The 72,089-nt window shown below is 42.6% G+C and overlaps 2 long non-coding RNA genes across 3 annotated transcripts; one reads left to right on the plus strand and one right to left on the minus strand.

Annotated features, from left to right (window-relative positions):
• Nucleotides 1–31,674: 31,674 nt before the first annotated feature.
• On the minus strand, nt 31,675–45,156 carry LOC123377854. 2 transcript variants are annotated; one of them, XR_006582362.1, is made up of 5 exons: nt 45,059–45,156; nt 44,337–44,404; nt 44,152–44,208; nt 32,081–32,130; nt 31,675–31,788 (listed from the first exon to the last, which is right to left on the minus strand). It is a non-coding gene; the product is annotated as an uncharacterized LOC123377854 (long non-coding RNA). The 2 variants fall into 2 exon arrangements; XR_006582363.1 differs by lacking the exons at nt 31,675–31,788; nt 32,081–32,130 and adding an exon at nt 42,791–43,416.
• LOC123377855 lies at nt 38,609–44,432 on the plus strand. Its single transcript, XR_006582364.1, has 3 exons — nt 38,609–38,716; nt 41,285–41,390; nt 42,484–44,432. It is a non-coding gene; the product is annotated as an uncharacterized LOC123377855 (long non-coding RNA).
• Nucleotides 45,157–72,089: the final 26,933 nt, after the last annotated feature.

The raw sequence follows: 72,089 nt of genomic DNA on the forward strand, positions 1-72,089 counted from the left end.
TCCAGAAATTCAGGGGCTTGGATCCAGTTTCTCAATATTTTGAAATCATTTAGCAAATCTGTGGAAGCCACTGCCTCACATCTCATGGGGAAACTTGGGCCCTGATCCCGCAGAGACTTTTATACATGGGTTTAATTTTCCACACTGTATCTTTGAAGTCAATAGGGCTACCCCCAGGTACGTGTGCAAGTCTGTGCAGTAAAAATGGCTCATTCCATTTTTGGCCTTGCCTTTTATTTCAGTGTCATCCCTTCCATTAAGCCAACTGTTGGGAGAAAGCTGAAATTAGAGTTCATTTTTGTCAGGTAGTGTTTAGATTTTTTAAAATAAAAATTTATGGAAAAGTTCTGTAGGTTTTGATACCCATGATGCCCTTTTTTAGAACTTGTAAATAAAAAAAACAATAGAATTCTCCAGCTGGAATATAATTGCCTATTTAAATTCTGTGGGATTTAGAGTAATTTTTAAAGCTGTGTTTGATTTTTAAATAAACCCTGTTTAGTTCCATCCCTATTTAATTTCATGGGGCTTTCCCATAAGGGTGAAAGAGGACCCAGCACTAATGAGAAATATTATTGATGTAGGGAAAAGCCAATTCCCCAGGTGTTCCAAGCAGTAGTTACTGCAGTTGAATCAATACTAGGGAAAAAAAAAAATCTGTGAATATTGTTTTCAAATTTTAAAATGTCTGCACTTCAGCCATCTTTGCCCCTGTGTTCGTTTTTGCTTTATGCAAACATTTGGGTAACTGAGTTGTTTTGGCAAAAGTGTTTGCAAAAGGTGCATCTGACTTTGAAATTCTTAGAAACTGAATTTGAAATGTGCATGCACAAGTATGTGTGCTAGAAGTGTTTGCATGCTTATCCACTCAGGAATCATCAAAGATATCCCGTGACCTCTTGGTCCACTCATAACCAAACAACGTAGCTCAAATTTCAAGTATTCATGATCAGCCCAGAAAGTGGTGGTAGTGGTGTGGAGAATTCAAAGATATTTGCTGAACACATGTGACTAATGAATAAATTTGAGGAAACCACAGTCAGCTCATGAATATTCTGCGTGGCAAAAAAAGGGGCTAAATTAGGTGAATAAATTATTCATTTCTAATTATTGACTCAGCTTTGCTAATTACTATGAGCCAATTCTTATTCAGGCAAAGATCCCATTGAAAGTCATCATTAAAATCAATAGGAGTTTTGCTTGACTAAGGACTCTGGGTCAATAGAAATTAGTGTGTGTAGGATAGACTGTCGGGGTCGGGGGGAGGAATAGAGGCTACTGACCATAATATTTCCAGAATTAGTTGAGCATATAGAGCTGACCCTGTCCATGCCCTTCCACACAGGCATAGAGGGCACTGAGTGAAGTGGAACCAATGTAGCTTTGTTGGGGGACAGTACACAGGGCATTCTTAGGCATCCATCATGGAACGCAGCTCTGTTGGGGCTCAGTGCCCCAAAACCATGAAGGGGGAAAGTTTAGGAGTGGTGATAGGTCCGGGTAGGATCAAGTGTGTGCCTACTGGATCTGTGACTACATGGGGCACTTCACCCTCCCGCTGGGAGCTGTGGGAGACCTGGATCTGTAAAGCATCTCTGCCTTTGCTCCACAGCTTGGGAGGAATCATCCAGACATGTGTGGACAGCCTAGTTACTTAAGCTGTGCATTGGGCACAGGATTTTACTGTTAGAGAAGAAAGCTTTTCAGGTTACAAACATAAGACTGATCAATGGATGGGCTTAATAAGGTCTCAAAGCTTTCTCTCCTCCTGTTACTATGCCAGTAATGAGGACTAGGGATGGTCCTTGAAATGGTTTGTGGTTGATTATTGACTTGCAGATGCTTTTGGGGACATGAATGTTGGCACATAAACATGATTGAATTGAGGTATGTGTGCTGGTCAGCAGGACCTGAAGCAATGTGGATATTCATTTTGTAGTTCTTCCTCAGCAAAAGGAGCGGGATTGGTTAATGGTGGAAGCCTCAGCATAGAAACACTCGGACTCACTCTCACAGGTTCATATCCCAGCAGGGTCAACTCTGCCCTTCAGTGAAAGGTAAAACTGGAGATGGGCCTGAACTAAAATCCTGCATCCATATGCCTTCTGAAATTTAGATCTGGATCCAAGCTTTGTGGGTGGATATTATCAGTGTGATGGAGCAGAAAGGACAATCTATGATTTAGGCACTAGGCTGGGAGGCAGGAGTTCAATTCCTACCATTCCAACAAACTTCCTGGGTGACCTGCGGAATCTCTCTGTGCCTCAATTCCCCATCTTTAAAATGGGGATAATAGCTCTTTTCTTTGACCTTTTAACCATTTTGCCTATTTAGATTGTAAGCTCCTCAGGACAGGGACTGTTTCTTGTTATGGCGGAGCAGGGTCCTCTATCTGTTACTGTAACACAAATAATAATAAGAACTGAATGCCTTGTGAAGTCTGGTAGTAGGTCTAATCTCTTTGGCTCAGGCCCATCTCTAGATCAAACTTTGTTCCATGTAATTAACAGCGTGAGGGTCTTTGGGAAGGAACTCTTAAATAAAGAGCCCTATCTGCCCTGGGGATGATACTGAAAATCTCATAGTGCATTTGTTTGATAGGGGGTTTGTTAGTCATGTTTGGCACAACGTCTTTGGCCAAAATATCTGTTTCTTCCTCTAGAGAGTTATGCCCTAGCTAGATGCCATCTTCCAAGATATGGCTACATTTTAGAGACATTTTATGTTCTTGGTAGTGACACCTCCTCATCAGTTATCAGGAGTGGACCATGTCCACCCTGATTGAATTGGCCTGGTCAGCACTGGTTCTCCACTTGTAAGGTGACTCCCTTCTCTTCATGTGCCAGTGTATTTAAGCTTGTATCTGTAATTTTCACTCCATGCATCTGAAGAAGTGGCTTTTTTACCCACGAAAGCCTATGCCCAAATAAATCTGTTAGTCTATGGTGCCATCAGACTCCTCGTCGTTTTTATATGTTCTATGCCTATGCAGCGCTTGAATTCAAAACCTCCACCCCGAGGCAAAAGGAGGGTATAAAATGCGTTAATTCCATCCTTCCCTGCTTGTTCCCAGGACATTTTTTTCCATAATTACTAGAGTGTTTCTTTCTTTAAAATACTGCAGTATATCCTCAGGGCACCTGTAGAGGTAATGCAAAGAGGCATTTAGTCGGAAATGCTGAGACAAGAAGTCTCTCCCATCCACTGGAGGCAGGAGGGTGTGTAACAATATGCCGTAGCATTCCCTAATTAAAGTCTGCCTTTGCTGTGCTTATAATAGCAAATACCTAGATATGCCCTTTTCATGTATCCAGAGGCGTACAGGGTTTATAAAGCTGTGATCTAGTTACCTTTCCTCCTGTTAAAATAATTTCAAATGTAATAAAATTTCATTTGGAGAAGAAATTGTTGTAGCTAAAAGATGCCCACTGTGCACGCCACCGGCCAAATTGTTCTCTAAAACACTCCAAGCACAGCTCCCGTTTACATCCATTTTTGATTGGCTTGTCTCCCCCGCCCAATAAATCTATGAAGTCTCTGGAGTTGAACTCACCCACAGTAGTGCTGAATTTCTTCCATAGTGGTGGTGGTGGTAATTTCTTTCTACTTTTTATAGCACCTATGCTAGGGGCTGGTCAATCTACAGCATCGCAGTTTGTCTACTTATTAGCAGTATTGCAGAAGTGTCTAGAGGCCCCAGCGCGACTGGTTCCCTTGCCTCCTTCTGTACTAGACACAGTGTAGGCACCCCGTAAGGGATGATCCCTGCCCTGAAGAGCTTACAATGGAAATAGACAAGTCAGACAAAGGAACTATTGTTATCCCCATTTTGCAGATGAGGAACAGAGGCTCAAATCTGCCAAGGTTTTTTGAGCACCTAACTCCCATTGAGATCGCATTGGCCTGCTAAACCCAGGGTTGTGAGTTCAATCCTTGAGGGGGCCATTTGGAGAACTGGGGTAAAAAATCTGGGGATTGGTCCTGCTTTGAGCAGGGGGTTGGACTAGATGACCTCCTGAGGTCCCTTCCAACCCTATGATTCTATGTGTGTTAGAGGGGTCAGCTGATTTACCTCAATCTATGGCAGAGACATGAAAAGAACCCCTGTAGCTTGTGACCCTGTGGAGTGCCTTCACCACAAACCATCCTTCAGGCAAATATAATAAGCCGTGTTTTGCCCTTGTGGTAAACTCCTGTAGGGCAAACTCCAGCTTGGGTAGATTTCAGAGTAGACAAGATTTTGGTGTACCAAAGCCCAAACCTTCCAAGGAATACAGGACCAATCAGTTCAGCTCCATGAGTAGAGTCCAAGTTTCTCCCCTTCCTAGTTCCATGTAATTTTGTCCAAGATCCCTATCAACAAGAATGCAGAGGGTCAAATTCTGCCATGACTTAAATCCCACCCACTGAAACTTTGATTTTTTTGTTTAAAATAAATAAATCAATAAATCGAATGGGGTTAAAATCAAGGCAGAATTTGACCCTAGGACTTTTAAACCATTTTTATAAAATTTTGGGCCAAATTCTTTGCTGGTGAAATTCCACTGAAAGTAGTGGAGTGACCCCGGGGGAAAAATTGCTCCTGGTGAGTAAGTATTATTCCCATTTTACAGAAGGCAAAACTGAGAGATGTAAAATGACTTGCTCAAAGCAACAGGAGGAGTCAGTGTCAGTGCTGCTATTAAAACTCAAATCTGGTCTTCAAACCACTAGACTGCACCTCTTTTTATAGATAGAGCTCCATCAACATGTGTTTTTCATCATTTTGCCCAACTTGCTGTGTTGCCTGGTGCTAATCCTGGGACCTACCCTAATTCTCTGAGTTCTTTTCCTATTCTGCATTGTAGGATAACAAGTATCTTGACTGTAATCTATTAATTGAATAATTGAATAAACTTGTTTCCCTAGCAGTGAGAGCATATTGTTTGCACACAGTGTCATCCCAGGCCCTCCAGCTATCGAAAGATTGCCAGATATGTTTATTAAACCCCCTGAGCTTGGAAAGAACACAGAGAACTGTCATCTAGAGCAATACGAAAGTGCCTATCTCAGCTGGAGATCTAGCTGTTATGAATAAAGGAAGAGTTTGTGGTAGAGTTGTGAGATGTAAAGAGAAAAAGCTTCCCTATGGTGCAAATGTGTTGTAACCCTCAGGCGAGAAAAAAATATTGAATTGTTGATGGCAGTACAATGTAATTATTGCGTTAGCTACAGCTAGGTCTGTGAGCTTTGACAGGTAAAATCCTGGTGATTTGGGCTTTTTTAAAACAATTTTGTAACAATTTTTAAGTTTTAAAAATTTTTTAAGTTTTCATTGATTATGAATTGCACAAAAATTATCAACAGAATTTCAAATAATTTTGTATAATTTTGAGTTTATAAAAACCCAGCTATACAACCAGTGTGTTATATCTGCTTCTGCTTAGCCTTTTCCTCTATTTTATTCTCAGTAGAGGGATTTTGTGTCCGCCTGTTTCCCCAATTCTAATGGAATGCAGACCAGGCAATGTTTAAATTAAAGATAGGCCAAAATGGTAAAGTCTGGCTCCAGATCCAAACATTTCCATCTTCTGAAGTCAACGAAGGTGTTACCATTGACTTCAAGGGAGCCAGGATTTCACCCACACAGTACAGAGCCGTAATGTTGGGATCTGTGTTGAACATTCTTAGGGCAGTTGGGGTGTGTGTGTTCTCTGATCTGTGGTTTTGGATCAAGACGTCTCTGTTTAAAACAGGGCTTGATACTAAGGAATAAATGAGGATTCAGTGCACCTGTTTCCCCAATCCTTGCCTTTGAGTGTTTCAAGGTTCAATAGACATATGTGAAATCTCTGACTAGCTGTCTTGAAAAAGAGATTTCTGTTGCAGGGGAAGAAACAAAACAAAACAAATATCTATATTAATCTAATCTGCTAGTAGTTATGTGGCAAAATAAAACCATTTTGCTACTGGCCATTACCTTTGTTAATTTTTCTAATATAAAAGCGGCCTAAGGAGCTTGCTTTTTGCCGGCTCGTACTCTGTCACAATAGAATGTGCTCTTAATATTTAATGATGAGAAGACATGGAAAATATGTCATGCCGTAAATCACCCTTGGCCTAATCTGTAGCAGTGCAGTACAGACTGAAAGTGGGATGGAAGCTATCCTTGCACACTGTGAATGGTTCAAAGACAGAAAGAGACTTTCCATGGACTTCAATGAGCTTCGGATCGTGCCCGATGTGTATAAATCCAAAATATCTTGTTTATTATTTGTTACACTTGCCTCTGGAGGCCCCAATCAAGATCAGGACCCAGTTGGACTAGGTGCTGTTTAAACATAGAAGCTGTCCCTGTTCCAAAGACCTTGCCATCTAAATAGAATAGCTGGTTCATAAAATAACCCTCTTCTATTGACAGTAACTTGATTCACATGGGGATGCCCAGGAGCTGCCCGACAAATGTCTTGGCTATCCCTCTCATATGTGGTTCTGTGCTAGGAGTATGGTGAAATTGTATGCAGTGATTTCTGATACCTCAGTGTAGAAAGAGGGTCACACACTTCTTTGCTTCCTGCCACAAACCATATACCCTCCCTTCATTTTCCAAAGGGGAATTTCTCTTCTTTTCATGCTGATCTCTTGAGGTCATGATCAAGTATCTTTGACATTACTTGAGTTTTCCTTTAAGATGCATTAGGACGGTTCTGTGGCTAATGTGTATTCATCAGAGAGTATACGGGGGGAGGGATAGCTCAGTTTGAGCATTGGCCTGTTAAACCCAGGGTTGTGAGTTCAATCCCTGAGGAGGCCACTTAGGGATCTTGGGCAAAATCTGTACTTGGTCCTGCTAGTGAAGGCAGGGGGCTGTACTCAATGACTTTTCAAGGTCCCTTCCAGTTCTGTGAGAGAGGTATATCTCCATTTATTCATTTGATGCAGCATATGGGAACTCATTTCTTCAGATCATGGATTCTCCACCAGGGTTGGGTTGGGGTGGAGTCATGAGCCCCAATGTTTCAGGGGGTCATGATCATCTTACCTGGGAACCAAGAGTAGGAGTGGGCTGATAAAGTTTGCGGACGACACCAAGTTGGGAGGTATTGCCAATTCGGAAAAGGATCGGGATATCCTCCAGGGAGATTTGGATGACCTTGTAAGCTGGAGTATTAGTAACAGGATGAAATTCAATAGTGAGAAGTGTAAGGTTATGCATTTAGGGATGACTAACAAGAATTTTAGTTATAAGCTAGGGACGCACCAGTTGCAAGTAACGGAGGAGGAGAAGGACCTAGGAGTCCTGGTTGATCGTAGGATGACCATGAGCAGGCAATGTGATGTGGCCGTTAAGAAAGCAAATGCGGTATTGGGATGCATTAGGCGAGGTATTTCTAGTAGGGATAAGGAAGTGCTAGTCCCGTTATATAAGGCGTTGGTGAGACCTCATTTGGAGTATTGTGTGCAGTTTTGGTCTCCCATGTTTAAGAAGGATGAATTCAAACTGGAACAGGTACAAAGAAGGGCCACTAGAATGGTCCGAGGAATGGAAGGCCTGTCGTATGAAAGGAGACTTGAGGAGCTCGGTTTGTTTTCCTTAACCAAAAGAAGGATAAGAGGAGATATGATTACACTCTTTAAATATATCAGAGGGATAAATACCAGGGAAGGAGAGGAATTATTTCAGCTCAGTGCTAATGTGGACACGAGGACAAACGGATATAAATTGTCAGTTAGGAAATTTAGGCTAGAAATTAGACGAAGGTTTCTAACTATCAGGGGAGTGCAATACTGGAACAGCCTACCGAGGGAAACAGTGGGGGCGAAGGACCTCCATGACTTTAAGACTAAGCTAGATAAGTTTATGGAGGAGATGGTATGATAGGATACCGGGCTTAGTCAATAGGTTAATTAAGTGCCACACTGGTAAATAGTACAATGGGTCAATGATATGTTATTCTTAACCTTTTTCCAGAGGGTCTGGCTGGAGAGTCTTGCCCGCATGCTCGGGGTTCAGCTGACCGCCATATTTGGGGTCGGGAAGGAATTTTCCTCCAGGGTAGATTGGCTGTGGCCCTGGAGGTTTTTCGCCTTCCTCCGAAGCATGGGGCAGGGGTCGCTTGCTAATGGAGTGGGGAGATCGGCTAATGTGGCCTGCATCTTGCAGGAGGTCAGACTAGATGATCATATTGGTCCCTTCTGATCTATGATTCTATGATTCTATGATTCTATGATCTTACTGGCTAGATGAAAGGAGAGTCCTGACATTTTTCTCTGTTGAATCATGGGGTCACAATATGAAAAAGGTTGAGAACTACTGCTTCAGGCATTGAGGATGAAATTCCGGCCCCATTGAAGTCAATGGGAGTTTTTTTCCTTTGACTTCAGTGGGGGCAGGATTTCAAGGCCTTGTATACATAGAGGGTTGCAGTCATCAGCCACCATCCACTGATGCAAATACCTAGTATAGACAGGCAAAATCAGGGTAAACTGTGCTGATGCCCTGAACTTAGAGCTTTTCCTGTCTACACTAGAGAGTTTGTATTGGAGGAGCTACACTGTCTGCTGGCCACTGATGGCTGTAAAATGGGGCAAATCCTCAGTGCAGACAAATCCTTTGGTAGATTTTTAAATAGTTAAGAATCAACTTCAATAGTTAAGGCTCATCTGTTAAAGAGGGACTGTGGGAACAGCGCCATTCCAAGGAGGTGAAGTTCATTGGCACAAGTAGATGCCAGTCTCTTACTTTCACCACTGATTTATTTTTGTGCAGTACTTCTCATGAACTTTTTGCAGACTCTGGAGGCTTATAGATAGAATTAGGGTGGTTTTTTAAAAATATATTGATTGGTGCTTGTGAGTACTAGTTGTTTGATCTTTAAGCCAACCCCAGAACCGAAGCCCATTCTCCCACCCATCAGCGTTTGCCCGTGCTTCACTTGAAGGCCAGTACTTCTGTCAGTTGTGATATGTCATCGACTAAAAAGTGTTGGATCCCTGTGGTGCAAAGGATACTGCAGAATTTTGTGGGCTTTCTATAGAACTGCACAGGCATTCTGCTGAACATGTCTGCAGTGTGAATTCCTGCAATTTGCTATACTTTTCCATTGATAGCGCTGTATAAGTGCTATATTTAATCTAAATTGGTTAGTTCGAAGCTTTTAAGTATTCACACTATAGTCAGGGTTTCAGATTTTGATCATACCGGCAATCTGGTCTTCTGCTGATGAGTTATTACATCTAAGTATTTTTCATTGAAGCTCCTTTCAACCACATATCCTCAAAGTCTATCATAGAGGCAGTGTAGGTAGGGCACTGGGCTAGGAGACCTGAGTTCTAGGCTTGGCTGTGCTGCTGACTGCATGTATGATTTCAGGCAAGTCACTTCATGTCCCCATGCCTCAGTTTCTACATCTGTAAAATGGGGATAATGATACTGACCTCCTTTGTGAAGTGCTTTTGAGATCTATTTTTGGAAAGTGTTATATAAAAGCTAAGTATTAGTATTATCTTTGAGATTTCATTATTTAGTAAACACTGAGGTAGAATTTTGGTGGTTGAAATTAAACAGACATAATTACCTGAATTGTTATACTTGAGATTCCTGAAAAGAGCACAACCTGATACAGTGCCGACCAAGACACATCCTCCTCGCTCATGGCCATTTGTGAATACAAGGCTTGGTTGTCCAAGATGCTGAACACAAGTAACTGTGTCTTTGACTTCAGGGGGTCACTCTTGGTTTACAACAATGTTTGTGAGATCAGAATCAGGCTCGTGATCACTGCCAACGGGCTAGATTTGAAATGACAACCTAGAGGTGAAAGACGCCATTTTGGATGAAATACTGATCTGAGTTACAGCAATGTAAATTAAGAATATTTTCCATTGACTTTGGTGTAATTGAGGACTTACTATTTCCCAGTGAATCAGATTATAAGGAGTTACTTTTTTCCTCTCCCAGGGGCATTAAGGAAGAATTGAGTCGCATTTTCTGTAGGCTAAGGTTTCTGTTTATAAACCCATGAACACTTCACCACATAAAATAAATCTCCCTTTTTGACATCCACTTTCGTGACTATTTGAAATCACTAATCGTGAAATCCTGGCCCAGTTGAAGTCATGGCAAAATATGACTTCAGTGGAATGGGAACCAAGGTTTCACCCCAAATGTTTTGCTTCAGAAAGACCTTTAAGTTTAGCTTTTATACCTTGGGAAAATCCAAAACACATTTGGAGACTTGTCTGCTGTATTCTTATGGACCTTAGATGTGACACCATGTAAGCGTTTGGTGCTTTGCTTTTATTTTGTGTGTGTGTGTGTGTGTGTGTGTGTGTGTGTGTGTGTGGAAAAATTCCAAGGTGGTGGATGAAAAGGTGCACACCCATCTTGAGCCATTTTTAGAATGATTTCTGAAACTAACCTCTCAATTGCAGGCAACAAGGACAGTAGGAAATAAATTTGATGTAATGATTTTAAACCAAAACAATGTGTAAAAGAAACCTTAGCTTTTATCAGAAGCTATTTAATTTATCTATTTATTTCCCATGAAATTTACAGATTTATAAGATGCAATTCTTGCACAGATCTCTCCAATGTGTTTAGTTTCCCTTCCTAGAAGGCTTGTATTATATCGAGGGTGGTATGTATTATTACTGCTTATTTACTTTCATCACAAAGCTTAGGAGTTTATTGTCAGTACAAAAGTAAGTACAACAACAACAACAAATAAATTGTCTTGGACAATTGTTATAGTAAAGCCATTTTATCACAGGTCTTTTACCCAGAATGACAGTCTGTGTTGCCTATCACCCTTTACACAATATTCGGTTGTTATGATAGTGTATATAAGCATTAACAAATAAAGGAATGCATCCACAACAATTACGTTCCTCTTCTGCTTGATTTAGTTGTCAGTGTGCATTCACGTCTCTGTTAAGTATTTCCTTCACAGCCTTGTCAGGCGTACCTTTTTCTCCCTGCAATGTCAACTTCGTACAGCAGGCAAGCCAGGTGAGCCTGGCTCACTTTCAGGTTTTGTCTGTCTCGTTATCTGAATTTTTTTAAGGGGGGGACTTCAGAGAGGTAATTGCCATAAATTACACACTGTCTGTGGTAAATAGTGACGGGAACATAATTGAAAACTGAGCTGAGCAGCACTCGCTTGAGCCAAGCGGGGAGAACTAGAGACGAGCCGTCACAATTTGGAGGGGGCCTGACAAACAGGTTTCAGACTCCTCTCTCCCAAGGTGTAATTGGTTCCTGTTCACCACGATTTGCACCACTCTGTCAAGGCCTGGCCTGAGGTGCAGCGTGACGATTCTTTGGGGGACACTCATTTTACAAGAGGGGAATAGCCTTCTTGCAGGAGCAGAGGAGCCCAGCGGCTTGTGCTAGGGTCCATGCACAGATGCCATTATTTAAAAAGTTTTATAAAGGGCAGTTGTCCAGGGTCCAGAGTCACTGTAGGGTTTCGTGTGCATGCTGGTGAATTGAAGCGTACATCTACCCCTTTGCAAACATTACTACTTCCTATGAGAAGTAGTATCCGGGGGTAGCCGTGTTAGTCTGTATCCACAAACCAACAAGGAGGATAAGGTGCCACCGGACTCCTCGTTGTTTTTATGGGAAGTAGGCAACTATTAGGGCTGGGCAAAGAACAGGAAGACAATTTTTAAAATAATTTTCACATTCCCTTCCCCCCATTTTTAATCAAAAATTTGAAATTTTGATTAAAAGTTTTATCAAGAAACGTTGTCAAACTCTGGTAAATATGATCATTTACATGCGGAAACAAAAGCAGAAAGGCTAAGTGACTTGACTAAGACCATAAAATGGAGTTAGTACCTGGGCAAGGAATAAAAGGCAAAATTCTCTCACTGCCAACCCCCATTTATAGTCCACTAACCCACGCCACCTCTCACACCATTTAACAGCCCGGAGAGAGGAGCCGGCTGTGCCACAGGCAGCACTTACAGGGAGTTAGTGCCATCAGCAGCAGCCCGGGGCGGCGTCATTTCTCCTAGCTATGAAATAATGTAGGGGCTTGTCTACATTTCAAGGTACCGCATAGCAAACCAGGGTGTAAATCTACAGTGCACCAACTTGCTGATGTGCCCTGGACGGCTACAGCACAGTGAAAGTCCCTGAGTGTGGAATAGCATGCCAAGCCGTGCGCCAGCATTTTCAGTGTGCGGTAGTAGCGTCCACATGGAACATTACCGCATAGCAAGCAGGTGTGGTTCAGATTCACAGCCCGGCTTGCTGCACGGTAACTTGCCATGTAGATAAGCCCCAGAACCCTATCAAAAATCAAGAGAGCTCTGGGCATGGTTTTCTAAGAGCTCAAAAACCAGCCCTTGTGTAAGGGATGAGCCAGAAGTACAAGACCAAATCTGTGACAGACTTTCAACCCAACGTAGGATCGCATTTTCAAGGCCTTCCTCACAATGAATAAAGGGCGAGACACGTACCAAGTGGTGAGTGCTGGCCATTCTTCTCCCCAACTCCAAATGTGCAGCCCGCACAGACCAGCTCTGGGAATAACTAGGTTAATGCCTCCGTTACCAAAGGGAAAATGGTCTTTAGAACACTGAATACAATTTGTTTTGAGTATCCACAGGAGAGGTTGGCTTGCCTTTCTTTCTGTCTTTCCCTCCCCCTTATGAAATTAAACTGACTGCTCTGTTTTCCTCTGGTGGTCCAAATCATTGTGCTGATAGATCTGCTACCAAATTTCCAAAGGAAGACCCAGCAACTGGCCTTGGGACCACCAGAGTACACCATTCCCTGCTCCCAGGGGCACGAGGTGGACTGGAGCCCCTCTATGGAATTTGCCAAGGGGAGTGGCCTTATAAGAAGACCCGAACATCCGAGAAGGCAAGACTCCAGCAGCAGCTGTCATTTCTAGCAGCACCAGGGGATATGGGGAGCGGGTTACATGATCCCCCCGAGAACCAGCACTTTGAGGGTACATGGTCCCAGCAACTCCCCTGCCTCTCGGAAGCAACAGGAAGTGACACTGTAACACAGAGCTGCACGGTTCTGTGGCATTTATGCAAATCACTTTTAATGGTCTAATTTGCACATTTATAAGTGGAAAATTTGCATACAACACAATTCATTTTATGGTCAAAATTCAGCTTATGAGCAACACAGCAAGTCCCAAGCAATGTCCAGGTTAGGACATGGAGCTGTACAAAGTTTGGCAACTGTGGCTGGGATAAGCTGGAAGCTGTCTGGGATGGGGGGTAACTTTGGCAGTGCTGGGGTAGCTATCAGTGGTGAGTGTCTGGGGATGGGTGTTTTTTGTTTGCTGTGGGTGCCTGGGGTTGTTTTCTGGGTGCTGGAGGGTCATAAGAGTTGGTTGGGTATGGCCCTTGGACTGTTGCTGGGGGCTGAGCGGCAGCTGAGGTATGCTGGTGGAGAGAGAGGAGGTGACTGCATGCAAGGGTAGCTGCTGGTAGGTTTAGAGGGTGTTTGCTTGGAGTAGCCTAGTGCAGGCAAGGGGGACTGGTGTCAATAGTGGGTCTCTCCCCTTGTGCTTCTGCTGACATTCCTTCCTCTGGCTGCGCCTGCCTCACATGACTCCTCCCTAACAGGGATCCAGCAGGAGGGAGCAACCACTGAGAAGGCCTCACAGCACCTTCTCAAGGCCAGAAGTCTCAACTGTAACTTCGGCCCCCAGCTTTGCAGGAAGATGCATAGGGCTCAGGCTGAGATGCAGATGGGCGTGACAGGGCTGCCACATGCACAAGCATCACACGAGATACAGGACACTTCGCAGCTCTGCTGTCACAACCGCTGGAACAGCGGTTTCAGATTCTGTGACTTGCTCTGTGGGGCTAAAAGATCATCTGTTGGACGTGGGAGGTGTGTGAAAGGGGGCTAAGTAATCATAGGACTGCAAGAGACCTCGAGAGGTCATCTAGTCCAGCCACTGCACTCATGGCGGGACTAAGTATTATCTAGACCAGTGATTCTCAAACTAGGGCTGAGGGACCTACTGGCCGCCGCTTCCCGCAGCCTCCATTGGCCTGGAGCAGCAAACTGTGGCCCCTGGGAGCTGTGATCGGACAAACCTGCAGATGCAGCAGGTAAACAAACTGGCTCGGTCCACCAGGGGCTTTCCCTGAACAAGCAGCGGCCCTAGTTTGAGAACCACTGATCTAGACCATCCCTGACTGACCTGCTCTTAAACCTCCAGTGATGGAGATTCCACAACCTCCCTAGGCAATTTATTCCAGTCCTTAACCACTCTGACAGTTTTTCCTAATGTCCAACCTAAACCGCCCTTGCTGCTGCAATTGAAGCCCATTGGTTCTTGTCCTATCCTCAGAGGTTAAGAAGAACAATTCTTCTCCCTCCTCCTTGTTAACAACCTTTTATGTACTTGAAAATGTTATCTTGTCCCCTCTCAGTCTTCTATTTTCCAGACTGAACAAAGCCAATTTTTTCAATCTTCCCTCATAAGTTATGTTTTCTAGACCTTTAATCATTTTTGTTGCTCGTCTCTGGACTTTCTCCAATTTGTCCAAATCTTTCCTGAAATGTGGCACCCAGAACTGGACACAATACTTCAGTTGAGGCCTAATCAATGCAGAGTAGAGCAGAAAAAATATTTTTTATGTCTTGCCTTCAACACTCCTGCTATCATCCTAGAATGATGATTGCTTTTTATGCAGCAGTGTTACACTGTTGACTCATATTTAGCTTATGGTCCACTATGACCCTCCAATCCCTTTCCGCAGTACTCCTTCCTAGGCAGTCATTTCTCATTTTCTCTGTATGCAACTGATTGTTCCTTCCTAAATGGAGAACTTTGCATTTGTCCTTATTGAGTTTCATCCTATTTACTTCAGACCATTTCTCCAGTTTGTCCAGATCATTTTAAATTTTAATCCTATCCTCCAAAGCATGTGCAACTCCTCCCAGCTTGGTGTCGTCCGCAAACTTTATAAGTGTACTCTCTATGCCGTTATCGAAATCATTGATGAAGATATTGAACAGATCTGGACCCAGAACTGATCCCTGCTGGACCCTACTCGTTATGCCCTTCCAGCATGACTGTGAACCACTGATAACTACCTTATAGTAGCTCTATCTAGGTTGCATTTCTCTAGTTTGTTTATGAGAAGGTCACGTGAGGCAGTATCAAAAGCTTTACTAAAGTCAAGATATACCACATCTACCGCTTCCCCCCATCCACAAGACTTGTTACCCTGTCAAGAAAGCTCTCAGGTTGGTTTGGCACTATTTGTTCTTGACAAATCCATGCTGACTGTTATTTATCACCTTATTACCTTCTAGATGTTTGCCATTATCTTTCCGGGTACAGAAATTAAGTTGACTGGTCTGTAATTCCCCGGGTTGTCCTTATTTCCCTTTTTTATAGTTGGGCACTATATTTGCCCTTTTCTAGTCATCTGGAATCTCTCCCGTCTTCTATGACTTTTCAAAGATAATCTCTAATGGCTCAGATAGCTCCTCAGTCATTTCCTTGAGTAATCTAGGATGCATTTCATCAGGCCCTGGAGATTTGAAGACATCTAACTTGTCTAAGTAATTTTTAACTTGGTTTTTTCCCTATTTTAGCCTCTGATCCTACCTCATTTTCACTGACATTCACTGTTAGATGTCCAGTCACCACCAACCTTCTTGATGAAAACCAAAACAAGGAAGCCATTAAGCACCTCTGCCATTTCCACATTTTCTGTTATTTCCCTCCCTAACCCCTCATTGAGTAGTGGGCCTACCCTGTCCTTGGTCTTCCTCTTGCTTCTAATGTATTTGTAGAATGTTTTTTGTTACTGTTTGTCTCTAGCTAGTTTGATCTCGTTTTGTGCCTTGGCCTCTTTAATTTTGTCCCTACATACTTGTGTTATTTGTTTATATTCATCCTTTGTCATTTGACCTAGTTTCCACTTTTTGTAGGACTCTTTTTTGATTTTTAGATAATTGAAGATCTCCTGGTTAAGCCAGGGTGGTCTCTTGCCATACTTCCTATCATTCCTATGCAGGGGGATAGTTTGCTCTTGTGCCCTTAATAATGTTTCTTTCAAAAACTGCCCACTGTCTTACGTATCGTCAGCCTATGTAACTTGCCAGTTTAATTATTCATCCTCCCCATTTTCCTGCCTGAGTGTTGCACTCGCTTGTTGTCTTGAATAAAACTGCAAGCTCTTCAGGGCACAGGTCTGTGTTAGTCCAGAAGGGTAGGTGTCTTTGCACACTACTGCAGTACCAATCAATATGAGGTGTTGGGACTGCCAGTTGCATCCAGGTGCAGTTTGTTCATTTTGATTGTAAGTTCATTGAGACAAGGACATCATCTTCCTTTGTAAAAGGGCAAGCACGATTTCAGTTTTAACTATTTTTTGTATAGTGGTAGCGCCTGGGAGCCCTCGTCATGGACGAGGACCCCATTGTGCAAGGCACTGTACAGACATAAAGATGTTCCCTGCCCCCCCCAAAGAGCTCACAATCTATACAACAAGAGACAACAGATGGATAATAATAGCAAAGTTACCAGTTGATGCCCAAGAACAACAGTGGTACTGACAGGTTTCAGAGTAGCAGCCGTGTTAGTCTGTATCCGCAAAAAAAACCAGGAGTACTTGTGGCACCTTAAAGACTAACAAATTTATTGTAGCATGAGCTTTCGTGAGCTAAAGCTGAGTGTATACAACTATGTAGAGGAGTGTGCGGTGGTGATGCTCCAAAACCCAACACAGAACCTTAGCAAAGGGGATTCTAGACTCGAGTACAGTCACCTAAACCTGAAATACCAATTCTAGTGTGACTGAGAACCTGTGACACCGATGACTTTGTCTACATTTTATACTATAGCATGTCTGACTAGTTGTTTCATTTAATTTGATTGGGCTCACATAGTTTCCCTGACAGAGGAGGAGTTAAACTGCCGTACTGGAAAATGTGGAAATTACAGTCTTTTGTTTCATTAAACCAATTGGTTTTCTGAACAGACAATCCCAGCCATCATGTCTTGAAAGCAATACAAAGCAGGCTGTGACTGTGAAGCAACCTTCATGTCACCTCACCTATGAAGAAAAAATATCTTCCAAGGGCAGCCAGAAAATACACGAAAGGAATTAAAAAATCTCTAGTGTACATTTGAATTTCTTCTTTTTCTGTTTTTTTTTAAAAGTGAGAGAGCCAATGAAAGAGAGAAGTTATTAAAATGAGTTTTCTCTTGGGTGTCAGTTCACAGATCTGAGTACTATTCAGACAATAATCTTCAATGAAGAAGTTGTAACCAGAGGCACAGAGGCTGATACTATATTTGCAAATCGGGAAAGGAACTTGACCTGCTTGGGTATTTATACCTAAGGGTGAGGGTCTGTCACGGAGGTCACAGAAGTCACGGATTCCATGACTTTCCATGACTTCTGCAGCGGCTCAGGCAGCCCCTGCACCAGTCGCATCAGCTGCTGCTGGGGTAGGCTCGGGCCACCGCACCACACACCCCCAGCGGCAGCAGAGTTTGGGTGTGGGAGGGGGCAGGGAGTTTGGGGCACATGATGGGGAGGTGGGATCTGGGCGGTGCTTACCTGGGCGGGGTCCCCAGAAGTGGCGACATCCTCCTCGCTCAGCTGCTAGGTGAAGGCATGGCCAGGCAGCTCTGCTCACTGCCTCCGCCCAGAGCACTGGCTTCACAGCTAATTGGCTAATGGGAGCTGGAAGGGACTTTGAGAAGGCATCAGGTACAACCCCTTGCATTGAGGCAGAATCAAGTAAACCTAGACTGTCCCTGAAAGGTGGTTGTCCAACCTATCTTAAAAACCTCCATTGAATGGGGATTCCACAACCTCCCTTGGAAGCCTATTCCACAGCTTAGAGTCATAATGTTTTTCCTAATATCTGACCTAAATCTCCCTTACTGGAGATTAAGTCCATTGCTTTTTGTCCTACCTTCAATGGACATGGAAAAAAATTGATCACAGTCCTCTTTATAACAGCCCCTAACATATTTGAAGACTTACCAGGTTCTCCCTTCTTTTGTCAAGATTAAATATGCCCAGTTTTTTTAACCTTTCCTGAGAGGCCAGGTTTTCTAAATCTTTTATTATTCTTATTGCTCTTCTCTGGTTTCCCTCCAGTTTGTCCATATCTTTCCTAAAGTGTGGTGCCCAGAATTGGACATGCTGAGGCCTCACCAGTGCTGAGTAGAGCGGGACAGTTACCTCCCATGTCTTACATACAACACTCCTGTTAAATACACTCATGAATGTTAGTAGTTAGCCCTTTTTGCAAATGCATCATATTGTTGACTCATTTTCAAGTTGTGATCCATTGTAACCTCCAGATCCTTTTCAGCAGAACTACTACCTGGCCAGTCTTTCCCCATTTTGTAGTTGTACATTTGATTTCCTTCCTAAGTGAAGTACTTTGCACTTATCTTTATTGAATTTCCAATTTGTCAAGGTTGTTTTGAAAGTGCTTGCAACTCCTCCCAGTCTGATGTCATCTGCAAGTTTTATGAGCATTACTCTCTATTCCATTATCCAAGTCATTAATGAAAATAATGAATAGTCCTGGACCCAGGACTTACCCCTGCGGAACCCCACTAGATACACCCTCCCAGTTTGATAGCAAACCATTGATAACTAATTTTTGAGTATGATCTTTCAACCAGTTATGCATCCGCCGTATAGTAATTTCATCTAGACATTTCCCTAGTTTGCTTATGAGAATGTCATGTGGGACTGTATCAAAAGCCTTACTAAAAATAAAGATATATTACATCTACTGCTTCCCACCTAGTCACTAGGGTGGTAACTCTGTCAAAAAAAGAAATTAGGTTGGTTTGGTATGATTTGCTCTTGACAAATCCATGCTGGCTATTCCTTATCACCCTATTATCCTCTAGGTGCTTACAAATTGATTGTTGAATATTATGTTCGAGTATATTTCCAGGTATCCAAGTGAGGCTGTGTCAGTTGGTCTATATTTTCACAGATTCTCTTTGTTCCCCCTTTTTGAAAATAGATACTATGTTTGTACTTCTCCAGTTCTCTGGGACCTCACCTGTCCTTCATGAGTTCTTGAAGATAATTGCTAACATTTCCGAGATTGCTTCAGCTAGTTCAATAAGTACCCTATGATGCATTTCACCAGGCCCTGCCAAGTTGAATACAACTAACTTACCTAGATATTCTTTAACCTGTTCTTTCCATATTTTGTCTTGCCTTCCTTCCCACTTGTTACTAATATTAGTTGTGTTGAGTATCTGGTCACCATTAATCTCTTTAGTGAAGACTGAAGCAAAACAGGCATTAACCACCTCACCCTTCTTGATGTAATCAGTTGTTAGATCTCCTTCTATGCTGTATAAAGGACCTACACTTTCCTTCATATTTTTCTTATTCCTATTTTATTTAAAGAACCTCTTCTTATTGCCGTATATGTCCTTTTCTAGGTGTAACTCATTTTTGCCTTAGCCTTTCTCATTTTGTCCCTACATGCTTGTGCTAGTCTTTTGGTATATTTTCTTAGCAATTCATCCATGTTTCCACTTTTTGTAGGATTCCTTTTTGATTTTCAGGTCATTAAAGAGCTCATGAGGGAGCCATATTGGCATTTTACTAGTCTGTCTTTCCTTTGCCTCAAGTAGTTAAAGTCCCCCATTATTACCAGGTTTTGTGTTTTGGATATTTCTGTTGTTTGTTCTGGAAATGCCTAATCCTCCACCTCTTCCTGATTTGGTGATTGTATGGTAGACCTCTACCATGATGTCAACTCTATTTTTATCCCATTTATCTTTACCCAGAGATTTTCAAGTGCTCTGCCTCTCACCTCTTTCTGGACCTCAGAACAAGTGTATATATTCTTAATATATAATGCAAAACCTCCTCCCTGTTCTTCCTGAACAAGCTATACCCCTCTATACCAATATTTCAGTCATGAGACTTATCTCATCACATCTCTGTAATGCCAATTAAGTAATAATTGAGATTATGTACTAATTCTTCCAGTGCTTCCTGTTAATCCCTATACTCCTTGCATTTGTGTATAGCTAGGTAAGATGTTGAGCAGATTTTCCTCTTGTTGCACCTGTGACTCTGGTAATTTTCTTTGTCCCCCCCTAAAGTCACCTTTTCTAATGCTTGCTTGTGGGCTTTTGTCATCTACCGCCTTTGAACTTAGTGTAAAGACCTCACTAGGTTGGTGAGTTGGTGCATAAAGATGCTCTTCCCCTTCCTGGTCAGATGGACCCCCATCTTGCTGGCACAGCATCCCATGGTTGAGAAAGCAAAAGGCCTGCCATTGACGCTATCTGTGCAGCCATGCCTTCATCTCCAGGATGCATGTCCCTGCTTGGGCCCATACCCTCAACCAGGACATTGGACAAGAACCTACCTGCGGCCCTTACTCCTTCACCCTTGTTCCTAGAGCACTGTAGTCACTGCTGATCTACTCAGGGTAACAGATGGCAGTATCATTAATGTCCACATGGATAAGAAGCATGGGATGGATGAGCACTGGCAACTTTCCCATCATGTCTCATAGAGCAGATCAGGAATTTGTTGATGGAAGGTTTTTCCATTGAAAGTAGTGATTTGTTGAAACCAAAACTTTTTGTGAGAAAGAGTCAGTTCAATGAATTACCTGTTTCAGAAAAAAACTGAAGAAAAAAGTTTTACAATTGTCAAAATATTCCATTTCAACATTTTCAAAACAAAAAGTTCTGCTTTTGATTGAAATGACTTTTGATTTTGAAATTTAAATTAACTTATAATAAACAATTAAAGAGAATTAAATAGAGGCCAAGATCAAAATGAAACATTTTGAAATTATTGACCAACCCAAAAACATTTTAGTTTTCCGGTTTGTGAAAAGTTTTGAAATTTTGACTTTTCATTTTGATTCAGATTTTTCTGTGGGATGGGAAAAGCATTTCCCACCCAGCTCTATGTATGAGTCGCTTCACAGGGAGAAAATACTGAAAGAACTCTTTCATCTAGTGGAGATAGGTATAACAAGAACCCATGGCTGGAGATTGAAGCTAGACAAATTCAAATTAGGAAAAAGGCACAATTTTTTAACAGTGAGGGTGATTAACCGATGGAACACACTACCAAAGGAAGTGATGGTATTTTCAAATCAATACCGGATGCCGTTCTGGAACACTTTACTCAAGCATAAATAAAGTTCTCCATATAGGAGTAAGTGGATTAAATTCTATGACCTTTGTTATACAGAAGGTCAGACTATTCCCCTCTGGCCTTAAAATCTATGAGTCTATGGTTATGGTTGAAACTAGGCCCAAAAGCTAAGAGCCCATATCTGCCTTCATTGACGCTCTATATTGTCATAAATTATTGTTGCACACAAAAAGAAAATCCCTGCTCATGATTGTCTGAGAACAGTTGTATAATGACTCAGGATGTTTCTGTTCTGTTTCTTACAGACTAATACTACTGAAGGCTAAAGCAATGTTAATCATTCAGATCATGTAGGTAAATAGATTCATCCTGATTAGGTGAAAGCTGTATTCATAACTATTATCCAATTCTGAACCAATCAAACAACATATATATGTCTGTGCTTCCACAGTGGTTCTTCAGAAAAATAATCATTATAGGATTATAGGACTGGAAGGGACCTTGAGAGGTCATCTAGTCCAGTGCCCTACACTCATGGCAGGACTAAGTATTATCTAGACCATCCCTGACATCCCCTTCGTAGATCCCCCTATCCCAAAAGTAAAGGTCTTTTTGATCTAAGGGAGAATCTCTTTTGGCTATTGGCAGCATAGGGTTTATGCACTCAGTTAAGTATTTCTGATTCTATCCAGGAGAGGGCACTGCTTACACATATTTTATTTTATTAGCCTCTGTCCTCCTTCCTCTCCAATCACTACATTATATTACGTTTTGATATGTTACCAATTGTAAACATCTTTTTATGGATGGTCATGCCTATGCTATCCCTTGCTGTTTCTCTAATTTACTGCACAGAAATCGTCTTCACCGTGTAAAAGTAAAATCTTTTAATGATACAGAAAAACTGTTTAGAACTGGAAACTGGTTACAAATAGAAACAAGCACACAATTAAGACAGTCAATCTTATGGTACTTGCTGGTACTTGCTATTATTTAATCAGTTGCAATTAACACTAGATGAATGTTTACTCTTAATTCTTTACTGAAACACATTCAGGATTCTGACCACAATATTAAGATTACGTTTATTTATGGGTTGTTGTTTTTTTGTCAGAAGTGCATGAAGAACTGTAAGCTATTTGTATACTGTGCAGACATTTCAAATAAGAAAACACAGACCAAAATTAATGAGTTCACTGTGGAAAGAAAATAGGCATTTTAAAAGTTACACCTTTGGTATATAAATACATTAAGTGTTCACTATCAAAAGGCAATGGAGGGTGCAAATCATGAAAACTACAGATTACATGAAGAAGAATAAGTAGTTAATTGCATAAAACTAAAAATGCAGTCACATTACTACAAATCTTCCATTGCAGGCAAGACCGTTTTAAAGCTTAATGGACACTTTTATACTGCTTAATGGTTGTTGGGTGGTTTTTTTTTTTTTTTTAGCATTTTGTAGCTAGCAAAAAACAAAATTGCAATCTGACTGACATGCACTTGCAGTGGTTTCTTTGCAACATTCCTACTGCGGAGGGAAGCCACAACAAAGTCTCATCGCTGGTAAATAGCAAGAGCAGTAGGGAGTTATTACTAAAATCCTGGCTCTACATGCTCCTGAACCTTTAGGAAGAGGACTCTTGGGGGTCAGACTCTGGATCCATAATTTGCAGCTGGCCTCTACAGACTGATCTGAACCAAAGGGTTCCAGACTTTTTGGGGAGAGGGGAGTTGAAATTTGAGCACTGATGTGGATTTGAATTTCATACCTTGTGCATGTTTCAAGTTATAATTGGGCGGACTCTTCATTGCTTTGCAATTTTTGGGAGTCATGCCTGCCAGGGGTGGCTCCAGGCCCCAGCACGCCAAGCGCGTGCTTGAGGTGGCATGCCGCGGGGGGCGCTCTGCCGGTCGCCGGGAGGGCGGCAGGCGGACCTCCCGCAGGCCTGCGGGAGGTCCACCAAAGCCGCGGGACCTGCGGACCCTCCGCAGGCACGTCTGCGGGAGGTCCACCAGAGCCGCCTGCCACCCTCCCGGCGACCGGCAGAGCGCCCCCCGCGGCATGTGGCTGTGCTTGGGGCGGCGAAATGTCTAGAGCCGCCCCTGATGCCTGCGCATGCCGCACTTACATGTGAAAAGATACTGTTCTGATTTAGTACTGTTTTACATCCCTTTGCACACGGGTGTCTGGCTGGACAAAGTGAAAAGCAATTTTTTCCACAGTGTTGCCAACTCTTGCTATTTTATCACAAGTCTTGCACTATTGTTGTTCTTAAAACTTCAGCTCCTGGAATCTTGTGAGAATCTTAGTTTTCATTAAATTAAGAAAATTAAGTCTCTATCCTTCATGGTTGCAGAAAAAAGATTGAAATGTGACTACAGGTTCAAAACCCAGAAGTAAAAATTGTTGATTTGTAAATTTAGTCTCATAATTTTTGGTGCCTGACTCACGACTTTTGAATATTTGAGGTTGGAAGTGTTGAAATGGAACCTAAAATATTCAGCATCAGACAGCGCAAACAACAGAAAAATATACAGAGAAATGACAAAAATAAATTCACTGACTGTCTAGAAATGATGATATTTTGAGGGGCAGGAATTTCTTTTACTCTCCCCCAAACCCAAGCATAAACTGAAGTACATTCTGCACATTGCTAAAACCATTCAGGTCATTTGCTTTCCTCCGTATTGGTAATGTGCACATGAGGAATACATTCTGAAACAAACTTGTTTATTAGTAGCCTAATTGAATGCTCAATGAAATCAAAAGGAGTCTTTCCATTGACGTCAATGGTTGCTGAACCACACCAGCGCCGCCCAGAGGATTCAGAGGGCCTGGGATCTTCGGCGGCGGGGGGGCCCCCACTGCAGAATTGCCACCAACGACCCGGCACTTCGGCGGCAGGTCCCGGGGCGGAAGGACCTCCCACCGCGGATCTTCGGGGCACTACGGCGGCGAGTCCCGGAGCGGAAGGACCCCCCGCCACCAAATTGCCGCCGAAGACCCGGAGCGGAAGAAGCTCCGGGGGCCCAGGCCCTGCGAAAATTTTCTGGGGCCCCTGGAGTGAGTGAAGGACCCCGCTCCAGGGGCCCCGAAAAACTCTCATGGGGGCCCCTAAGGGGCCCAGGGCCTGGGGCAAATTGCCCCACTTGCCTCCCCCCCCCCCCGGGCGGCCCTGAACCACACCTAGAGAACAAGATATTGTTGAGCTCTGAATTTTCTGTTCCATTCTCTGAATTTCATCTGTCACTTTTAGTAAAGATGGCAACTATCTTTAGGCCCAGATGTGTATAATTTAAGTTACTTGCTTGCCTTGAGGGTGATATGGAATTTAGAGAAGGATTGTGTCTTCTGAGGCAGTTTGTAAGAGAGAGGATTTGGCTTTTTTGCTATTAGAGATACTGTTTCCTAGTATGAAGATGATGAGATTAAAGTGATGGACATAAAATGCAGACCTGAAGTTTCCCTACAGTTCAGAGGTATAGATTCACCTCTGGGGGGTCCTTTTGTGTCCCAGTACAGCATATTCCTTAGCCGTGCTGTGCTTATATATAGATATACAAGGAAGAGAATGAAGGGTAAAAGAAGACGACGTGAAAGTCCATGGTACATAATAGACCTCTCATGAAAGTAATATTTTTACACAGAGAATTGCATGCCAAAGGCATTGGGAAGGAAAAGTGTTTATTTCTACAGTGTAAAAAAGTTAGATATTGAGGTCTTTGTACTATACGGATCATATATTGTTCTCAGATTTCCTAATGTCGTCGTCATCACAGTTGTTGGTAGGTTTACCTGAACCACAAAACAAACACATTTATTTGAAATTGCATAGTTGTTATTGTTACTGTTGTCACAGTTCAGGTCAAATGCACCTGTATTCCCCGTCTGTGGTCCAGCAAGGGCTCCCGCTCTAGGTTGCCAGCTCCTCAGCTGTCACCTCTCTTGGGCAGAGACCTGCATCTCTCTCTCCATCCTGACTGGGGTTTTTCCAGGCTACACATTTCCCTGTTTACACCATGAGTGCTCCAGGAAGCCAGACTGCCTCAAAAGGTCTGTGTCTGCTCTTTGCTTTCTCCTCAGAGGCTAGGAACATTTGTAATTGCCCACCGTTATAACTTGTAAGTACCACACAGCTTTTTCTAAGCAGGCACATTTATTCTCACGGTAAAAGTATTACAGAAAAAAACATATTAAAAACAATAAAATAACCTACATGCATGCTAAAAACCAGAGCCCCCCCAACTCCAACCCCAGGCTTTGGCAGATGTCAGGCCTTCCAACCCTTCCCTAAGGATTGGGCCCCCACTTGGACAGAAGGTCCTGTCTGTTTGCTGAATCAGAAAGAAGGGCCTGAATCAGTGTCAACTCAGGCTATTTATTCAGAAGTCTTATCTTCGTCTATTGGTCTCTGGAGAATCCAGTTTGAACCAGTATCTGTGAGCCTGGTACCTCTCTAGAGTGAGTGAATTTGCCTAATCATCCCCCACTGTTCTTAGTTCCTGGAGGAGTGTGATTGCTCTCCTCCATGGAAATAAATACAATCCCTGGCCCACCGTGATACATAAATTTACAGGAAGACCTTGCAGGAAATGCCCATATCTGTCACAACTGTTGCATATTACTTTTATGGGGAGCTTAGACCTGGGGATTTTACATTAAGGGAAAAATCCCCTATCCTCATGTTATCCTGCTATTAGTATATTCCTAGCCAGGGATCCTGTAAGCACCTCTCAACTCGCTCTAATTGGCCCCATTTTCCATTTTTTTGTTCCACGCACCTTCAGAGACTTGAGTTGTGACTGGCAAGTGTTCCTGCTTAAGACAACTGACTGGGCATGGCTCTATGTGGAGCTTCGTAACGTCCCTGAGTACAGGAGTGCCTAGAGGGGGGCGCATTGTGTTAGACACTGTACAAAGAGAGAGAGACCTGGCCCCCCAAAAGCTTGCAATGTAAGTAGGGAAAACAGGCAAAGGGTGACACAGAGAAATGAAATGAAAGGTCCGTGGCAAAGTTGGAACAGAACCCAGGTTTCCTGGCTTCCAATCTAATGCTCTACCCACTAGACTATACTGAACAATTCCCCTTGAATGTATTTTCATATAAATATACCGCTGATATACTCCATCAGTACTCTTAATATTGACTGTATGGTTAACCACTAGCTGAAGTGTATTGAATCTCCTGTGTGTGTGCATGCAGGCGCTTGTGCCTTTCTCTGCATATACAACAGCAGCATAACTATAATGGCCTCGGCAAAACAAACAGCAGAGAGTCCGGGAGGAAGTAGCAAACAAACACTGTCCCCTAAAGATTGCAGAGTTTAATGCTGCGAGAATGTAAAGTGCTGTAGGAGAGGTTAAAAGGTCAGATGTCAAATCCCTTTTGTCTGCCATGCTCCAAAGGGTGACAAATAGCTAGGAGGGTTAAGGTGGAAGTTGCACATTTTATTATTCTAAGAAGCTGCAAACACAACTCACGCCTTGTGTGTCAAAATTCTGTCTGGTATTTTGAGCAATTCGCCCCGTGATCTATTGAAAAAGACTTTTCATTAAACATGGTCATTTCTGACAAGATTAGTCAAAATGAAGTGTACAGCTTAAGAGTTTGTGGCACCATGTCTTTAATACCCTATACAAGCTGCTGTTGCTTTCATAGTGTCAGATATGTGGGCCGTTCCCGCCCAATGTGGGAAATAGGGTGAGCAGATGTCCCAATTTTATAGGGACAGTCCCAATTTCGGGGTCTTTTTCTTATATAGGCTCCTATTACCCCTCACCCCCGTCCTGATTTTTTCACACTTGCTGTCTGGTCACCCTAGCGGGGAAAGGATTGCTAGCCAGAAGCCCTCCAGCACGCAGTAGTTACCGGGGCTGTGGGCTGGGTATAGGATTTGCCTCTCAGTATATATTTTTCTCTAATTTATTTGTAACCAACATACAGGTACATCCACAACATTCCCTAATTCTTACCCCTGTCTCTGCAACAGGAGAAACAATTCTTCGACAATACAGCGAAAACAGCACAAGCTCTTTCCCACCACACCATAAACCAAATATAGATTATTTTCTTCAGATTAGTTAAATGTTAAGTTTTAATAGGGCCTTTCGTTGCTCATCACGAAAGGAGCTTTTTCCATGCAGCCTGGAGTGTATTCTGCAGCTCTCTATAATTTGGGAAGTATACATTAGTGCGCAATAATAGGAAGTAAGAAAATCATCGCAAAAGGCTGCCATAAGATCTTTTATCTGTATGTGGTGCCTAGTTTCTTGTAAGAAGGGTTTTTTTCCATCCTGTTGTTTTTTTTTAAACACAGTCTTTGTACTGAGAGTAGGAACATATTCTTGTTTTGTTTGGTGGGAGAAAATAAACAGTATAAACTGTTCCTGAAGATGCACTCACACTTGAGGACATAAACACTACGTCCTAAATCCTCAAAGGTATTTAGGACATAAGGTTCTGGGCCTTTGGCACAGACTTTCAGGGAAATTCTCTGGCTGAAATTTAAAACGAACTGGGCATTCAGGTCCCCTACACTGGCTTTGAAATTCTCAGCTGCAGTGTATTATCGTTACTCCTAAAGGCTCAGGCCTGGAGCCTTGTAGACGTGCGCTTCATCGCTCGCAGTACAAATCAGCCGGAGACCTCTTACTTAGCAAAACCCAGTGTCCTTTTAGTTCCCTGTTTGTTCCTACCACCATCTATATACAACTCTGTACAATTCAATAGGAGTTAGGTAGCTACCTGAGGGGACAGCTAGTTCCTGTTGCTAGCTAGGAGGAGGCGCAGCAGTTCCTTACTCCTCCTGTTCCCCATCCTTTCCGCTTCCTTCCTGCCAGCTTTATAGGCCGTCTCCCCAGCAGGCTCACAGGTGATTACTCTTGGGCTCCTTTAATGAGCCACACCCTGCCAGCTCCAATCAGTTCCCCTTGGTTCTGAGTTAACAGGGGCTGGTTCAGTGCCATTTAGACCCACACCCTGTTACAAGCCTGCAAACATTTATGCTCACACTCAACCGTATCCACATGGCTGGTCAATTGAAATCACTGGGCTTCCTGGCGCACCGGATGAACACTGAGGGTTTTTTCAGTCTCTTCTGAGCACACTGTGTATACTTAGCACACTATTGCCCACCTCAGGCATTGAAAAGTCATGAGTTGGGGGCTCCCTTAGATCATGAAATAGCTTAAAAATAACAAGATTCCCCCCCCGCAACATTTTGTGTAGTTTTTCTTTGCCTTCTGGTTTCTGAGCCTGTAGCAGGGGCTGTGGAGCACGGTTTAAAGTGGGGGAGAACATAGTTTTGCCTCCCCTCTTGTGCCTGACCCTCCTCTTCCTCTCTCAGGCACCATCCCCTCCTCACCAATCAGCAGTCTGACCCCTCTGGCCAATAAGCCCCTACACCCACCCCCTCCAAATTTGAGTGAGAGAGGTTGTAACTTGGTACACAAGGTAGCAGTGCCACTCCGATTTGCATGCTGTGACTCCGTGTGCCAGGTGACAACGCCCTCACTTATGTTTGGCCCCGCCCCCTTCCTCATGACAGAGGTCTGGCCCAGTCAAAAAGTGGTCAGGACAAAGCCTGGGTGGCCCTCCTGGCTCTGCGGCCTATGGCTCGTAAGGAGCACTCACTTAGCATTTTCAAACATGAGCGCTGGAAACTTGTTTTTTTTTTAAAAATGGAAGCTGAGATTCTTGTGCAATCTCTTGATTGCACCATGTGACGCTTTAATATCGAGCAATAAAATTGACACAGTTGGCAACACTGTTAATAGGAAATAATGTTCTGTTTTTCTATACACAAAGAGCAACCGTGTGTGTGTGTGTATAGCACCATTAGGAAATAATAACACTAATTGTTTGTTGTTTGTATTACTGACCACCTAGGAGCCCTATAATGGACCAGGACCCCATTGTGCTAGGGGCTGTACAAACACAGAACAAAGACTGCCCCATCTGTTGTTTTTAAAAATGGAAATAACATTGTAATATGTATATATTATGTAGCCTAGAAGTAGTAGATATAAAGTTAGACCCTGATTCTGCAAACACTTACCTGCATGCTTAACTTTACTCAAGGGAGTAGTCCCAGTGACTTCATGCTTGTGTGCAAGACCACTATGCCCATGAGCCCTGGGTGTCTTCAGTGGGATTCCATGTAAGGATCTACATTAGCCTCTGTGGATCAGATGGCAGGATCTAGCCTTAGAGACAAGGTTGAGGACCATTAACAGTTTGGCCATGAGAATGTAAGTAATTCTCAAATAATACATGAAGTCTTTGTTTTGGTAAAGCTTTTTGCATAGGAGCCAACGTGCACATTCGAAGCATGAGAAACTAGGCAGTGGACAGGGGTTTAGACATGCTTGAAAGTTAGATCCTAAGTGGTGGATCCCACAACATTGACCCCTAAAATGACTCTGTAAAATTTTCAAGAACACTTAACTGACTTAGGAGGCTACATCCCATTTTCAATAATAACTTAGGCACTTATGAGCCTAAATCTCATTGAAAGTCAGTGGGAGTAGAGCTTGTCTACATGGCACCACAGTGACCGGTTTATGGGGGTGTGATTTGTAGAGCCCTCTAAAGTGTTGTGTGCTAACTGCCCCTTGTGGAGCCTGCTGGTGTGAACTAAAAGGTATCTATTCATTAGCACAAACATTAGGGAGCTCTACAAATAACACCCCTGTAGTGTGGACTGCGGTACCATGCAGACAAGCCCTTTGGCTCCTAAGTCACTTAGTTACTCTTGAAAATTTTACCCTAAATGTGCAGAACGGGAAGGAATAAAGACCGTGGCATCCAACATTCTTTCTTTGAATAGAGGTAGGACCCTGTTTTGCCATACAGGCAAACTGCATATTTCTGAACTTGGAATCATTTTAAAAAGGAGCAATAGTAAATAGTTCGATGCCTGAATGATTGTTAATATGGAACTGACTGGCACAATGTCAGTCTTAAAAAATCACTTCACTCTTTCTTGCTCTAAGATCATATGCATTGAATTAATAAGGCCTATGTTTTGGAGTAGAATCATAGAATATCAGGGTTGGAAGGGACCTCAGGAGGTCATCTAGTCCAACCCCTTGCTCAAAGCAGGACCAATTCCCAACTAAATCATCCCAGCCAGGGCTTTCTCAAGCCTGATCTTAAAAACCTCTAAGGAAGGAGATTCTACCACCTCCCTAGGTAACCCAGTCCAGTGCTTCACCACCCTCCTAGTGAAAAAGTTTTTCCTAATATCCAACCTAAACCTCCTCCACTGCAACTTGAGACCATTACTCCTTGTTCTGTCATCTGCTACCACTGAGAACAGTCTACATCCACCTTTCCATAAAACAGTGTTCTTATGTCACAGGCCTTCCAGATTGTTTTTAATTAGATACAGTTCTCATTGGGGGAAATGAGGTGCGAAGTTAATTGGAGAAAGAAAACCCAACATGGGAAGAAGCTTCACATGGAGTCCCAAAAAAACATACTGTAAAGATTGTGATAATTTACTTGCAAGTCATTTCACTTTTAGCCATTAAAAGAAATGAGAGCATTGGCATAAAACACTTACCTTTTCAAATAAGCTATCCTGCATCTTAGAGAGAATATACCATGTGCAGACCTTGTTTTTGCATTAGAGTGAGGAAAACTGATTTTAAAAAAAAATCTAGATATGCTCCTTTTCACGGTTACCGGTACTCACCCTGCAATTGCTTAAAGAAGAGGTAGATTATTCTTGTAATGCATTTAGCAACTCGAGCAGTATCAGCTTTGGTACAATATTTGCACATTTCTAAAAATGATTAAAGTGTGTCAGAATTCGTCAAAAATCACCTGTGTAATTTTCAGCGAATCAGGCCTTTTTGTAAAGGATGGGTCTGGGGGCGTTTACACTGTGATGTTTAGTTGTAAAAGCTGTGATTATTCAAATTGCCGTGACTGTAAAGCTATAGAGATCCCCAGTGACCTCTTAACTTTAATAAAATCAATAACTATCTTTCTGTATTTCAAACAATCGGTCTAGATTTAGCTTACCAATGCTCAAAATAAGCCTCTTAGAAACTAATTAGTGAGGAGGTCAGTTTAGAATCAAGATGCAAAGATTTTGGGGCGGGAGGTAGAAATTAACATTGAATGGATATTATTCTTTTTGGCTTCAGTAAAAAATGTATAAACTACAGTAGAAAACATGCAGAATGTTCAGATTTGTAAAGACCGATCTAGCTGAAACTTAAGACATCTCACTCCCACCTAAATCATAACCTAGAACAAAATTGTCTTGAGGCAATCCTTCGTTCTTTCTGTTGTAATTCAACATGTCTTTAAATAAATAAAACCCCTTATTTATTTTTCTTTCTACAGTGCTTGCTAATATGTAGAGGCTTTGTTAATGAAAATGAAATCTATCTGGTGGTATTCTTTAAAAGATTTGTTTTGCCCCAAATATATACACGTTTTGGATCATTTAATTCCCAACTGTTTCCCTATATACACAGTTATGAGCCCCAATCCTGCAAAGATTTACATGTTTGCTTAACTTTATGCACATCAGTAACCCAATGGAGTCAATGAGGTGTAAAGTAAATAATATGGTTAGTAGTATGGAGCAATTAATTTAAAATTTGGGTATGGGTGATGTATCTTGGCACTGGTGCGGCCTTCCACGCTGTCAGTTGCATCTTCACTCCTGTTGACACAGGTTACAGATTGTGTTAGTTTCATGCAGGTATTTAGTAACCAGAGCCCTAAGAGTGAATAAAGGAAATAATATATATGTTGTGGCTTGTGAACACATCTCTCTTAGCGTGCTCATTTCCCCATAATCAAAGTCACTGCTAACTGAATGACATAATAGGGAAAATCCAGATATTTAGTTTGAAAAAAGGGAAAAATCCAACACGTAGGCACTGAGGGGAAGAAGAAAAAGTCTCTACAAATGTGACAGACATAAAAGAAGGTGAAGGAAAGTTAAAAATTACCATAGGGCAGACAGGACACCTGCTAAAGAACCGTCTGCTTCCAATCACAGCTGGAAAGAAAAATGAAAGAGATGCAAACAACTGTCCTGGAAGCATGAAATCAGCCTTTTGTCTTTTTTTCCCTTTATGAACAGTTACAGTATGCAAAAATTAGGATAATCTCAAAGTATGCGGAGGAATATTTCACCAGGCTCTGCATATAAAAAGCTGAGGCATGGAAGTGTGCCTCTTTGAAAACAGGAACATGTTTGGGAGCTTCCCGATGCATTGAAGAAAGTGGTAATTAATGCATAGTGAATGACTTCGAATGAAGGTTGAATAGGGGCATAACAATGGGAAGTTTTTTTTTTTTTAGGTTAAAGCATCCAAGAAAGAAAGCTGTTAAAAGATGGCCACTGTGAAGCTACAACTTCAATCCCTGTCTTTTCTGACTTTCCTTTATAGACTGTGGTGGGTTTTGTTTTGTATGGGTCTCCAAACACAATGGAGTTAATTTGCACCAATTTCATTTTGTGTATGCTTCAGGGTTTGGGGATTTTTTTTTTTTTTTGGCAGGGTTTGGTTCTTTGATGGTGCTTTTGAGCAAATGGTTTGCCCAAAGTTCAGATGATGTTAGCTCCATCCTCTTTTTCATTTACAACATCAAGAGGATTACAGAGAATAACTTTGTTGCCCAACATCAAGGCTATATCTTCAGGCTACTAGAAAGGTAGTTCTCAGAAAGTGTGTCTTCTAATATTTTAGAACCTCCACAGGCTTCAGATAAAACAAGTATTAAATACAAAAAGCTCACAAGGATCCCGAGGAAGGTTAAACTCACACAACCTCCTTCATGTGAACACCTGAAATGTATTTTTTGGACTGTTGGAGTGTTATCATAGTAAAGACAGCAGTAAAGTCTTATATAACCAAAGAGAGAGAGAATAATAATAATAATAAAAAACTATCCTGTTTAAAGACGGGCATTTTTAATGGATCACGAACTAAATGTAATATATACTTGCAGTTTAAAAAGGAATTATGAGACCAAGTATCATGCAGTTTGATTTTTTTTTTTAACTGGATCACTAGTTAGCAAATCTGCATTTCTATTGTGCTTGATCCAGGGATAGGTTTTATGAGGCTTTTAGGATGCAGGAATTGAAATGCACTGGGAAAAATAAAGAAGCCATTGTGTTATTTTATTTTATTTCTGTGTGCATAAGACCATTTGAAATATATTTCTATTGTTGGTACCTTTTCTTAGCTGGAATACCAGGCCCAAGTTTATTTGACCCCGTGCCTCAATCCAGTGCTAGACGAAGCTAATTTAAAAAAAAAAGAAGAAAAGTTTGTGGGGTTTTGGACCAGGTGTAGCAAAATAGTGGATATTTTAATAAAGGAAATGCCTCTCTTCCCATTCCATCCCCTTAGCACTGTTTTGAGAGGAAGCATTGCTAATGGTTACAGCATAGCGTTATGAGCCAGAAGCAGTCTGTTCCCAGCTTAGCCAGGGGCCTGTTGGTCCGGCCCGGGGCAGGTCACTTAACCTCTCTGTGTGACTTTACCTCAGGGGATGTTGTGCAGCTCCATTCATTCGTGTTTGTAAAGTGCTTTGAGGTTGTCAGAGGGAAGAAGCTCTACAATTGCTGAGTGCTATTATTATAACTGTTATTTTAATGGTATTGTTTTGGGCATGTTCCTTTTACCATTTTTTCTTTTTGTCTGTATAAGCCAACATCTCATTCACACACAAAATGTATTTGATTACTTTAGCTTTTCCTGTTGAATTGAAAGATGCATAGATGGAATTAATACTTTGTATAAAAAATATCTGTGGGGGGGGGGTAAGAGAGACTATGTATCTAACATATACATTATATAATGCACTTTCGATATACATATGTGTGTGTCACACACACTCTCTTTATTTGAGAAGCTTTAACACCTCTGTTGTTTGCAGAAGGTGTTTGAAATATGGCACGGCTGAAGCTATAGGGTAAGTAATGCCTTTCACTTGTCCTGTGAAATTCTGTTGAGGTTTGGCTGAGTTATAAACTTTTGAAGATCACCACTTCTCTTCTCTTGCTTGTTTCCTCAAGAAAAAATTGTCCACTTGCCAAACTAATAACAGAACCATGAATAGGGTGACCAGACAGCAAATGTGAAAAATCGGGACAGGGGGTGGGAGGTAATAGGAGCCTATATAAGAAAAAGACCCCAAAATCAGGACTGTCCCCATAAAATCGAGACCTGTGGTCATCCTAACCATGAATATTCTAGAGAGTCAGTTATGTTCCAACACCCACTGCAGCAGTAGCACACGTTGTACTGGGAATTGCCAGAGCTGCTGTAGCAGTGGAGGTAAGGGATGGAAGGAGATGGAGGGATAGTATGAGGGAAAAGAGCTCTGCGGGCTTCCTCTCCCACCATTTTCAAGATGTGGCCTGGTAATCTATCCTCCCTTCTCGGGGGACCACCTATGGCAGGAGTTTCCTCCAGACTCCTGGGGGCAGCAGAGAGAAAGCTGGACTGAGCTACCTGTGACTCCCTCCAGACTCAGCACATGATGGCCATGGCCCCACGGCCCTTGATCTCCTCCTTTCCCAGCTCATGTAGTTGGTCCTATAGCTCAAGTGGTAGCAGCCGTGCTCAAGGTTCAGAGTCCAGACCATGATGATGCACAGTGTAGGAGAGAATTGTTCCAATTGCACATAATACATTTTTTATACATTCTTCCTTTTAAAAAAAATAACTAGGTTAATGTCATACAAAATAAAACTATATTACAAGGAGGTTATTTAGGTTGAAAAGCCACACGCTCAAAAGCTAGGAAATGTGGGTGCATTGTTAATTCGATCCCCTTGTGAGCATGATACAGTCTTTGATTATGCATTATTTCCAGAGGATCCTGCCTCATTTCATGCACAGGATGGGTGCTTCGGCATTCAGAATTAAGGTTACATGGACAAGGGTAATCTGGGCATTTTCCAACTTTTGAGTGATTGACTTTTCAGCCTAAATAATGTACTTTTATGTACGCATGTGTAGGTAGATGATGTATGTGTTTGTGTGTATGTATCACACATCGCATGTGTCACAAATGTGTGATACATGTAGGGATCACACCGTCCGGTAACATCAGGAAATAATTCACCAGAAGACGTAATGTTAGAACTCCATCTGCTGTAAAATTATCAACATACTAAATGTTCTGTAGCATTAGCCACCTTGACACACACATAAAACCACTTCCCATAATTTAGGAGGATGAGGAGTTGCATTGACTGGATTTTTTTGTCACCTCTTCTTTTTTATTTATTTTTGCCCTTTTCCTTTCGCTGTAGTTAGTACACATAAGTAACAGTAGACATATACTGCACTCTTAACTACAGGGATGCACCAACATTTTGAGCACTTTCCATTATTTTTCTGCTAATGTCACTTGTAAAACTCCTGGTATCTTAACTCTGCTGCAACCTATTATTTCTGTGTACAGTAGAGGCAATTTAAGTCATTTTTGCTGTTTGCAAACAGATTTTCAAACATAACCTCAGACTCTTTGAACCTTTCCAAAGGGACCCATAAAATCTATAATTGTCCACTTCCCTGTTAGAAAAATTGGAAGACCTAAGATTCAGAATTTATCTGGATTTCAGACACCAACATCTGAGGGTGTTCAGAACTGGGATTTCATTCAGCTCTTTATAAAAAAACAACAGGGATAGTGGGGTATTGGTAAAATTTGGATGCAGATCTGGGTTTGGAATTAGGAGGGAGAAGGCAGCAATTCTGTCCCAATTCTGAAATAAACCAGGATTGTGCTAATACTACATTTAGAATCATTGTCACAGAAATGGCTTGGCTCTTGTCCTCTTCCTGTATCCCTCACAGTAGCAGTATTTCCAAAATTGGTACTTCTAAATTCAAGCAGATGGGCCCAAACCAACATCTTGGATCTTAACTACTTCAAGCTTTTGGGGTTTGCAGAGACCAAACCCAGATCTGTAATATCTTTCACCCACAAAAATGGGTCCAATAAGACACTTCCAAGCTTACACTGAGCTCTTCTTCAGGTCTAGGAAAAGAGTGTCACAGCTCAATACAAGGTGGAACAGATAAGGAGTTAATCCATGTTGCAAGAGACCATTCAAGGCCAAGTGGGCAGCTAACACCTCTACAGTCGTTGGACAAATATTTAAATGAGAAACAAGGTAGATGAGGTAATAGCTTTTAGCTGGCTCAATAAAAAAAAAATATCACTCACCTTGCCTCTCTAATATGCTGGGATGAACACGGCCACAACAGTGCATACAAGAATGTTTAAATGAGAAGGCAGCAGTAACTGGGGCCAGCAGTTTGGCAAACGAACTGAGCTAATGATTCCTCTTTTTAAAGATTTCTTTTCTTCTTCTAACTGAATTTCTTGAGATCTGATCTTTCAGTCTCTGCTCACATACACAATCTCTCTGCTCGCTCACTGCAATCTCCCTGTAGTGAAGACCAGCCCTCTGACTGTATTATAGCATGTCACAACAGAGAAGAAACAGGATTTGGTATCAAGAATACAAACAGGATATTGAATCTTTTGGACATGGGCAGACCCTGTAACTTTCTCTGGTTCTTCTCAAGTGGAAAGGTGCTTCTTAGTCTGTAGGTGGCAGAAACTTCACCAGACTGGAACCTCATATATGACCGACCCACAACCTGGGTCCAAATTCTCCAGCTCTACTCCTGGCTCAAACTGCTGTTTAATGTTGCTGTACTCTGTTAAACAGCTGTCACATCCCACCTCAGAGATGCCTACATTGCATTGGTGGATGGGTTTTTTCTCTCAAAGAGATGTCTTGCGACAATTGTTGATACAAAAATTCCACTGAGTTCCTAGGGAATGCCATGTGAATGGATACAGCCCACAGTCTGTAAAATGCTTTAAGAGCCTTTAGTATGAAAGGGCAGCATGAATATAAGGTGATATTCATATACTGTGTAGATTACATACATTACTGGAAAATGTTTAACCCTTTGTTTCAGGAAGCTAGCATGGATGACCGTTTGTGATATTAATTGCTCTGCTTGCTAATTAGATTACCTCTGAATCTACAAGTCATTCAACAGTGGGAGCCGGAAATGGAACTACAGACTAGTTTATGAGCAGAAAGGTATTTGGCAGGATTGCTTTCACTCAAAATATCCCCTTAATGAGATGCCATTGAGAACAGTTGGTTAAAAGAACAAAGTCAGGTTTGTGGCAGGGCTGTCAGAAATTTGAGAGGCTGCGCATCTCTGGGGCAGAATCTCGTGGAAAGGGTAATTGCAGCCAGTGTCAGTCTTAAATATCAAAAAAAGACATTGTGACCAAAAGCCAGTATCATGTTTTTCTAGGTATCACAGTTCAAGAAAGAACCCTGGAGCACTATGGTGCATAAGTTATTGGGACTCTTTGAAGGAGAAGTGCTAAAACTCCTAAGACATCCAGAGGATGTTGCCAGTAGCTCAGACTTCTGTAATACTATGTGATAAGGACCTGGTAAGATTAGGACATTTCTAAATCTAAGAACTATGGCTTTTCCAGGTTATGGTTTGCATTGCAGATATCCAAGGTTTTGAGGGTTGGATAAGGAAATAGCAAGACAATAGAAGAGTAAGGGAACAATCTCGGAGTCTAAACTGGCTTGTCATTTGTTCATATCTATTTTCATGAAGTGCTATATTCATGGCCATCAAGAGGTCATCATACAGGTTAATGCAGTGTCGTGGAATTAACACCCACTGCCAACAGGTAAAATGTCTACCTGAGGCACTGTCTTGTGGGAAGTGTATTCAGGCAAGCACACAGAGGGACACATCTAACCCTATTTTATTAGCAGAACTTCAGCATTCTTCTCTGTACTCTATAAGAACTATGCTCAGTCAACGTAAATGCCCGGCACTGCAAGGATTCTCTGCTTACAGGTAATAGACAACTTTGTTACAAACATGAGCTGGGCCCCATTGAACATAAAAACAAATACCGCATTGTGCCAGAAGCACGTTAAAATGCGTTGTCATTACATTTGCGTTGCCTATCCACAGCTAAGGCACCACGAATGTTCTCCCCACTGGTCCAGACGTGTGATTACTTTGGACAGAAAGTAAGGTAGCATTTTGCTTCCAGCAAGGTGGGGATACAAGGTGATTTTACTGCAGATGGGCAGTGAAATAAAGCATTTGTGAGCCTATGGCTACGGCTGTACTACAGAGCTTACAGCGGTGCAGCTGCACTGATGCTGCTAATGCAGATGCTCTATGTTGATGAGGGAGAGCTCTCCGGTCGGCTTAGTTACTCCAGCCCCCGTGAGTGGCAGCAGCTAGGTCAGCATGAGAAGCCCTCCCGCCAACATAGCCCAGTCCACACCCGCCCTTATGTCTGTGTCACTTACGTCGCTCAGGGAGTGGCTTATTCACACCAAAAGCAATTAAAAATAAAAGCTCTAACATTATTTTAAGGAAACCAAAGAACTAATGGACACCTCTCCCTCTTTTACTCTTCATCATTTTTATGAAAAGGTTTCAGAGTCTGAGATTGATCCTTATGAATAGTGAAACAGCCAATGTATTTGTTCTTGTGATGGCATATGCCTGAATCCTGTCAGATACCTCAAGATATCCAGAAAGGTCAGTGGCTTTCAGACTTTTGTACTGGTGACCCCTTTCACATAGCAAGTCTAAGTGCGACACCCCTTATAAATTAAAAACACTTTTTAATATATTTAACAGCATTATAAGTGCTGGAGGCAAAGCGGGATTTGGGATGGAGGCTGACAGCTCCTGACCCCCCGTGTAATAACCTCGTGACCCCCTTAGGGGTCCCGACTCCCAGTTTGAGAACCCCCTGAGAAAAGTATTTAGTATCATCCCTTGGTTTCACAGCCCATTAACTGGACTTATTCTTAAGTGGCATCACAGTGAGAGTACAGAATGTTTTGATGACTGTCAAATGATTGTCAACTCTTGAGGTTTTGTTCCAGCCAGCATAAATGAGTTGGTTTATTAATTATTATTATTATTTAATTCAAGCAGTAACAATGCCAGAACCACTCACAATGAGGCATCTACATATTAGTGTGGCACAACTACTTTAGGCTAACTACATACCGTAATCATTTCACTTCAAAATAAATCTCTAATGAAGTGCTACTATTTTTTCCCCTAACAATGAACTGGAAATTTCAGAGTAACTGGAAGGGGGGAATGCCACTTATCTTATTAGATTTGATGTTTGCTTTACTTGACTCGTAGCTCAAATTGGGTTGTTCTAAGGCCTTTAAAATGGTCCCAAACTGTTGAACTCTAGTTTTATGTGAGCAGTGTATTTTTCCAAAGCGTGAAATTCACCCCTGTGCAGAGGGTCAGTTTAAAGCCTATGCACCAATAAAGTCCCACATAAGCCTTTAAAATAGGGAGAATTTCACCCACTTTAATTTCCCTTTACACTGCCGAAGCGATGTAAACAGACCTTAGTAAAAATGAGACTCAAGCCCCAAATGTTTAGCTTCTTCTGACCATGTGGTTTGTTATTGGCCAATGTACTAGGGTTATATTTATACTGGCAAACTGCACACCGTTAAAAAGCGAATAGAATAAGTAAAGACAAACTTACTAGAATTTTTAACAGGTATTATTGTTTGTAGATAAGAATATAAGAATGGCCATGCTGCGTCAGACCAAAGATCCATCTAGCCCAGTATCCTGTCTTCCGACAGTGGCCAATGCCAGGTGCCCCAGAGGGAATGAACAGAACAGGGAATCATCAAGTGATCTATCCCCTGTTGCCCATTCCCAGCTTCCGGCAAACAGAGGCTAGGGACACCATCCCTGCTCAGATGGTACAGGGGGAAGGAATTGGGTAAGAAAGGCCTTGTCAGGGAGAATAGTGAGTTAGAAGATGGATAAATAGAATATGAGTGCTGAAAACATTAACTGGTAAAATTCTTGGCAATGAACAACCAATGCATAGGAGAAAATCTTTTACGCACCTAGCTAAGATGCACTGATTGCACAAATTTCATTGCCTGTGTGACATTGTCACCGCAGACATTCTCCAAATGTTGGAAGGACAATGAAAAATAAAGATCAGATGAACCTCTGTGTGGTGCATTTCATATGCGTTAGAAAATAAACAGATCATTTTTTGCTAGCATTTAAATCTTAGGGTGTTATTTGATAATCATTTCTCACTTCATCTGGAAGAATTGGGGGGGGGAAGGCTTCATGCTTGAGCTGTTAAGAGTGTCATCACTTTTTCAAATGATATCAAGTATAAATAAATTATATTACTTACAATAAGATGCAGTTTTTGTTTTGCCATAAAGTGAAATGAAAATTAAAGTGAAGTTGCTGAATGAATAAAAACCTGTGGTAGTTCTGGAAAAGGCATTAGATATTTTAACACAGAAGGTAATAATGTAGCACATGGCTGCTTATCGTGACAGAGAGGTCTCAATGTTGCAAAATGTATCCCTTACATGCATGCAGAGGCCTAATTAAGGCTGAACAGAAAACCAAATTTCTATTCAGCAGAAAATTCTGACCTTTTGACATATATTTCTGTTTTGCATCAGAACAAAAAGTCAAAGTTTCAAAATTTTACATGGAAAATTTCAATTTGGAAACATCGAAACATTTTGTTTCAATCATGATGATGTTGAAACATTATAATAAACCTTATGTGTATATAAAGTAAATATATGTGACATTATATATAATATTATAACTAATATTTTAATATAAAAGTCAAAATAAAATGACTAACATGAAATGATTCTATTTGACTTTTTCCTGGTGAAAATTTCATTTAAATTGACACATTCCCTCAAAACATTTTGATTTCCGATGGAAAACAGTTCTGTCAAAACTTTTTTGACCAGCACGAGCCGTAACACAAGACCACGTGCTAATTTGGTAATTGCTTTTTTACTCAGCATGCCAAACTCTTGAAAATTTGGCCATAAGTGTCACAATGGGAGCTGTTAGGTACTGAGCTCTTTTGAAAATCTAGCCCTTACTGATTGCCACTGCCTTTCTACCCAATCAACTATTTCTCCAGATTGGGTAGAATTAAAAATATTGTGCTTTTCCACTGAGGGCAATATTGCTCAGTCCAAGAAACTTCCTTAATCCTTCTGTCATATTTTACTGCTGTCGGTACTTGTATTTTTAATCAATGTTTTAAATTCTTGCTAGAGATGTTTGTGAAGTTGCAAACTGCTGTGAAGAGACCTTGCTAAAGCTGACTCTATGGATCAGTGTTTTCAGTTACTGGCCTCCATTTCTGCTGACACAAATAAAGGTGGGTGCAATTTTGAAGCCAGAATTATGTTTGCAATCTGAGCTTTATGCCCATTATAAAGGGTTAAAGCCAGACTGAAAATGTGCCTCAGAATTCCACCCATTATATTGTTGATTTGGGAGAAATTGCTTAAGCTATTGTCTGTCAAATGATTTGCACTGCAATTGCTTGCAGTGGGTCAAGAAAGCAAAAAGACTGATAATTTAGGAGCAACTTTCTGCCAAGGGGTAGTAGACTGTATCAATCAAAAACCATGGCATATTGGCCAAGTTTATATCCCATGACATGATGGATTTTGTGAACATTTTTTGCTCACATAAAAATATGGTTAAACAGTTTTTTAAAAAAGTCTGTTGTGTCCTTTGCTCATCCTAGGCCCCAGGCAGGTGTAATATGAGGTTAAAATTCCCCAGGTTGGAAGCATTTCTCTGGCAGTCTAATTTTTAAAAAATAGCAGCTGTTTAAAGCTGCTCAAGGGGTTGTGATGTTAGAAGTAGCCATGGGGAAATGGATTAATGGACAAAGGGCAGTAGGCCAGTCAAAAGTGCATGATATATCCATTTATTGCATAGGGCTACAATACATCACATAGTTTTATCACCTGCACGGTATTTGTGTCTGTGCACGCGCTTTAATTTTAAAGTCTAATGCCAATGAAAAGCCGCACGCTATCTTTATTTTTTGCCTTCTAGCACAGGATGATGTAAACTTGTGGAATGGTGTCTTTGGAAACCATTCCTATTGCATGGTGGTGTGATAGATCTCTGACTGACAAGTGTATTGCAAGGGAGAAAGCCACAAAGGAATACCCAGGGCAGTACAGTTGAGAAAATCCCCCTTTAATAAACTGCCTGCAGTTTCTTCACTTTTGTTTTTATTTGTAAGTAGAAGCTTACATAGAAATCTTCCCTTGATGCTAAGCACACAAAGTCCAGCAGCTCAGGTGTTCTGATAACTGTATTATCAGACTCTGACAAGCAAGGGCTTTATCCTGAGCACTGAAGTCCAGTTGACTTGAATGGGAGATGTGGCTGCTCAGCACCTCAAAGGATGAGTCCCTAACTGCAATTATTAAAAATCTTTTCTATTACAGCAGCTGCTAGAGGCTCCAGCTGAGACCGTGGCCCCACTATGCCAGGCACTGTACGAACACACCATGGGAAACAGTCTCTGCCCTGATGAACTTGCAGTCTAAACAGACAAAGGATGGGAAGGAAGCAAAGGCAAAAATAACTTGCCCTAGGTCACATATCAGGACAATGACGGAGCCAGGAATGGAACCTAGGTCTCCTGATTCCCAGGCCTGTAACCTATCCAGCTGGACCGTGCTGCTTCTCATGAATATGCTAATCAAGTATACTCTTGAGTAGGAATCTTCCTGCTTGCACCAGCAATCTTTAAATGATGATTGTTAAAGTAACATTAGGAAAGAGCTCTTTCCTGTACATTTAACAAAAAAAAAAATTCTCCCCACACGTCACTCTCTCCTATTTAATTTTTTTCTCTAAAATCATCTGCAGTTAAACAAATACAGCAGATGTCTAGTCTTCTGTGAAAAAATTATGCTTTGAAGCCATGACACTAGCCTCACTTCTCATGTCACTTATGATGTGGACTAAGCCTGAGAATTGTAAAAACAAGTACTCCAAATCAAGCAGGGCTATTCAACCATTAAGCACACACGTTTTTACTAGTAAGTGTGTGTGTGGTACACATAGGATAGCTCTTTTCGATGCCTCTTTTTTTTTAAAGATTAAGTACATACATCGTTCCAGATTGATTAATTGATTTCTCCTCCTTACATTAACTAGCAAGGGATTCTCCCCTTCTGATATATGGATACAATCCCTACTGGGGCTGATCCTGCAAGCCCTCAATGCACACAGCTCCCATGGTGAGTTCCCTGTATGGAGGGCCTGCAGGATCTGGTCTGCTGTCTTCATTGGGAATTGCAGCTGTCTCTCTGAAGATGGATTGGGCCCAGAAGCTAGCTGTGTCCTTTGCAGAGTATTGCCAGGGACACCACCTGTAAGAAATTGTAGTGTACGTTCAGCAGTACTATCACCTCAAACTCTGAGAAGGTCAGTGGTGCTATTCTAAGAAGTTGTTCTCATTGGATTTTAACCTCAAATGATAAAAAAAAAATCTCACAACGTCTGTTGTTTCCATGAGATTTTTGCCATCTTGAACCGTTACAAGCAGGATCCAGAAAAGGGAGCCTTTCATCACAAAGTGATAGCCGTGGGTCAGAACCTAGGGCTTTGATTTCGAAAACTAGTTCCCACCTCCAAAACTTAACAGCTGGGGTCGTAATCTGGACTCACTTCTACTTTTTATTTACCTGAATGCCCCTGCAGTATGTCAAGTACAATGCTCTTCTCTATGTCTGACACGAGGGTGTTGTTTTTGTTGCTTTACATTTAAACAGTTGATTCTTCCCACCCCAGCAGTGACTAATGGTGGGTGAACTGATCGCTGTGTATAGTTTGGTTGGTGGTTTGGGGACTTTGTGGTTGAAAACTCCTATAAAAGTGAAGAGTAACCCAAGGCGTCATAGGTAGAGCTGGTTGGAAAATGGGGATTTTTTTTTAAAGTGGAAAATGTTGACTCTTCTATACAAATTTCAATTTTTCAGCTATACTGTGGTTTTTGTTTTCTAATGAAATATTGAAATCTTTGAGGAAATCAAACACTTTCTGTGACAATTTTCATTTAGTCTAAAACCCAGTTTTCCATTAAAAAACAAAACAATTTTACCTACCTCTATATACTTCATAGGTGCTGGGTACTTCAGGGTTGTCTCTGTGCAATGCATCACCTGAGAAGGAGGGCAGAAAATAGACTATTTTTCACAACCACTAAATTCAAACACATCCACACAAAGCCAAAAAAGATGCAGTAAATGAGATGCTGATGCATATGTTGCTCACACATCTTTCCACCTACCTGAAATGGAAATAAATCAGGTTTATCATGAAAGTGTCTTTGTACTTGTGCAGTGATTATATTTAACTCTGAAATGGAAAACAAAATAAAGTGAAATGCAAATAATTTTCCATAAGTAAGTTGAGGCCAGTCAGTTATTATCTTTAATAAAATTGTATTAATTTTTTGTATTAATTATTAATCTGTATTAATTTCAGAGGCAACCTTTTGAGTCTTTAAGTCAAGGTTAGTAATTTTTTAGGAACTCTATTCATTTTCATAGGCAATGATTCTGTAAGAACAATTATCTCCTTTATAGGGTGAAGGTCTTTTGCCTGTGTTATGTAGGAGATCAAGCTGGATGATCTTATTACTCCTTTCTGACCTTAAATGTTATAAATCCTAAAATTAATTTTTCATTGCATTGGGACTAGGCAATCCACCCCAGATGAAAGAATAGAACTTAATGTTTCTGTTAAACCTCAAAATATTATCTTTGTTTGTTTATTATTAATTATTATTATTATTATTATTATTGCGTGACTCTGCACTTCCCAGTTTGGATGCTGAAGCACTGAAGTTCTCATAGTACTCCCAGCCCCGCAGAACCCAGAATGAACTGGAAACCTCAAGGATCTTTGAAGATTTCCAGCCCAATTCTCAGACAAAAGAGGTTCATAGTAAGAATCCGAACTTTAGGATATTTATCCAAACTAACCCCACTGAAATCAGGGTCTGCTTACATGGGTCTGATAGCACGATCAGGGCCTTAATCTGATTTGAAGCCCCTGAGTTGTAGTAGACATGCTGTGTGTAGTGGGGTGAATTGCCCCACTCCCTGTGAGAATGGGCTGTGGCAGGGCAGGGCGCCTGCGCAGACAAGGCTTATTGTGAGCCAATCAGAGAGGGGCTTATTGTGAGCCAATCAGGGCCCAGTTTGGAGACAGCCAATCAGGGCCAGGCTCAGGGATATATAAAGGCTGCCCAGAGCAGGAGCAGTCAGTCTGTCCCAGGCCTTCGACAGGGGAAGGTCAGTCTCCAAGGGAGGAGACTAGCACCACGGACAGCGCAGTGCTGGCCAGGCTCGGGGAGGCTAGGGAGCTTGAACCCATAGCCTGCCAGGCTGCAGGCCCTGAAGGGAAGGGCCTAGTGGGTGCAAGGGGCCGTGGGGGAAGCGGCCCAGGGAAACAGACAGCGGAAGGGGAGAGAAGGACAGCGAGGCTGACGCCAGAGGGTCCCTGGGCCGGGACCCAGAGTAGAGGGCGGGCCTGGGTCCCCCCCCTTTGCAGTGCACCCAGCCATTGGCTGTAGGGAGCGGCCATCTTGCTACGCCAGATCCCTGACAGGAGGGATTAGACTCAGAGGGCGATTGCACATAGTGACTGGGGTGTGAGACTGCTGAGCACTGAACGCCCGGAAGGGGGCGCAGAAGGACTAAGGGGCACTGCTGGAGGGCAGTGGCCTCGAAGAGGACGCCGCCGAGCACGCAGCAACGCGGGTCCAGAGATAACAGAGGACAGAACGACGGACGGGACACCACCAGGAGGAGGCGCTCCACTGGAATGAGCTAATTCCCAGAGTCACCAGGAGGAGGTGTCGCTGGGGTGAGTCCCAACCTGTTACACTGTGGCATCACTATCACAAATTGGCTTGATCCTGCAAGATGCTGAGCATTCTGGTGCCAATTCCAAACAGCACTTAAGCATGTGCTTAACTTGTGATTAGTCCCATAAAAATCAACAGGGCTGCTCATGTATTTAAATTTAGCACATGTTTAAAGGCTTTGCTAGATGAGGGCCAAATTCCTCAGCATCTTACAGGATCAACCCATCATGTCCTTCTGCAGATTTCCTTTTAATCACTGGTTCAAACTGAGAATACCCCTTTTTATCTATTATGTTCTTTATCTGAAATCTAGACTTTTGTAATTGGCATAATTTATTGTATTTAATCAATGACCATGATTACAGTGTATGTTTTACTGGAAAATATTATACTATTTTAATTTTGATGACAGCTATTAAACATTTTTGTTGCAATTTACTATACACAACATTTGTTTATTGCTCTCTGTTCTGCTACAGGTAGCTAACAAAATTCCTGTTGATTATGATGATTTGTTTTATAGAGGTAATAAACTCATTAGAGGTTAATAAATTGTAATAATTAATATTAACGAATGTTCTGAATCACTTGCATTATTTTAGCATTTTGAAGAGCCTAACACTTTGCAAGTTAACTGGTATTTTCATAATAAAGTTTAATGAGAGTAATTATAATGGAGTGTATAGGGAACTGATGTAAGATCTGAGAATGTAAGATCAGATGAGAGTGTAATATATTAAAATTCACCAGCTCGGAATATCCAACATGGCAATGATGCACCTTTAGCAGGATTCTGCTAGACTGGAAACCAGTATTTCCACTTGCATGAATTTTTCAGTAAAACTTTGTTTTAAACTCATGATGTCCTGGGGCTCCATATTTATTGCTGCACACTATGGCCAATGGGAACTTTATGGAATGTGCAAGGATAGAACTCAGATTTGCAAAAGAAAAGTCACCTCATTCTTGAGCAAAAGGATAATCTGATTTAACTGTTTTGCGGCATCGGGCTTGTGTCATATGTTTGAAAAGTTTCAATTTCATCCTTGAGAAAGCAGTGATGTGCGCGCACACACACACACTAGCTAATTCATTACAACTGTGTGTGTGTGTGTGTGTGTGTGTGTTAAAAAAAGATCTGTTTGTTAGCTATTCCATTACAATAGTAGAGCACATAGTTGTAGAACCAACTGGTCTTTCAAGATGATAACTTGCCTCTGTAAGTCATTATCTTACTTCTGCTACACCATAAAATCTAAAGCACTGTTAACTTCCATCCTAACTTCTTATTTTAGTAAAGTCAGCCATTGTTAGCACCAATTGTTTCTGGAAATCTATGAAATCTTCAAATACCAAGAGTTTTTTCCCCTCCTGCTTTAGCAGCTATATGCACCTTGCTATTGTCTCCATTGGAAAGGGATGAATTTGTTTGTAAGAAGTCTATGGCTCTTTTAGAACATAAGAACAGCCAGACTACCAATGGTCCATCTAGCTCAGTATCCTGTCTTCCGACAGTGGTCGATGCCAGGTGCTTCAGAGGGAATGAACAGAACAGGACAATTATTGAATGATCCATCCCCTGTTGTCCAGCTCCAGCTTCTGGCAGTCAGAGCCTTAGGGATGCCCAGAGCATGGGGCTGCATTCCTGACCTGCGTGGCTAATAGCCACTGATGAACCCATCCTCCTTGAACGTATTTAATTCTTTTTTGAACCCAGTTATACTTTTGGCTTTCACAACATCCCCTGGCAACAAGTTCCAGAGGTTGACTGTGTTGTGTGAAGAAGTACTTCCTTATGTTTGTTTTTAACCTTCTGCCCATTAACTTAATCAGGTGACCCCTGGTTCTTGTGTTATGTAAAGGGGTAAATAACACATTTTATCCACACCATTCATGATTTTATGGACTTCTACTGTATCCCCCCTTAGTTGTCTCTTTTCCAAGCTGAACAGTCCCAGTCTTTTTGATTTCTCCTAATATGGAAGCTGTTCCATACCATTTTTGTTACCCTTATCTGTACCTTTGCCAATTCTAAAATGTGTTTTTTGAGACAGGGTGACCAGAACTGCACACAATATTCAAAGTGTGGGTGTAGCATGGATTTATGTAGAGGCATTATATTCATTGTCTTATTATTTATCTTTTTACTAATGAGGGGAGCACTGTTCTAGGTAACTCAGGAAGGCTTCCTATAAAGTTGAGAGTGTGTTTCTTTGTTCTGGGATTTTACTAAAGGGAATCAGTTAACAGCTTGTGTGGGTACACCAAGGGCCTCCAGCTAAAAAGCATAAGCTGACCTGCAGTATGGGAGTGCAGGAGGTCAGCCATTTGATGTGGGATGTATCTTCAGGCCATTCGTATATCTTCATAGCTGGATCTCAAAATGTGACTTCCTGCAACTCTGACCCAGGCACCTTTTAAGTATAGTGGAAGTCTTCATATGTCAGTAACAGTTTCCTAGCCTCTCAAACTTCATTTGCTTCATGGTTGGTTGTCCACTGGTTGAAACATTAAAACAATCATCTACCCTTTTTCCCCCCTGTGAGGCAAAGGGATTTTTATTCTTAAAATATATTGAAAAAAATCTAATAAAACAGCTCACACTTTTTCAATCCTAGACAATGCTCTGAAAAATGGTTCCAAATCTCTGCCCTTAATATGCGAATACATTGCATCTTATCTGCCTAGTTGAAATCACAACAAGCAGGAAAGCTAATCTGACATCTCCATTCATATATATTTTCTTTAGAGCCCTCTTCACAATTCAGGCAGAGCATTATAAATATTAAATATCCCAGTCGTCCAATTTTAACGTGGCTTTTTTAATCCCTGAATTTTCCCATTTGTTGGTTACTTTCAGTTAGTGAACAGTTCATTTTCTGGTGGGGACTTTGTGAAGTTCACTTAAAATGTTGTTTGAAGATTTCCTTAAAATAACACTCCATGGACAGATTCTGATCTTGGTTACAGAGGTGAAAATACTCATCTTCAGTGGAGTCGGTCTGGATTTCCACTTGTGTAATGGAGGATCTGAAAGTACTATATTTTTTTGGAAGTGTATTTCATTTGCTGAGAACTGGACACGTGTTTAGTTTCTTTATAACTCATTTGGTCTTGTTACTTACCAGCATATACTTATTAGCACTATATTCTGTTCTGAACAACATGAACCCCGATAAAGTAAAGAAACTGAAAGCAGAATTTATTTGGTCATGATCCATATGTAGTCTTCCATTAGTTCCATTTTGATTTTTTTTTTATTTGAATGAATCCACATGGTTTCATGTTGGAATCCACTCGATTTCCAATAGCAGCAGGTTATATGTTGAAATCACAAATCCAGACCCAGGTTTATTCTAAACTGGATACAGATGTGTCTGAAAGGTTCACTAACTTTCCTGAGAGATGAGCTTTGGCTTTGTAATGAAACCTGAAACCAATTGATTGTCATGTGTGTTTCAATGCGTGAACATTTTCTGCCACTCTGGTTTCTCAATAATCCTTAATTTTATATAATAATGTAGGTAACATGTAGCAAAGAGGGGGCATGAACATTGGGCATATGTTACAAAATATGAATGTGTAAGAGGGTGGCAGATTTTAGGGCTCTTCATAGGAATGCAGGGTTACCCTGTTATGTCACCACAACGTCAGAGCTTGCATAAAATGCAGTTATTTTTGCTGGCTCGCCCTTGTGTCTGATCATCTGGATCCTATTAGCTCCAATGCAGGAGTATTTAAGGGTTCTGAGTGTTTCATGGAGGCAGAGAGAATGAGGGATATAGAGGAAAACACTAAGAAAAGCCAACTTGTTCAGACAGATTAGGCAAGGTTTCTGTTTTGTTAATTAAGTTAACAATAAAGGCTAGCCCTGGCAAAAAGGTGAGTTTTGCACTCTCTGCACTGTGTACGCCTAGTCTGTTTGGAGCAGCACAAGGAACTCCATTGATTATAGGATGTTTGATGTGGATAAATATACAGCAAATTGGATGCCCTTGTAAAGCTTATCTGGCCCTCTCTACCAGTCTAGGTTTGAGTGACATATGCTGGAGATCTCATGCTGCTGGTACCAAAACATTCTTGCAATTTCTAAACATGATAGTTTTTGAGTTAGGAAATTGTTACTATTACAGCCAACCAGGAGGAATTCTTGATTAGACTTGATTAGAGAAGAAGAGGAACTGGTCACAGAACTAAAAATTAATGGTAGCTTAGGTACAAGTCATCATGACTTGATCACATGTATAATCTGCACACAGAATACAGTCCAGATCAGTAATATATATACTTGATGCTTTAATAGGGTCAATTTCACAAAGCTGAAAACAATTATGTGCCGAATCAGCTGGAAAGGAGAATTTAATGAGAAAAATGGGAATGATAATTGGGAATAATTTCAGAACACCTTACTAGATGCCCCCAAAGCCACAATCCTACAACTGAGGAAGAAGGCCTTACTGATTAAAAAAACTGACCTGGTTTAGAAGAGGGAAGATAAACGAACAAATGGAAGAAAGGGAAAATGAATAGTAATGAATATAAATCAGACATTAGGACCTGTAAAAATTGATAAGGGAAGCAAAGGGACACAAGGGGAAATCTATGGCCAGCACAGTTAAGTAAAATGAGGAGGAGGAGTTTTTAAAATATATTAGGAACAAAAAGAATCCTGACAATGGTATTGGTCAATTACCAGATGGAAATGGTAAAATTATCAATAATGCAGAAAAGGCAGAAGCGTTCAATAAATATTTCTGTTCTGTATAGTCTCAATGGGGATTATAACATGCATTCCATTCCACTAATATCTCTGAAGGGTGTTAAATAGAAGCTATTAAAGTCAGACATTTTTAAGTCAGCAGGTCCAGATGACTTGCATCCACGAGTTTAAAAAAAAAAAGCTGGCTGATGAGCTCACCGGACATTAATGTTGACTTTCAATAAGTCTTGAAGCACTGGGGAAGTTCCAGACGATTTGAAGAAAACTAATGTTGTGCCATTTTTTAAAAAGGGTAAATGGGATGACCCGGGTAATGATAGGCCTGTCAGCCTGAGAGTGATCCCTGACAAGATAATGGAGCAGCTGATACAGGACTCGATTAATAATGAATTAAAAGAGGTTAAAGTAATTAATGCAAATCAACATGAGCTTATGGAAAATAGATCTTGTCAGACTAACTTGATATCATTTTGATGAGAATTCCAAGTTTGGTTGATAAAGGAAATAGTGTTGAGGTAATATACTTAACTTGGGTTAGGCGTCTGACTTGGAATGCATACATAGGCGCTGAGTTTCTAATCTGCCGGGGGGGTGCTCCCCCACTCCACCCCTTCCCCCAAGGCCCCCCCTCCATCCTGCTTCTTCCCACCCCTGCTCCGCCCCACCTCTTCCTGCCCAGTTTTGTCCCCTCCCGCAAGTGCGCTGCACCCTCGCTCCTCCTCCCTCCCACCCAGCACCTCCTGACATTGCGAAATGGCGGATCTGCGGCAGGCGGTAGGTGCTGGGAGGAAGGGGGAGGTGCTGATTGGCAGGCCCACTAGCAGCCAGGAGGCGCTAGGGGAAGGGGGAGGAGCGAGGGCACAGCGAGTCCTGTCTGGTAGCGGGGCTGCCGGTCGGTGTTTAGCACCCACCATTTTTTTTTCCAGTGGGTGCTCCAGCCCCAGAGCACCCATGGAGTCGGCACCTATGAATGTATAACATTTTGATTAAAAAACTAGAAGGATATAAAATGAAGGCGGCACACATTAAATGGATTAAAAACTTGCTAACTGATAGGTTTCCAAATGTCATTGTAAATGGGGAATAGTCATCCAGCGAGTGTGTTTCCAGAGGAGTCCCCCAGGGATCAGTTTTTGGCCCTGAGCTGTTTAACAATTTGATCAATGACCTAGAAGAAAACATGAAATCATCACAGATAAAGTTTGCAGATGACACAAAAATAGGGGGAGTGGTAGAGAAATGAAGAGGACAAGTCACTGATACAGACTACTCTGGGTGCAAGCAATTAATATGCATTTTAATATGGCTAAATGTACAGACGTAGGAACAAAGAAGGGAGACTATACTTACAGGAAGGGGGACTCTAGTCTGGGAAGCCGTGACTCTGAACAAGATTTGGGGGTTGTGGTGGATAACCAGCTGAACGTGAACTCCCACTCTCACGCTGTGGCCAAAGAAGCTAATGAGCTGTTGGGATGCATAAAAAGGGTAATCTGGTGTGTGGGGGGGTGTTAATTTTCTTCTATATTTGGCACTGTTGCATTTGCTGCTAGAATACTTTGTCCAGTTTTGGTGTCCACAGTTGAAGAAGGATGTTGACAAAGTGGAGAGGGTTCAGAGAAGAGCCACGAAAATGATTAAAGGATTGGAAAACATGCCTCAGTGATAGACTTAGAGAGCTCAATCTATTTAGCTCAACAAAGAGACGGTTGTGACTTGGTTACAGTCCATAAGTATATACATGGGGAACAAATATTTAATAATGGGCTCATTAATCTAGAAGAGAAAGATATAACACGGTCCAATGGCTAGAAGCTGAAATTAGACAAATTCAGACTGAAAATAAGGCGTACATTGTTAACAATGAGAAATTAACCACTGGAGCAATTTACTAAGGATCATGATGGATTCTCTGTGACTGAACATAAGAACATAAGAACGGCCGTACTGGGTCAGACCAAAGGTTCATCTAGCACAGTATCCTGTCTACCAACAGTGGCCAATGCCAGGTGCCCCAGAGGGAGTGAACCTAACAGGTAATGATCAAGTGATCTCTCTCCTGCCATCCATCTCCACTCTCTGACAAACAGAGGCTAGGGACACCATTCCTTACCCATCCTGGCTAACAGCCATTAATGGACTTAACCTCCATGAATTTACCCAATTCTCTTTTAAATGCTGTTATAGTCCTAGCCTTCACAATCTCCTCAGGCAAGGAGTTCCACAAGTTGATTGTGCTGTGTGAAGAACTTCCTTTTATTTGTTTTAAACCTGCTGCTCATTAATTTCATTTGGTGGCCCCTAGTTCTTGTATTATGGGAATAAGTAAATCATTTTTCCTTACCTACTTTCTCCACATCACTCATGATTTTATATACCTCTATCATATTCCCCATTAGTCTCCCCTTTTCCAAGTTGAAAAGTCCTAGCCTCTTTAATCTCTCCTCACATGGGACCTGTTCCAAACCCCTAATAATTTTAGTTGCCTTTCTCTTCACCTTTTCTAGTGCCAGTATATTGTTTTTTGAGATGAGGAGACCACATCTGTACGCAGTATTCAAGATGTGGACTTACCATGGATTTATATAAGGGTGGTAATATATCCTCCATCTTATTCTCTATCCCCTTGTTAATGATTCCTAACATCCTGTTTGCTTTTTTGACTGTCTCTGCACACTGCACGGACGTCTTCAGAGAACTATCCACGATGACTCCAACATCTTTTTCCTGATTCATTGTAGCTAAATTAGCCCCCATCATATTGTATGTATAGTTGGGGTTATTTTTTCCAATGTGCATTACTTTACATTTATCCACATTAAATTTCATTTGTCATTTTGTTGCCCAATCATTTAGTTTTGTGAGATCTTTTTTAAGTTCTTCAGAGTCTGCTTTGGTCTTAACTATCTTGTGCAGTTTAGTATCATCTGCAAACTTTGCCACATCACTTTTTACCCCTTTCTCCAGATAATTTATGAATAAGTTGAATAGGATTGGTCCTAGGACTGACCCTTGCGGAACACCACTAGTTACCCCTCTCCATTCTGAGAATGTACCATTTATTCCTACCCTTTGTTCCCTGTCTTTTAACCAGTTCTCAATCCATGAAAGGACCTTCCCTTTTATCCCATGACAACTTAATTTACGGAAGAGCCTTTGGTGAGGGACCTGTCAAAGGCTTTCTGGAAATCTAAGTACACTATGTCCACTGGATCCCCCTTGTCCACATGTTTGACCCCTTCAAAGCACTCTAATAGATTAGTAAGACATGATTTCCCTTTACAGAAACCATGTTGACTTTTGCCCAACAATTTGTTCTTCTAGGTGTCTGACAATTTTAGTCTTTACTATTGTTTCAATTAATTTGCCTGGTACTGACGTTAGACTTACCAGTCTGTAATTGCCGGGATCACCTCTAGAGCCCTTTTTAAATATTGGCGTTACATGAGTTATCTTCCAGTCATTGGGTACAGAAGCCGATTTAAAGGACAGGTTACAAACCATAGTTAATAGTTTCGCAACTTCACATTTGAGTTCTTTCAGAACTCTTGGGTGAATGCCATCTGGTCCCGGTGACATGTTAATGTAAGTTTATCAATTAATTCCAAAACCTCCTCTAGTGACACTTCAATCTGTGACAGTTCCTCAGATTTGTCACCTACAAAAGCTGGCTCATGTTTGGGAATCTCCCTAACATCCTCAGCCGTGAAGACTGAAGCAATGACTTTATTGTCTTTAAGCGCTCCTTCTGTATCTCGATAATCCACTGGTTGTTTAGCAGGCTTCCTGCTTCTGATGTACTTAAAAAACATTTTGTTATTACCTTCTGAGTTTTCGGCTAGCCGTTCTTCAAACGTCTCTTTGGCTTTTCTTATTAAATTTTTACACTTAATTTGGCAGTGTTTATGCTCCTTTCTATTTACCTCACTAGGATCCGACTTCCACTTTTTAAAAAGATGCCTTTTTATCTTTCACTGCTTCTTTTACATGGTTGTTAAGCCACTGACAATTTTTAGATCAAGTTTGGATATTTTTCTGAAAGATCTGCTCTAGGAATTATTTTGGGGAACTTCTGTGGCCTGTGTTATACAGGAGGTCAAACTAGATGTTCTCAGTGGTCCCTTCTGGCCTTGGAATCTGTGAATCTAGATGTCAGGCTGGAAACATATGAGAACAGCCTATATTTTAGTACTTTCCCTTCCACTCCAGGAAGCATAAAAGGTATGGCTTCAGTACAGTTGGTTTTTACCCAAACCATATTGGCTCATCCCTACAGATAACATCTGCTGGGCTGGATTCCTTCCCCTTTGTTTACGTAGTGCTGAAACCCAGTATCAGGTGTTCTGTACAGTAAATAAAAATGAATAGACTTACTAGTTTCATACTATATTGTAATGTAGGATCCAGGCCCAGAGTCTTTGCTCAATCTTATGTCAGACAAAATTCTCTTCCCCTTCAGTAGGATTTTTTTTCTTTATGTATTCCTGGCTCTCTTGACTTGAATAGTATCAGAGGGGTAGCCATGTTAGTCTGGATCTGTAAAAGCAGCAAAGAATCCTGTGGCACCTTATAGACTAACAGACGTTTTGCAGCATGAGCTTTCCTGGGTGAATACCCACTTCGTCTTGCATCCGACGAAGTGGGTATTCACCCACGAAAGCTCATGCTGCAAAACGTCTGTTAGTCTATAAGGTGCCACAGGATTCTTTGCTGCTTTGACTTGAATAGGAATTTTATCTGCAGAATTGGGCTCATAAACAGTGCTGGCAACTTTTGTGATTTTACATGAGTCTCCTGGTATTTAGTGTTTTGTTTAAAGCCTCATTTCATGGACTCAAGTGATTATATGAGATTCTCAGCTGTCATTTAAGACAAGAAGTCAGTTTCTAGACTTTGTGGTTGTGGGGATTGTGGGGTTGTGGTTTGGGCTAGCACTACCTCTGAAGTCAATAGAGCTATGACAGTTTACACCTGCTAAGGATCCGCTCCCCTAGCTTTAGAATCATAATTTGCACTTTGATCTCTTACGTGGTACATGTAGCTATGAAACTGTGATACATCATGTTTTCTATTTATTGCACAATTACGTTTCTAAGAACACACCCCGTGGGCAGACTTTCAGCAGTCATCTTTTTATTCTGATTGCTGCAGCCTGGAAGAGAGGAGATGGACATAATGTGCTCTTTCCTGACGTTTATGACTTTCTTTCTTGTGGTTTTCCTTCATCTACAAGTATATTTTTTCTTCAAGTAAATAGAATATTCAGTAACATAGGTCACTAAGCCAGACCTTGGGAAATTATCCCAAGATGATAAGGAAAAAGTCAATTTCTTTTAGAACAAGTAACAATTTACAGCACTTTCTGTAAAGCTGGTGATTTGAAAATTGCTGATCACAGCAAAACATGAAAATTAAGATTTTTTTTCAAATGTCTAGGAATTCTGCATTTAGTTGTGACATGACACATTTTCTGAAGTGTGCAATTCTACCAATGGCTTGAGACGTCTCTGGAAACGGATCCTGGCTGTCATACTTATCACATACAGCTATTGAAATATTGCAAGCATGTTATTATGCTATAATAAAAGGGGTCCTCTTTCCCTTTCTTTGTGACTTGCAGATCTAGGAGTGATACCATATGTCATTCATTTCATGGCAGAAATCTGGGGACAGGGTTTCCAAAATGATTGATTATATACTGTACATACAGCTTTTTTTTTCTCCTAGAAAATGTGGGAGAAAAAGCCATTCAGTATAAATGAATCTCACACAAAAGCATTTCATGGGTAAAACTAATTTAAAATATAATTTCTGTCATGAGATCATTTTTTGTATAAGGGCTCAATCCTATTCCTATTAAAGTAAATGGGGAATTTTGACACTGACTTGACTGGAGTGGGATTTTGCCTTACTTCTTACATTAGAAATACCAATGATGCTGGTATTCCACTCTACCATGTGTCAATTGTTGTGCTTGCCCTTTGAATGAGAGTAAAAAGGCTTTGCATAAACACAAACCATTTTTATAATAGTTTTTCAACATCTTGGTAAGGCAGGGATAAGCCCGGTTTGAAACTGGGTGTAGTGGGGTGGCTGCCCCACTCCCTGAAAGTGTGGGCTGCAGCAGGCCAGTGCACCTGTGCAGCTGGGCAGCCAATTAGAAAAGGGCTTGTTGGAGGCCAATCAGAGCCAAGATTGGAGACAGCCAATCAGGGCTCAGCTTGGCCCTATATAAAGGCTGCCCAGGAAAAAAAGCAGCCAGTCTGCTGGGATAGCTCAGTGGTTTGAGCATTGGCCTGCTAAACCCAGGGTTGTGAGTTCAATCCTTGAGGAGGCCACTTAGGGATCTGGGGCAAAAATTGGTCCTGCTAGGGAAGGCAGGGGGCTGGACTCGATGACCTTTCAAGGTCCCTTCCAGTTCTAGGAGATTGGTATATCTCCAATTATTATCTTTATTACCTTCATGGGGGAAGGTCTGTCTCCAGAGCAGGAGACCAGCACCTTGGACAGAGCAGTGCTGGGCAGGCTTAGGGGGAGCATAGTAGTGCTCCTGCCCAATACCTGCCTGGCAGGGGGTCCTGATAGAAAGGGCCTGGGGGTGTGAGGGGCCAGAGGGGAAGTTGCCCAGGGACAGTTGGATAAGGGGAGAGAAGGAGGGCACGGAGGCTGCCACTAAGGGGTCCCTGGGTTGGGACCCAGAGGAGTAAGTGGACAGGCCTGGGTCCCCCCCTTTCCCCTTGTACTATACCTGGCCATGCAGTAGGGTGGCTGAAACAAACTAGAGCTGGCCCTTGAGACAAGGGGCTAGACTTTGGAGGTTGTGGTTGGCCAGTGCAAGGACTGTTGCTAACCCCCCCGCCCTAGAAGGGGGTGAGGATGGACTAGGGGCCACTGCCAGAGGGCAGCGTCCTGAAGAGGACACCGCCAAGTGGGGAGCAATGTGGGTCCAGACACCAGCAAGGAACAGATGACGGATGGGACACCACCAGCAGAGGGTGCTCCCCCTAAACTGAGCTAATTCCTAGAGGTAACCAGCGGGAGGCGCTGCGGTGGTGAGTCCCAACCCCGTCACACTGGGGAAGAGAGTTTGTGCTTTGTTTGTTTTGGACTTGGCGTGGAGTTTTGCTAACGACTTAGCTGGAGGGCTAATTCACTGCGGCAAGTCACTTCTATAGCTAGTATAGGCTGAAGACCGTTGTGGGGAAACTGAGGCAGAGCACTGCACCATTGCTTCTTGCTGTGAGGGATTTCTCTGAGACTGAGTGTCTTGTAACAGTGTCCTAGACTTGTATGGCTGAATCCTAAGAGGTGATGAGCATCCGCAACTCCCATTGCAATCAATAGAGAATGCAAGTGTGTAGAATTTGGCCCTTTGAAGCCAGTGAGAATCCTTTAGTGCAGTGGTTCTCAAAGCCGGTTCGCCACTTGTTCAGGCAAAGCCCCTGGCGGGCGAGGCAGGTTTGTTTACCTGCTGCGTCCACAGGTTCGGCCGATCGCGGCTCCCGCTGGCTATGGTTTGCCGCTCCAGGCCAATGGGGGCTGTGGGAAAGGCGGTCAGCACATTCTTCAGCCCTCTCTGCTTCCCGCAGCCCCCATTGGTCTGGAGTGGTGAATCGCGGCCAGTGGGAACCGCGATCGGCCGAACGTGTGGGCGCAGCAGGTAAACAAACCGGCCTGGCCCGCCAGGGGCTTTCCCTGAATAAGTGGCGAACCGGCTTTGAGAACCACTGCTTTAGTGTATACCCTGAGTGACTTATCAGCTGCACATGGGAACAAGTTCAGCTCATGAAAGCACAGCACAAATCACAGTGACTTCAGTGGGAGTTAAATGCTGGTGTCTGAGAATAGAATTTGGCCCATAATGTTTTGAATGCCCTCTCGAGTAGTTATGATTATTGTACTTTTTTGAACAGTAAACACTTACTAGATTATGCTAAACAGCACCCCCTATCAGGAAGAGGTGTGTGTGTGTGTGTGTGTGTGTGTGTTTTGGAAGGGGAAAAAATAAAGATGAGAGGCTAGTTAGCAGGAAACCCGAAGGCCTACATCTTTTCCTCGTTATGCAAATTCCCCTTTTAAAAACAAAACAAACAAAAAAAACCCCGCACATGTGTACAATGCACTTCAACCTGCCAGGGCAGAACTTTCCCTAGTATATATTTTTATTGTCATATCTCAAGCAATGACACTTCCACCTTTCTTGGCAAACTATTCAAGCAGCCCGAATCTCGCAAAACTGCTTTAAATTACATAGTACAACAGCCTCAATATTGGCAAAAATTAATATAAATTACCTAGATATGGATATGTCTACAGGTTTAGAGCTGAGTTCACCCAGCAGCCAAAAAATAGATGACTACCCAGACCTACATAAGCCCCAGAAAAGTTCTTCTGCGACCATCCCCAGCAGTCTTCCTCCTCCAAATAGGTTCTGCAGTGGACATTTCTACCCCAACAGCTTCTCTCCTTACCTGGTGGCATTGTCTTGTCGGGATCGACTGGTGGAATGCTACTTCTGTCCAAGATCTTTCTTCTTTTGGATGTGAGGCCTTGATTCCCTTTCTGGTGTCCTATGGGGACATATCCTCTCTCTCTCTCTCTCTCTCTCTCTCTCTCTCAAGATTCTTGCAAAATAGGTGAAAAATAACAGATGCTAGTCCTCCTGAACACATCAGGCATGTTCAGCCAATCAGGGATGGAGCTTGAAGAAACATGTGACTTCAGGTGTTTGAAACCCAGCCAATCCACATGTAACCTGAAAATGTACCATGCAAAGCACATTGAAATGTTCACCGAGACCAGATAATGAGGGAAGACTTCATGGCCACCCCGTCAATGAAATTAATGCGGAGGTTCATTGGAAATATTGCTCTTAGTTCAGACCACCTGGCTGCAAATTCAGAAAAGGGCACATGCTGAGTTTTTCATTTAGCAGTGAATATTATACACAGGTCTCATTTGGAGACCATCTTTCTTGTTGCAAAATGTTAGAGGAGTTTTGTCTGCTCTTCTTGGCAACCCAGGAGTTATAGTCCAGACTCTACTGTGCTGTGAGTGCTGTCAGTTTTTTGTTTAAGGGTCTGATCCTAAGGCCATTGAAATCAATGGAAGGTGCCAATTAACTTAAATGGGGGATCAGGCCCTTATAGAGGTCTGTATTGGGTCAGAAAGGAACGGGGGAAGAGATAATGGCAGAATGACTGTATACAAATGATGAGGCATGAATTTAGGTTAGGAGAGAGATAAGAACTGTAAAAATGTTGGAGGAATTCCTTACTATATAGAATATAATGATACCAAGGTCCAACTAGTTTAAATAATTTTAAGCAGCAAGTTAAAGTATTTGGAAGATGAAAAGAGAAACTCGTCATCCGGAGTGAGTGATTGGAGAGGATTCCAGGAGCAGTGCCTGGTCTGAGATTTCTTAGATTTCTTTATTAACTGGCCAACTTTGGACCTTTTTTTGTTTAAAATTAAATAAATAAATGGTATCCCAAATTCATCCCTGATGTCACTTTTATGATTTAACTACAAGTAGCACTTAGGTGTCTGTTTTCCGATATTCGCTTTCAGGCACATTAGGGAATTCAGTATTGTAGCGGTATATCGTGGGGATTTGTTTGACTCATATGTTAGGATAAAGGGAGTGCCTCTATTTGCATTAGCCAGAGAAGGATTGTGAACTACTATCTTAACTTGTTATCTGAGCTAGGAGTGTACAGGGAAGTTTCTTCTACTAATGGTTGAACTGCTCTTCAGATAAAGCCCTCCACTGGATCCCTGTAGCCCTAATTAATCAGCTGTTAAAACAGTAGTTGATAAAGACAGGCTGGTTTAAAGTTCGAATTGCCTGCAATTGGAGATAACAGGTGAGTCCCTCTTGGCAGAGAGATATGAAAGAAGGAGAATGATCTGTTATCACAGTGAACATGGCACTCAAATGAAAAATGTGGTTCACCAAAGGAACTGGCAAAGTGAAACAAAACGGAATTTGATTTTTATGTTCAAAATAAGGGAGTCTTTATTTCTGTTTGGGGCAGTTATTGAACTTATTTTTGTAAATCTTCATAATATAAGCAGTATTATAACATTTCATGCAGCAAGATAAATTGATTCCATTGGAATTCACATGCCAATGGCAATATTGCTAGTTATTTTTTTAATAAAATTGCTACAATAATAATAAAGTTAACCTCTGTTTACACACACATGTAAAGAGGAAAGAATGCCTTGTAGTTAAGACAATGGATTGACACTCCTGAGACCTAGGTTCAATTCCTGGCTTTACCAGAGTTCCTTTGTGAACTTGAGCAAGACACTTGATCTCTTTGGTCCTCATCTGGTTCTCACTGAAGTCAACAGTAAAACACCTATCAAGGAGATTTACTATTGACTTCAATGATGGATGAACCGTTCCGCACCTCAGTTGTAAAATGGGGTTGATGATGATAATACTCCCTTTCTCCCACTCTTCATCTCTTTAGGTTGTAAGCTTTTTGGAGCAGGAACTATGTCCCACTCTGAGTTTGTACAGAGCCTAGCACAATGGGGTCCCAATCTTGATTGAGCATCTATAGTTTACTGTAAAAACAGGAGGGGAAAAACCCAGACTCTGTTTCACTGCAGCCCAAGCATGCAACTGACTTGCAGGCACACAATGCCGGTTGACATGCATGCCGAACTCAGAACCGAGTTCACTGAATGTTCTGTTCACAGGTATATGTACTTACATACCGTGAACTGAACATGCACGCTGGGCCTTGGGGCACGTGGAGTGTGCTGCATTAATGCTTCAGAAAATGTGGACAGTTAGCACACCAACACAGATAAATAGAGTGTACTATGTAGTCTTATCTAAAGGATGGATATTTATGACCTGAGGCAAGAGCCCAGTGATTAATAGTGCCACCGTGTTAATGAATGACATACCTAGGGATTTTAACACTCTCCAGGGAAAAATTACAGCACAAGCAGCGACTGTGCAAACTCCCTCTTCACCATCCACCTCTACCCGGATGCTTCAAAAGTGCATGAGCGCATGGCCATGTGGAAATATTTCGGAAGTTCATTTGGCAGCCACACAACCCGATGTTATGATCTTGTCAGACTAAGCAAAACTGGGCTTAGTCAATAGTTGGATGGGAAGATATCCAAGGAAAATCAGGTGCTGTTGGAAGCGGCGATGATTGTTCAGCTGCAGCACTCTTCCCTCTGGGTCGGTACTGAAGCAGTGTCCCAGTACAGCATCAGGAGTCAGTGGTGATGGAGAGGTCATCTTTCAACTGAGAAGTAAAATTAAAACACTCACAGCATGTAGCTACTTACAAGAGCGGACTGGTAGCTACCCTATATCTTAAGTAAAATCCAACGGATAGATCATGCAGTGTATTCTGAATCTTGTCCAAGTTAGTCTATTCTGCCATATGGGACATAACCTATATTTATCAATGTGTAATTATTTGACTCAAATATGTACAATTTATTTAAATATAAGAATTCATGGATGAAGTCAAACCTGCTTAGAATTCAATTTTACTTGTGCTTGAGTCCCTCATTGAGGATTTTATTCTGGATTATTCACTACATTTTTTTTTTTTTTTGGCCATGCTTGTTAAGCAAAGATAATTGATTTGAAGCCAGATTCTCACATGAAGCGCAGTATCTGCTAAATCACTGAGCTTTGTAGTATCTGCTTAGGGAAGGGCAGCCACTGAAGTGAGCTATCTTGACCCCTTTACATTGTGTCAGGTGCAGAAAGCTTTTCAGCATTTGTTGTTAATTTGCAATATTGTATTTGGCAGCCATAAACAAACATATTTCCTTTCGTTTTTCTTTTTTCTTTTCACACCTTTATGTTAAAAGAAAGCGACGTTACAGGCATGTGGAGAAGGCAAGGGGGTTAGAAGGTCTTATTGGACACAAAAGCTCTTTAAGGTATTTTAATAATGTCTAATGCCTTTAGAAGATAAGCTAAAAGTAAGCCTTTATAATAACATTAATGAGGAATATTAGAATACACGATGTGTCTACCATGTGTCCCATTAGCCATGTTGTGCTAGTCGATGGAAAAATTACAAATTTGAGTCTGGCACTGAAGGAACCCATCATTGTGACTCTTTTGCTAGTAAAATATTTGATTCTAGCACACATTAGCCATAGGAGGTTGGATTTTCAAGTGGTTGTGAAATTTTTAGACATATAAAAGCTGGGCCATTTTGTGCGCAAGCACAGGCTCAGTCAGGCTTGTGTGTTACAGTCAAAGCTGTAGCAAGAACTGTCTCTAGTAGGCAATCCCCTGTTAAGCAGCCACTTTTTAAAACTCCCACTTTTTCCAGTACATGTTAACCTGGCCATCACTTAAACTAATTATGAAGGAAGCCTTTATTTGTTTGAAGAAATAACCACAAGTCCTAATCAGGCTCAAGGCCCCATTGTGCTGGTTGTTATACAAACATATAGGGTCAGAGATTCATTACCCCAGTGAGCTTAGGTCAAGATACAAGCGGGTATAAGTAACAATTGGAAGACAAGCATAAGAGTGATAGAAACTCCTGGTTCTCATGCTTATATAGACTAGATATATGCCTGGCAGCTAATAAATCCTGGGACCAACACTGCTAGCTAATAAAGGCAGTTTGAAAGTATGGATGGATGAACTATTTCAACTGCATAGAAGTAGTAATCTGTTTTTCTTCTGTAAACCAGAACATCCCATTCAGCATCTTATGCCACCTACAATGTGTATTACTCTGTTTCCTCTGATCTTTCTGCTGCTGGCTTCAAAGGAGTCAAACTAGGGATGAATTTACCCCCCAGGATTTTAAAATGACCAACCTCTGATTGTTCTCTTCCCATTCTTCCTACTCCTCCTGACCATGTTAGGTAATAAATGTCTGTTTTCTGTTGCAAAAAATCTAGCAACCCCTGGCCACTGATGTAAAAGGATTTACACCTGTGATTAGGCTGGGCCCTTATATTTATCTCACTACTCTCTTCAGTAAATAGATATGAAGCTGATAATTAATTCCCAGCACCACTTTCCCTACTCCTTACAATAGTTTCACATAAACCTTTAAGGGTCCTTTGGGGGCACTTAGCTGAAGAGATTTAGATGGGGTCAGGGGCGGCTCTATGTATTTTTGCTATCCCAAGCACAGCAGTCAGGTGGCTTTTGGTGTGTGCCTGGGGGAAGTCCGCTGATAATGTGGATTCAGCAGCGTGCCTGTGGGAGGTCCGCAGATTCGGCATACCTGCTGCCGAATTGCCGCCGAAACCGTGGGACCGGCGGACCTCCCGCAGACAGGCCACCGAAGGCAGCCTGACTGCTGCCCTCACGGCGACTGGCAGGCTGCCCCCTGCGACTTGCCATCCAAGCATGCGCTTGGTGCACTGGTCCTTGGAGCCGTCCCTGGATGGGGCATGTGTAAGCACCCAAACTTTGGGTCCCTGATCCAAACCAAATAATGGCTGTTTGTCCCTGGGAATCAGCCAGCCCAAGGCTACCTAGGCCTGCAGCAGCAGTAATTGCACCTGGAAAGAGAATACAGGGACTTCAGATCCCTCCTTTTCCTACCCCTCTAGGGTGTTTCATTTACCTTGTGCTGGGTGATAACACGGAGCCCTCTCATGTTTCTTAAACTAAACTGGCTCTTTATTAAGAGAACTATTGACAGAGGTGCTGTTCCTGCAGCTAGAATTCCAGGCAGGTGCACATAGACTGGCTTCCTGGTGACTCCCTTGAACTCTACCCTCCTGCAACCTATGTTCCTCTCCAAGTTCCATGCAGATTATTACACAGGGGCCCTGTCGTTGCTTGGTGCCGCTCCAAAAGTGCCCGGGACAGACTGTCAGGTCATGCAGTGATTTTAGCACCTTTCCTGGGCAGCCTGAGATTGAGGTTGGGAGTCCTCTTTTATGAAGCTCTGACCAGATTTACAACAGCCCTCCTCCGGCAGGAGCCCTGTTGTGTGGGGAGGCAATGATTGTGTACCTTCACTGCAGCTGCTCCTGTGAGTGCAGCGGAGGCAGATTGCATGTCCCTGTGCCCACAAAGGCAAATCTAGCCCCCTTCAAACTTTTCCAGGTTCACTCCCATTGCTGTTGAAAAGTCACAGTTCCAGGAACTGTACTTTACCTCCAGTTTATCCGCATATCCTAGAATGAAACTGTGACACTTATCAGGCCTAACGTTCCTATTTATATATTTCACCATTAACACCCCCCCCACACTCATGAAAAAGATACATTAAAGGAACGAGCTGTGTGAATCCTATTAACATTAATGAGAGTTCTCCCTAAATCCCCATGTATCTCGTTAAAATATACCTATTAGTGTCAGGCTGAAACCTACAAAAGCCAGGAGTTTCTGAGTTAAAGCTGAAACTTCACCATTAACTTATCCCATTGTGCCTAGGTCTTGCAACACCTTTTAACTTCTCAGATTCAAAGGTAACTTTTCTCCATTGAACTTAAAACACATCTGCCTTGATAATACAGTAGGCTCTGGTATAGTTAACACACACTTTTTTACTCTTGGTCATGTTGGAAATGTTTTCTGTCTCAATCAACCAATATAAAATAGAGACAACGCAGTCAAAATAGCTTTGAACCTCCCCCCATGAGAATTGGGATATGAACTATAAACATACTAAAGTCTTCTGCAAAAACATTGCAGCTCAAAACATCTAGTTCATCTAGTCTTCTAGCTCAAACCATTGCAGTGTGACGATTGTAAGCACTAGTCATTACTCTATTCCTTTTTTAAAATAAAGGCTAGGAGTTCGATGTTAACAAATTACCCCAAATCTCCCTAGGGAATATGTACCCAATGGCATATTAGGCTCTAATCGCCAAATGATTCTTATTTACACTAAGCTCACTCTACAGCACTGTGGTAGTGCAAAGGAACCTTATAATGACACTAGGTCCAGTTCTACTCTTCAGTCTTTTGTCAGTCAGGGCTGTGACAAGGTGTGATTTGTGACTGACATAGCTGTGCCAGCAAAGGCCTCTAGTGCAGTGGTTCTCAAAGCCGGTCCACCACTTGTGCAGGGAAAGCCCCTGGCGGGCCGGACCGGTTTGTCTACCTCCCGCGTCTGCAGGTTCGGCCGATCGCGGCTCCCACTAGCCGCAGTTCGCCGCTCCAGGCCGAGGGATGTGCTGGCCACCCTTCCTGCAGCCCCCATTGGCCTGGAGTGATGAACCGCAGCCAATGGGAGGCGCGATCGGCTGAACCTGCGGATGCAGCAGGTAAACAAACCGGCCCAGCCCACGGGGGCTTTCCCCGCACAAGCGGCAGACCGGCTTTGAGAAGCACTGCTCTAGTGAACAGGCAAAACCTGTGCTTTTGCTGGTATGGTTTATTTTGCCCCAGGGAGCGAGGGGGCTGGAATGAGCTATACAAGCACAAATGCAGTTTTGTTGATACAAGCTGCATCCCCATTAGGAGTTCTTTGCTGGTATAGTATAACTATGCCAGCAAAAGGCTCCTAGTGTAGATATGCCCTGAATGTAACTTACTCCCTGTTTAAAGCCTCTGTATTCTGCCTGAGTTTAAAAGACCTGAATGTAAATGGAGAGATCAGGTCCAAAAGTTCTGTTTTCCTAGGGAGTATGTCCATCAAAAAAAAGTTATGTGCAGTCTTGTTGCATCCAGGTCTGTCCCAGGATATGAGAGAGACAAGGTGGGTGAGGTAATATCTTTTATTGGACTAACTTCTCAGCAAAAAAAATGGACATGCATACACAAGGCGGGCTCTAGGTTTTTTGCGACCCCAAGCGCAAAAATTTTTGGCTGCCCCCATCCCAGCCCTGGGCTTCCCTCCGCTACCCCCTGCCGTCCCAGCCCTGGGCTCTCCGCCCCCACACATCCCGTGCTGCCCCAGCTCTGGGTTCTCCCTTTTCCCCCACCCGCACCCCCTGCCACCCCAGCCCTGGGCTCTCCCCCACACCCTGTGCTGCCCAGCTCTGGGCTCCCCCATTCCCCCCTCACCCACCCACCCACACACCCTGCTGCCCCAGCCCTGGTCTCTGCCCCTTCCACCCACACCCCCTGCCGCCCGAGCCCTGGGCTCTTCCCTGCCTCTCCCCATCTGCACCCTGCTTCCGCCCTAGTCCTGGGTCACTGGTAACTTGCTCCCAGGGCGGGTCATTCAGCAGGAATTTTGGATGTGCACAGAACATAGGATTAGTTCCCATATGGTTACAGAACTGCAGTAAAGTGGAACAATTTTCAGCTTGTGTGATTGGAGGATATCTGGATGCATATTATAAGACTGTCCTCCATAAATGAATGAAAGTTGAGGTGCCTTTTATTATTCTTTTGTTCTACTCTTTGTTTCTATGGGGAATTTGCCAATGCAATATCACTGTCTTCTTTTTAAACAAATAAATTTAAAAGGCAATGGCTGTTGAAAATAGCAATTCCAGTCCTAAAAACCACTGGGAAGCATTTCTTGCTCAATTTTATCCTACTTTTTCTACAGCAAATTACAGTGGATCAGTATATTTGATTTGGGAGAAATGAAGTAACAGCTGCCCAAATTGAGCTTGAGCACTCCTGAATTTTGAGGTGTTCAAATCTGGAAGGCAGGTGCTAGATTCCCTTTCTGAATATTAGCTAAATCTGGAAAAGAAAAGTCAATTTCTGCTTCCATGGCTCAGAGGTGGAAATCCTCCTAGGTGCCTGGTACTGTATCCAAAGCTGCCCAGGTCCAGAGCCTCCCCTCTCTTACTTTTCATTTTAAATTCTAGTGGGATCCACGCACCTCCCTTGCTAGGCTTCAGGTAGAGAGGGGCACTGTCCATCTAGTCCACCCAATTCCTTCTTTGGGGGCTGCAAGGTGAGGTCACACCGGTATCCCTAATCCAGTCTGGGGATGTCTTCTGAAGGGGATATCTGGGCCAAAGCCTTCTACTCCTTGGGCACACTTGTTCCTCATTCACAGTGCCAGCCTGCTCTAGCAGTGAGCTCTCCATTCACAGCAAGCTGCAGCATGAGGTTTCAACACCATACTCCCTCCCCCTCCCTTTCCTGTTAATAGCGGCCAAGGGAATGCTGGGAAATGTAGTTCTTTCCCTGCTCCAGGGCTACCTCTATAGGCAGAGAGCTAACCAAGGAACTACAGCTCCCAGGGCTCCCTGTTGGTTGTCAACTCCCAGGCTGGATCCCTGCCAGCTGCCACCCCTGCAAATGGGCTGCCCCAAGCACCTGCTTGCTTTGCTAGAGCCACCCCTGGGCATACAACCTCACTTCAGTCAATTTCAGTTTCTTCCTTATGGTGGGAATAATTCTTTATCTTATGCTTCAAGTTAGAGCTGATGGGCAAGAATAACCTTAGATACAAACAAGAAAAGAAGGTAATTACACAGTACGTGTGTGAATTTTCTCTCTAGTGTGGACATCTGTTTTAACATATTACAAATATAGAGTTCAGAAAATGTGTCTCTTTTACTTATTAACCTAAGACCAGTATTCCTGATCTTCATAGAACGAGCTCCCAGCTAGACCTAGTGCAAGAGTTTGTTCGGTCAGGAGGAACTCTGGTAGGGCTTCTTCCAGTAGCTTAACCATTAACAATAAGCAGTGAAATGAGTCATCCGTACTTTATTTTTAATTAGAGCTGCAGTGAGCTCAAGCTTGAGATCTGTTTTTCCCGCAGAGTCCTGAGCGGAAATCATCAGCATTCTCCTGACACTAACTGTGCATGTATTTCTGTAAAGCAACAGTGTTATATTGTTGGGGATACAAACAGCGGAGCAAAACCTAACACCATTTAAAGATTCTCATGGGCAGGTTAGCATAATTCATATTGGCTTAGCTTGCTCAGAGCCATTTTCTTCAGCCCTATTTTTGTTTTTGTTATTAATGGCCAAAAGGATGAGAGGCAGTGTTGGTGGTGAGGATGAGGGGGACATATTTAAACAAGGGGAGATATTTGTTTCAAATTTATCCTGTAGTACTTTAGGTACATTTTTCATGAACATTATTAATTTTTTTTGTCTGCTTGAACCTCATGGAATAATAAACCCATTGGCTCTTCCTTTAAACTTATTTCACATCTAGCCCATGAACAAATCAAGTACTTTTCTGTAGCAAACAAAGGGCTGATGACTAATAATCTCTAATACCTGCAAATCCATTCAAGTACACACATGCCAATATGTAATTGAATGTTATTAACATTATTAAAATGAGGACTAAATCCAGTGTTAATGCTGGATGAAACAACTTCTCTGGCTGTACTGATGTTGCAGTAGATCTGGTGTGCAAATAAATACAGTGATTTTTTTTTAAAGAAAGTCAGTTTCTAAACTGTTTTGCAAAACAGCTGAAAAATAAGTAGTTGTCACGTTCCGCAATGTTGTGGTATTTGGGGTGATTTATACAAATGTCGATGGCAAAACTCAACGGAAATTTGTTTCTGCTAAAGTTGCTGGAAGATGTTGTTTAACTGCACAGTATAAAATATATTTTTAAAAGTTTATATATGCATCATGGTTTAGTACATAAGGAGTCAGGAGACCTGGATTCTGTTCATGGTGTGACCACTAACCTGCTATGTAACCTTGGCCACTTCATCTCGATCTGCCTCTGTTTCCTCTCCCATCCTTTGTCTGGCTTGTCTATTTATTAACAATGCCTACCTCTTATATTGACTTTTTCATCAGTAGATTTCAAACTGCTTTGCAAAGAAGGTCAGTGGCACTATCCCCATTTTAAAGATGAGGAAACTGAGGCACTGAGAAGGAAAGTGACTTGTTCGTTCGTTCACCCAGAAGGTCAGTGGCTGAGCCAGGATTAGAAACCTAGTCTGCTGAGTTCCTGTCCAGTGCTCTAGCCACTTGGCAACACTGCCTCTCTATTTAGTTTGGCAGCTCTTTGGAGCAGGAGCTGTCTCTCACTACATATTTGTTTTCATTGCAAAATTGAGCTTCAGTCTCAGCTGGTGACTGTTGGCCCAGTTGAAATAACAACATTTAGTATAGGTATAGAGTTGTCTCCCTCTGATACTTGTCGGCTACTATAACTGCTCCCCATTTACAAATGAATCAGGATGGATTGGGCTAGACCAGGAGTGGCTAAACTGACCCTTCAAGCTGCCTACAATAATCTTCAGAAGTTTTGAGAGTCACATAACATGCACAACCTACTCCGTGGGGTGGCACCCTGCCGGGGCGTGGTGCTTCTGCCCCGATGCCCCCTCCTGACAGGGCTAAAGCTCTTATATTCCCCATCCCTGCAGTGGAGAAGCCCCTTGTCCCACCACCCTGTTGCAGGGCAGAAGCCCCAAGCTCCCTCCCCTCCACCCAGTCTGGTAGTTGGGGGTGGGGTGGGGCTCTCTGAGCAGCACTTTAACTGTGGAAAAAGCCGCATGCAGCTCAGGAGCCACAGTTTGGCCATTCCTGGGCTAGACCTAATTAGTGTGCAGGGCACTTGTTTTGATTTTTGCTACTTTTATACGAATAGTTCATGTGGTGATTGGATCTGGTGGCTAGTGAGTGACCAAAACATTAATGCTGAAAGGGCGGAGGGGGCCACTAAGGTGCAGTCAGAGTCCTGGCACCCACTAGGCGCGTGAAGCTTGGACCTAGGTTGTTCCTGTTGCTTTCGAAAGGCAGGTGGTGCCGCACTGTTTTACTGAGAGCTCAGAACAGCAGCAGCAAGGGAAACTGAGTGGGCAGTGACCCTCAGCCCCATCTGTCTGACTTGCATATGTTGAGTAGCTGCAGCTACGCTGGCTGGCCTAGGGAAGGAGCTGCAGTTGCCAATTGTGTTCAGGCTGCGTGAGCAGTGTGCAGGCCAGTAGAGAAGGCCTAAGTAAATTCTGAAGGACAGGTGAGGGACTGCGAAAAGAGAAGTAGAGTTTGCCAAGGAAAGCTAGTACTGCGAAAACAAAGGGTTGTAACTCGGTGGTATTGCTGCAGCACTGTGTTTCCTGAGCTCTCATTGAAGTAACACAAGGGTTAAGAAGCTGATAGGAGGGTGCAATTTGGGGATCTGCTGGTTAGGGTGACCAGATCACAACACGAAAATATCGGGACACATTGGGGTGCTGTCCCACCCACAGTCTGGCCCCACTCTGCTCCAGGCCCCACCCCCTCCCTGCTCAGCCCCCGCACCACGCCCTTCCTCATCCCGTGGCCCCCTGCTGGCTTCCTGCATCCCCACTCATTCCCCCACCCACCACTCGCCTCCTCACACACCCCCTCGCCTCTTCACCCCTCCCACCACTCACCCCTACGGCACCAACTTCCCCTCTGCCGGGTGGGTGCTCGCCCACCTCTTCCTGCCCAAGCATCCGCCCTCGCTCTGCCCCTATTCCACCCTCTTCCCCAAGTCCCCGCCCCTAACCTGCCTCTTCTCCACCACCTCCCCTGAGCGTGCTGCGTCCCCGCTCCTCCCCCCGCTCCCTCCTGGAAAGCGCTAAGCACTGCCAAACAGCTGTTAGGCGGTGAGAAGCGCTGGGAGCGGGGGAGGAGTGGGGACATGGCATGCTGGGGGGCAGGAGGAGAAGGAGGGGGGAGCTTGGCTGCAATTTTTCCCCATGGGTGCTCCAACCGTGGAGCACTCACGGAGTTGGTGCCTCCCTCCCGCTCTTCTCCTTACCTGAATATCGGGACAAATGGCGTCCCAATGGTACATTGATCGGGACAGTCCTGATTTTATCAGGACATCTGGTCACCCTACTGCTGGTACTCATTGCATTGATCTGGCCCAGGATGCAGCAACGTAGTCTGTCTGCCACCAGAGAACGACCTCCTGATGAGACAATTTCATTTGGTACCACAGAGTTAAATAATTCAGTCATAGAGCTAAGCACAGAGATATGAGCGGGTAGAGAGGAATTAATTACTGTAGGATACCGAGGAAGGACGACTTCTCAGGGGAGACTAGAAGTCAGATGGGGAGTTGAGGAGGCAAAGAGAGATACAGATTACAGGAGCCAGACAGCAGAATCCCCTCAAAGCAGCAGTGGTGAGACTGTGGAGGAGCAGAGGGGCAGCCAGGGCTAGGCAAGTGAGGAAAAAAGAGTGTAGGAATGCAAGGTGTGAGGTAGACTGGCGTGAAGAGTTTAAAATTAGCAATGAAGTGGGCCTGGGAATGAATGGAGGAACCACTGGAGTTTTAAAGGTAAATTACGATGGCAGATGTGTTGAGAGGACAAGAGGCCGCTCTTTGTCCCTACGCAGAAGGAAGCCAGAGTTTGGCTTCCAGTAGTTCGACACACAAAGAGCGAGTGGCTTGTATTGCCAGTAGTATTTCCCACCTCAGAAGGGGCATATCTGACCAAGGTTGAGGGCCTGGCTATAGCCCCGTTTCACACTACAATTAGGGGATTGCCAGTACTGGCTACACATGTGAGCAGTGGGACTTGCTACTGTGCTTCTCTGATATCCACGCTTATTAAGTCTAGTGCTCCTAGAGGCCACTGCTTTCCCATCTGTCC

The sequence above is a fragment of the Mauremys mutica genome, chromosome 9 (genome assembly GCF_020497125.1).
Source record: "Mauremys mutica isolate MM-2020 ecotype Southern chromosome 9, ASM2049712v1, whole genome shotgun sequence".
NCBI lineage: Eukaryota > Metazoa > Chordata > Testudines > Geoemydidae > Mauremys > Mauremys mutica.